General features: G+C 45.3%; 3 protein-coding genes across 11 annotated transcripts; all 3 read left to right on the top strand.

Moving 5' to 3' along the window:
• The first annotated feature begins 10,108 nt into the window (after window positions 1–10,108).
• On the top strand, window positions 10,109–17,547 carry DPM2 (dolichyl-phosphate mannosyltransferase subunit 2, regulatory). 2 transcript variants are annotated; one of them, XM_012553930.3, is made up of 4 exons: window positions 10,109–10,225; window positions 14,509–14,598; window positions 15,226–15,328; window positions 16,319–17,547. In XM_012553930.3, the coding sequence occupies exons 1-4, from the start codon at window positions 10,223–10,225 to the stop codon at window positions 16,375–16,377; spliced, it is 255 nt and encodes an 84-aa protein (XP_012409384.1). In that variant the 5' UTR covers window positions 10,109–10,222; the 3' UTR covers window positions 16,378–17,547. The 2 variants fall into 2 exon arrangements, with proteins under 2 accessions (XP_012409384.1, XP_012409382.1); XM_012553928.3 differs by lacking the exon at window positions 10,109–10,225 and adding an exon at window positions 12,721–12,946.
• Window positions 17,548–18,533: 986 nt separating this feature from the next.
• Window positions 18,534–27,615, top strand: PIP5KL1 (phosphatidylinositol-4-phosphate 5-kinase like 1). 5 transcript variants are annotated; one of them, XM_031954702.1, is made up of 11 exons: window positions 18,534–19,179; window positions 19,834–19,935; window positions 20,214–20,444; window positions 21,134–21,184; window positions 22,866–23,020; window positions 23,824–23,948; window positions 24,047–24,081; window positions 24,161–24,216; window positions 24,955–25,067; window positions 25,461–25,614; window positions 27,089–27,437. In XM_031954702.1, exons 1-11 carry the CDS (start codon window positions 18,796–18,798, stop codon window positions 27,435–27,437), a joined length of 1,755 nt encoding a protein of 584 aa, XP_031810562.1. In that variant the 5' UTR covers window positions 18,534–18,795. The 5 variants fall into 5 exon arrangements, with proteins under 5 accessions (XP_031810562.1, XP_031810561.1, XP_031810563.1 ...); XM_031954701.1 differs by having other exon boundaries at window positions 18,535–19,179; window positions 19,834–20,016; window positions 27,089–27,615; XM_012553879.3 differs by having other exon boundaries at window positions 19,119–19,179; window positions 19,755–19,935; window positions 27,089–27,615.
• Window positions 27,616–37,542: 9,927 nt separating this feature from the next.
• Window positions 37,543–52,892, top strand: ST6GALNAC4 (ST6 N-acetylgalactosaminide alpha-2,6-sialyltransferase 4). 4 transcript variants are annotated; one of them, XM_031954700.1, is made up of 6 exons: window positions 37,567–37,653; window positions 38,318–38,381; window positions 46,232–46,420; window positions 47,281–47,693; window positions 48,624–48,731; window positions 50,006–50,195. In XM_031954700.1, exons 2-6 carry the CDS (start codon window positions 38,370–38,372, stop codon window positions 50,193–50,195), a joined length of 912 nt encoding a protein of 303 aa, XP_031810560.1. In that variant the 5' UTR covers window positions 37,567–37,653; window positions 38,318–38,369. The 4 variants fall into 4 exon arrangements, with proteins under 4 accessions (XP_031810559.1, XP_031810560.1, XP_012409362.1 ...); XM_031954699.1 differs by lacking the exon at window positions 38,318–38,381 and having other exon boundaries at window positions 37,543–37,653; window positions 50,006–52,892; XM_012553908.3 differs by lacking the exon at window positions 37,567–37,653 and having other exon boundaries at window positions 37,694–38,381.
• Window positions 52,893–62,855: the final 9,963 nt, after the last annotated feature.

The raw sequence follows: 62,855 nt of genomic DNA, 5'->3' as shown, positions 1-62,855 counted from the left end.
CTTGGCTCTGGTTTAACTTTTCCTCCTTCCCATGTGCTAACAGTTTTCAAGGCACACTTAAGAGCTGGTCAAGGGCTGAAGGAACCTCCAAAGAGCATCAAGTTCTTCCTTCCCCTTGCCTCACACTTTATCTCAGATGTTTGAGTCCTCTGATGTCAATAAATATCAGTCATTAAGGTTAATTGCTCTTCTTCCTCTACTACTTTTGTTGTGTGGCTCAGTGGATAAAACATTGGGTCTGGAGTCAGGAAGACCAGAGTTCAAATTTGGCCACAGACATCAATTGTGTAACCCTGGGCAAGTCTTTTAACCCTGTTTGCCTCGATTTCCTTGTCTGTAAAATTTGCTAGAGAAAGAAATGGCAAACCACTCCTGTATCTTTGCCACGAAAACCCCAAAAGGGATCAGAAGAGCGTGACTGAAAGGGTTGAGATGGGAATCTCCGCCTCCCTTCCTCAGTTCTGTTGCCCTTGTTCTGCATCCCCCTGCCCTCCCAGCAGGATTGCTTTGCCTCCTCGTTCACCTCCCTCTCCCTGGTTTCCTGCTCTTAGGCCTTCCTTGCTCCTCTCCCTGTTGCTAGGTAGCAGATGCGAGGTGATCCTTAAGGATATTCTTTGCATCAGTGGAAGGAGGGAATATCTGCTTTGGAAGCCTGTCCCTAACTTCTTGCTGTGACCTAGAAGAGATCAGTAGGAAGATGCTCACCTCGGCGCCAGGTTCTGCCTTGTGGCCTAGTGTCTGTGGGCCCATGTGGAGGCGTGCCATGCTGGAGGGGGACTGGCCAGTGGCCAAGAGTGAGGGAAGCAGAACTTGTGACCAGAAATCAGAGCCAAAGGCAAGTTTAATAAGCAGCTTGCGAGTTATCCTGGGTTTGAGACGTGCGGGTCCTTTGCTTGTCAGGGCTGAAAGTCCTTCCAGACATGACTTGCCACTGTGCCATAGTGAGATCCCTCAGCCCTAATTTGCACTCTTTGCTCCCCCACCCCCATTCTCATCTTGCTTCCGACAGTACTTGAACCCCCTTCCCTCTTCAAGCTCGGGACCCCCAGAAGGGCGGCACAAAAAGGAATCCAGTTGGAAGTCAGGCACATTTAGTTGCCCATCCCCTCCTCTCAACCACAGCCCGCACACTTGGCTCCTGACCAGCAGTGGAGACCCAGGCCAAGGAGGTCCCCGTGAGGTCTAAGTTCGAGAACAGAGACCCTGAAGGGGGATGTTTTCTTTGTCATCTTCTGGCTTCCCAAGACAAGAGGAACAGGGGCCACACCAGAACTGGTCTGAAGGGATGAGCTGGCTTCCTCTCTGGCTGGGGACCGCAGGCAGCCCACAGATACCTGGAGTCGCAGGGAAGGATGGCTATTCTTCCGGCCTTCCCAGCTATCCTCCCTCCCTCTGCCCCCCCCCCCCCAAGCAGTTAAAGAGTCCCGAGTGTTTACCCCAGAGGAGGTAGATGCCAAGAGCCACAAGGAAGGAGATGGCGAGGAGGGAGCTGGGTCCTGGGCTCCAAAGTGGGCAGTGGCCTGGGCAGGCACAGGGATTCTGGATGAAGACCTCCAGTTGGGTGGGCAGGAGGGATACGTAGGCCACAGTCCTCATGGGGCTGCAGTTAAAGTGGGCCAGGGTGTTCAGGGAGCTGCTAGGCCAGGCTAGGAAAGATGAAGGGGTCAAGTTGGGGTTTGGGGGGCCTTCAAGATTCCAGCACTCTACCCTCAATCTCTAACTCCTCCATGTCTTGCTGATAGGCTTCTCCTAGTAATCATCCACAACGGATTCTAAACCCTTTTCCTAAGAGCAATAGCTAGTATTTACATAATATTTTATTTGCAAAGCACTTTTCAAGTATCCCTCCTCCTCACAAGCCTGTGAGGTAGGTGTTATCCCCATTTTCACATGGAAAAACTCATGCTGACATATTGGCCCGGTTAGCTTCTGAGGCTACCTGGCTGCAGATCCGCTACTTTATCCACTTGGCTATCCAGCTGGTTCCTGATTTCCCAGGGTCTTATCTACTCTCCACACAAGAGATCCTCAAGTCCAGACAGTCTCTGCTAACCACCCTTGAGTCCAGAAATACGACTTTGGGCTTCTATCAGCCCCTGAAATAGACATCTCCCACATGGGACTCCCATTCCCAAATCATGTCTTTAGAAAAGATCCTTGGACGCATACAGCTAAGCACTTGATCTATGCCTTTTCATTCATACTTAGAAGCATTTCCCAAATTCTGTTTCTTATGCTTCCTACCTACCTCATGACACCAGATAACATTAGGATCAAAGGTTTATGAGCCTTACTCCTCTCATTTAACCATTTAAGAAATGGTGACTTAGAAAGAAGGGAGTAACTACTATCTGCCAGGCACTGTGCTAAGCATTTTAAAAAATATTGTTTATTCTAAGCAACAATTCTGAGAGGTAGGTGCCGTTATCCCCATTTTACAGATGGGAAACTAAAGCTAACAGGTTAAATGACTTTCCCAGAGTCACACAGATAATGAGTGTCTGAGGTTCAATTTGAACTCAGTTCTTCCAGACTGGAGACTTGATCCTCTATTCCCTTCAATATTGCACAAAATGGCAAAGCCAACTCTAATCATAATAGCTCACATATATACAGCACTTTATACTTTAAAAACTTCACAAAAGTCCCATGAATCAGAATGCCACCATTCCCATTTTGCTGAGGAGGAGAGGAGAAAACTAAGGCTCAGATTTGGTTTAACGACTTATGGGTTCCTTGGGAGCCCAGAACTGGGCTTTCTTTACTGACCCTCCCTCCCCTTACCAGGGTACGTGACAGTCAAGACTCGGGTGCTGCTGTTGTACTGACATTGGCTCTTCTGGTGCCTGCCATAGGCAGTGTGGTATAGGTTCCCCGTACCTGCCCGCCTGGAGGAAGAAGACAAAAGCTGTACCTTAGCTGAGACTCGGCTGGAGGTTCCCTGGATGGGCAGAACTGGGGAGGGAAACAGACTCTGGCATATGTTTGAGTCATGGGGAAAATGGCTGGCAAGCCCCTGGAAACTTTCCTCTGCACCCTTGCCAATATGAAAAATAAAATCTTGAGATTGCCAGGCATCTGAAAAAAATGGAAGGAATATATTTTTCTTAAAACAATGAGATATACTTAGAGGACTCTTGGAGAAAAACTATTGAAAATCACCTCAACTTGTTTCCCGTGCCCCCTTGCTCCATTTCTCATGTCCCACCTTGGGGCGTCTTGCTGTAGCAGGGAAAGGGTGAGTGATTTCTCCAGGGGCTCCCATCTCCCTGGGGAGGAGAGAGCCTGGGCTCGGGCAGAATTTTCCTGTCTCCAAGTACAGCATCCCCTGCTCCCACCCTTCACATGCACACGCACCTCCCTTCCCTTTTTGGGATGATAAAGAGATCAGGCCAGCAGGTCCAATGAGGTTCCCATGAGAACTCGGCAGAAGAGAAGCTCGAACCCAGGCCTTTTAAAGTCAGAAGCCGCTCCTCTTTTCACACTCCTGTGATTCCCCCGCCGTGGGGAGGCAGGCAGGGTGAAGGGCTCCTTACCTGAGGCTCACACAGGCAGCCACCTGCACACAGTCAGTGGAGGAGAGGTTAGCCGGTTCGCTGAAAGGCTGGCAAGGGCTGAACTGAACGTAGCCCCCAGACTCATCGTAGGGGGCCAAGGGCACCGTCAGGGCCCCCACAGGGGCCAGATTGATTTCTTGGCGACTCCCCCGCAGGAGGCACCTGCAAGGGCCCACCTGGAAGCAGTCCCCGGGCTGGGCCTGAGCCCCCGGGCCCTGGGGCAGGAAGCTCAGCAGAAGTTGCAGCAGCAGCAGCCCCCAGGACTTCATCCTGAGCAGGGACTTGCGGAAATGGGCTCCTGCCACCAGGGTGAGAGAAATAGTAGGTGAGGGTGAGTCCATCCCCAGGGAGGAGACTGAAGCAGCAGGCGCTCTCAGAGGGTGGGGCCACAGTGTCCGGGCCTTTTCCTGGCTCTGCAAACTGGACCCACTCAATATAGTCCTCAGTCATCTCCCTGTTCCCAAGTCCTCCAGAGCTCTTTCCCTGAGCACCCATTAAACACGCTCTGGTTTGGGGAATTTCCTTCATCAGTTCTTGTCACTTCTGTGTTGAAACATGAGCCTCCCCAGCCTCATTCAGGCGGGAACTAGCTCCAATGGGCTTCTAATAATTAAAATTTCAGTTTGAGCTTTCACCCCTTGGAAATCAGTGAATGCTACAATTAGGGTGTAGTTTATTGTCTTGTTCCTTGTGTAGTCATGTGAAAATGATGGAGATCATGCTGTTAGAAAGTGTGTTAATCATGCAATTATTTTGTGATGGTTCAACAGTTCAGTCATGAACCCATTTGGGGTTTTCTTGGCAAAAATGTTGGAATTGTCCCGTTTCCTTCTCCAGCTCATTTTATAGATGAGGCTACTGAAGTAAACAGCGTCACCTGACTTGTCCAGGGTCACACAGATACTGGGTGTCTGAGGCTGGATTTGAACTCATGAGAGGAGGACTTATCCCGAATCCAAGCCCAGTGTTCTAACCACTGCACCAGCTAGCTGCCCTCATAGGCAATTACCGGCAACCATTGTTTAAGACCTCCCACAGTGTGGTTCCAGGCTACCTTTCCAAGCATATTTTAATATTACTGACTTTCAGATACTCCATTCCAACTAAATGGAATGATTGCCTGATTCCTGGTCTTTGCTGGTTTCCTCACCAACATTGGTCATTAGGTATAATAATAGCTAACATGTATATCGCACCTATTAAGTGCCAGACTGGTAAACGACCCAAAGGTCATCTCAAATGTTCCTCCCAACAATCCTGGGAGGTAGATGCTATTATCTCCCCCCCCCTTTTTTTTTTTTAATAGATGAGGAAATAAGGCAAACAAGTTGAATGATTTGTCCACAGTCATACATGCATCTAGTGAGTGTCTGAGGGTAGATTTAAACAAAGAAGTTCCTGAACCTAAGCTCTAACCTCTGAGGCACCTCACTGCCTCCAATATGCCTGGAAAATAACTCTGGCCTATCTTGGGGATAGGAATTGGATCTGGGATTTCATTGGAGGATTTCCCTCAGTGCCTTCTCTGCAGCTTGTCTGATGTTAAGGAGTTAGCTAAAGTCCTGAGGGATAAGATAATACTTGAACCTACTTTTTTGTGGTTGTCAACAAACTTATTAAACACTTACTATGTGCCAAGCTAAATGGTGCTAATTGCTAGGGATGAAGAGAAAAGAAAAAAAAAAAGTTCTCTAAGAACACCACACCCTAATGGGAAGATAAGGGAATAACTAGGTGCATAACAGAAATATATAGAGTAGAAGAGAAGCTAATAGAGAGTAGCTGCAGAGACTAGAAATAGCCCCCTGCAGAAAGTGGGGTTTGAACTGAAGTTTTTTTTTTTTTTAAATAGCTTTTCGTTGTAAAAATATAGGCAAAGATAGTTTTCAACATGCACTCTTGCAAAATCAGAATTGATCATCATATAATATTGCTGTTGCTATGTACAATGATCTCCTGGTTTTGCTCACTTCAGTTAGCATCAGTTCATGTAAATCTCCAGGCTTCTCTGAAATCATCCTGGAGGTCATTTCTTTTTTTTTTTTTTTTTTTTTTATTATAGCTTTTTATTGACAAAACATATGCATAGGTAATTTTTCAGCATTGACCCATGAAAAAACTTGTTCCAACTTTTCCCCTCCTTCCCCTCACCCCCTCCCCTAGATGGCAGGTAGTCCCCTACATATTAAATATGTTAAATTATATGTTAAACACAATATATGTGTACATATTTAAACAGTTATCTTGTTGCACAAGAAAAATTGGATTTAGAAAGGTAAAAATAACTTGAAGAGAAACAAAAATGCAAGCAAACAGTAACAGAAAGAGTGTAAATGCTATGTTGTAGTTCACACTCATTTCCCAGAGTTCTCTCCCTGGGTGTAGCTGGTTCAGTTCATTACTGCTCTATTGGAACTAATTTGGTTCATCTCATTGTTGAAGAGGGCCACGTCCATCAGAATTGATCATCATATAGCATTGTTGTTGAAGTATATAATGATCTCCTGGTCCTGCTCATTTCACTCAGCATCAGTTCGTGTAAGTCTCTCCAGGCCTTTCTGAAATCATCCTGTTGGTCATTTCTTACAGAACAGTAATATTCCATGATATTCATATACCACAATTTATTCAGCCATTCTCCAACTGATGGGCATCCACTCAGTTTCCAGTTTCTGGCCACTACAAAGAAGGCTGCCACAAACACTTTTGTCATGTGGGTCTTTTTTCCTTTTTTATTATCTTTGAACTGAATCTTGATAGAAAGAACCCAAGGAAAGTGAGAGGCCTCAGGGAGGGAGGGCAGAGCATCCCAAGCATTGAGGACAGCTAGAGCAAAGGTCAAGAGATACCAATTGCAAAGTCGTGTTCAAAGAACCACAAAGAGGCCAGTGTGACTGAATTGTAGACTTGGTGAAGGGCAAGGTTGGGAAGAGCTAGCTAAAAACATTTTTTTTGTGTGCCAAATGGAGAAAGTTGTATTTGCTCTTTTCTTTTTTTTTCCAGAGGCAATTGGGGTTAAGTGATTTGCCCAGGGTCGCACAGCTAGGAACTATTAAGTATCTGACCTCAAATTTGAACTCATCCTCCTGACTCCAGGGCTGGTGCTCCATCCACCACTGCGCCACCTAGCTGCCTTATATTTGATCTTGAAGGTAATAGAGAGTCATTAAGCTAGGGAGAGGGCTAACATGAATTTATACTTAAAAAAAAATTAACATTTATTTTTCCCCAATTACATGTAAAAACAAATTTTAATATTTGCTTTTAAATTTTTGATTTCCAAATTCTCTCCTTTCCTCCATTCCCCCCTCATAGACAAGGTAAGCAATTTTATATAGGTTATACATATGCAATCATGCAAAAACATTTCTATATTAGTCATGTTGTGAAAGAAAATATACATAAAACTCCCCCAAAATAAAAAAGTATGCTTTGATCCATATTTGGTCTTATACCTGGAAAAGTCATTTTAGCAGGTAAGCAGAGAATGAATTGGAGTGGAAGAAGATTTAAAACAGAGAAGCTGAAGAATATTTCAGTAAGCTAGTCAAAAATGAGGAGGCTGAATCAAGATGGTGGCAGCAGCTCTTAAGTGGAGAAAAGAGGCTGGCTATGGGAGAAGTTATAGAAGTAGAAATGACAAGATTTAACACAGAATTAGATATGTGGAGAGAGAGTGTAATGCTGAGGATAGACCCAAGATCACAATCTGATTGACTGCCCTTAACAGTATAGAAAAGTTGGGAATAGGGAGCACAGTATAGGAAAGTTAGGAATAGGGAGCACTGGGGGGAGATAAGTTCTGTTTTGGACATGTTGAGTTTGAGGTGCCTATAGGACATCCAATTTGAGATAACATAAAGGCAGTTGGCAATTGATAAATAAATCATCAAAATGATAATTGAACCCGAGAGAGCCAATAAGATCACCAAGGGAGAGAGTAAAGAGAAAAAGAAAGGAGAGCCCAGATCTCAGCCTTGGTGGACATCCATGGTTGATGGGTGTGACAGTAAAGAGCAGCAAAGGAAAAAAAAAAAAAGAAAAGGAGACAGCAAAGGAGACTGAGAAAGAGGCAATGTTGTGAAAATTTAGAGGGAAAAGAATATCCTGGAGGATATTAACAGTGTCAAATATTGTAGAGAGAGGTCAAGTTGAGGATGCAAAAAGGACATTAGATTTGGAATTAAGAAATTATTGGATATGGAAAATAATTTTACCTCAACTAGATAATTTAAATTTGAGTACTAGTTATATTACTTTGTATTTTCAGAAACTCTAACCCTTAGGTTCTCTAAAATTAAAATGAAGATAGCAACATCCTGGGAAAAATGTGGGCAAGAAAGTTGGCCTTTGATCTTTGCTATTTGTGACTGATTGAATAAATCAGTTTGGTGTAAGCTGTAGTGAGAAGTTCCTTTGACTTGAATGATGAGATTAATAAATGTATTACTGTAACATTGTAGAGGGCAATTTCAGCTAAATGAAGTTAGAGGCCAGTTGAATGATGAAGTCAGAATAGAGAATTTGGAGGAGAAGGAGAAGAGATGAAGGAGATATCTATTGTGAACAGTCTTCTAAATGAGTTTAGTCATGAAAGGAAAAAGATACAGGATGATAGGTAGGAGGGATGATTGGATCAAGTGAAGATTTTTGAAGGATGGGGTGGAAATAGATTTGTTGTTTTTTAGAGTCTTTGTTACCCTGTTTGGAGATTTGTGGGAATGATGTGAGACAAAGAGAAGGAGGAGACCTCTGTGAATGCTTTCAAATTTTTTGGAAGCAAAGTCTACCTGAGAAGGTGGAAAGAGAGGGTGCTATGGGAGGATTGCTGCTGTGGAGAGGCAAGTTAGTGAATTGATCAGGAAGGGAAAGAATGTTTGCTTTGTTACAGTGAGACCCAGGTGAGATTAAATAATATAAATTTATAATGGACAAATCAACATGGTTTTTCTGATTTTCTCTAGCTCTATTCAGTAGCACAGGAACAGGAGTTCAAGAGGTAAATTGTAGGGATTATAGCACAATAACTAGCTGGAGTCAGGAGGATTTCTTTTTAATGATTTTAAGTCCAGTCTCAGACACTTCCTAGCTGTGTGACTTAGTAGGTCACTTAACCCTGTTTACCTCAGTTGCCTCATCTGTAAAATGAGTTGGAGAAGGAAATGGTGAACTACCACTCCAGTATCTCTACCAAGAAAACCCTGAATAGAGTCACAAAGAGCCACAAATAACTGAACAACTACAAGAAGAAGAAGGAGGTGTAAGTTGCTGAGTGAGCACTGAGTGCACTCCAGCACTGAGTGAGAGATTAATGTTATCAGGAGGGAGTCGGGTCTCAATCAAGGTGAGAAGATGGAAGGAGTGTGGAAGGAAGATGTCTGGCTATTTCATTTTAACCTGTTGAAATCCTTCAAAGCCCTATTGAAGAGCTGTTTTCTCATGGGGGAAACTTTTCTCAGGATCCCCCCAAACTGAAAATTATCTAACTCTTCCAAAATTTTCCTAAAAGACTGCCTGGATCCCTGTTCCTATCACTTTCTACTTATCTATCATACTTATATGAAGAATATACTCCTTGCATCCCACAGATTGACTCAATTCCCTCCTCCCCCATCCCCAAGATCTGTAAAATCTTTGAAAACAGAGACTGTGTTTTTAATCTCCGTAGTCCCAGGGTGGAACACAGGGCTTTTTATACATGACTCTTAATAAATATTTGTCTAAGAAATGATTCTCAGTACAAGAGGTGAATCCTTAGTCACCTCCCTCCCCTCCCCAGCACCTCCAACAGCTCTCTGTTCATTCTTCTGGAGGCACCTGATAAATGTTTGTTGTTACGCCTAGGGAGGGGCTTGGGGATTTAAGCTCAGACTGTGCAGAAGAGATTGCCTAATAGACTGCTAGGGACAATACCGAGGGACCCCCGACCTTTGGATCTAATAACTATGGGACCCTGAGCAAAAAACCCAATCTCTCTCAGGCTCAGTTCCTTCATTTGTAAAGTAGAGATAATAATGGCATCTACTGCACGGCGACGTCTTGGGGATTCTCCCTTAACATTATTAACACGTAATTAGCATATGTAAATTGCTTTGCCAATTTTAAAGAGCTACATTGTTGTTCAATCCCATTTGACTCTTTGGGACCCAGTTTAGGGCTTTCTTGGCAGAGATTTATTCACTGTGGCAACTAGCTGCCCTTAAAATGACACAGAAAAAAGCACATTTTATTTTCACTAATGCTTAACTAAAGTAGCATTTCCTTCGAGTATGAATAAAAAAAAGATATTCTGAGAAAAGGGTCCGTTGACTTTACCAGACTACTAACTGGACCGTGACACAAAAACACTGAATCTCTAAATAAGATGGTCTTCTTAAAGGCTTTTCCACCTCTGACATTCTTTAAAGCCCTAAGCTTGGCCCTGTTTCCCTTGCCCATCTCTGGAGACTACATTTACCACAACACCCTTCGAGTGGGTGGGGCTCGGAGGAGAGCTACAGTCACGCGCTGCCACCTCCGAAGGGTGGAGCTTCGGCGTTCAGACAGACGTGACCGCTTTCCGGAGGGGAGGGCGCGGAACTACGACTCCCAGAGTGCACCGGGACGCTCAGACTCGGCTAATCCGGAAGTGGCATGTGTCCTGCTTCGTCTGAGATCCGGCAGCAATGGTGAGCCGAGGGTGGGCTGGTGGCGCCTTGGGAGGGGTTGACCAGCCAGCTTGGTGTCAAAACGAGAAGGGTTTGTGAAGGAAGTGGCGGTTGAGGCGGACCTCGAGGCCCCGCCAGGCCCGCTGCCCAGGGCGGGTTGTCACGGCGCGTCCCTGGCATTTCCGGAGCTCCTCCCGGGCCTCCTAATTCGCCCTCTACCTACGCGGGGGCAGTCCCGGGCTCTGCGGTGCCGCCGCGCTTCCTTCCGACGGGGCACTGGGGCGCTCCGGCCTCTGACAGGTGCTGCCGGCCCCCGAACTCGCTCTGCGGCCGCTTGGGAGGGATAACAAACCTGCCTAGGTCAGCTTCCTTGCCAAGCCCGGCAGATTCCTGGTTGAGCCCTCTGTGGTGCATGACGTGTGTGCGCCGTGCTCTTTGTGGGTTCTGTTCCTTAAAAGAATACGCGCGTGTCGGCTTGCAAGTAAAGCTCGGCGCTGTCCGGGGCGGGGCGCGTTCCTTTTGCGGCCCCTTGGGTGGCCTCTGCTGGCATAGCTGTGGCCACTGGGGGCGTTGTCCCCTTGGCTTGGTCTCGTTCACTCTGTATCGCTTGATTGGGATCTTCCCATGTAGTGCATTCCCCAGTCGACGCGCACGGTTTCTTTCATTTTGTTCTTACAATTAGTGCCGTGTGCACCTTTTTGCACCGATCGGTTCTGGCGGTAAATTATCTAAGGACGTCAGTCCCAGTGCGGATCTGTTGGGGAAAGAGTGTGGGCATTTTGGGTGACTTTTCCTCCCCGCCTTTTCTGAATGCTTGGCTCGCTTGTGCTTCCTCCCAAATGCAGGGCTTGAAGCCAGATTCACTCTCGGCGCCAAATCAGCCTGTAATCCGTCCACATTCAGCAGATGTCCCGCGAAAGCCCGTGTCTAGAGCCCTTTGAGGCTGATCCCTGCTCTTCTCTCGCCAGTTTCCCAGGCATTTAGAATTATGAAATTCCATTATGGATTATGAAAACCATTGACGTCCCAACTAGTTTGTGTTCGTTGTATTAAAGATCTTTGTAACTATAACACTTTATCTGGAGGTCTTTCCGTTTTTTGATCATCAGTATCATCAAAAATTTATTGAACTTTTAAACACCGAGTTACCAAGGCACCGTGCTAAACAGTTGTGGCATTCTAAGGCCTCTTTTGCCTCTAATATTCTGCTTTCTGAACGTCTTTCTAGTTCTGAGGACTCCTCTAGCTTTATATTGTGACATCCCTTCTCTCTCTTAGGGTGCCAGCCCTGGAGTTAGGAAGACCTAAATTCAATCAGACATGAATTGCGGGACTCCGAGCAAGTCACCTAATCCTGTTTGTCTCAGTTTCTTCCTCCGTAAAATGAGCTGGAGAAGAAAATGGCAAACCACTTCAGTATATTTGCCGAGAAAATCCCAAAATGGAGTCGTGAGGAGTTGGGGACAACTGAACAACAAATCTAGCTCTAATATTCCATATTCTAGGGTCCCTTCTAGTACTAATATTCCATGTTCTGAGGTGCCCTTGGGCTTTGTGGCTTTAAATAACTAACATGCAAAGCAGATTAATCCCACAACAGTAACAAGAGTAAACTGGAACAAAATGCTATAGATGTTCTGAGGAGGGAGAGATGGAAAGTAGTAGTCAAGCAAATATTCCTAGGAAAGTTGTCAGGCAACTGTGGGCAGGTAAGCCTCAGGGCATGGTGGAAAACATACTGATTCTGTAGACATGAGAACTCGAATTCAAATCCTGTGTCAGATACTAATGCTGTGAGCTGGGGCAAGTCATACAGCCTCTATAGAGAGCAGTTTTTCTCAACAACAAAATGAGGGGGTTGGACAAGAGAGCTTGGGAGGGCCCTTCTAGTTCTAGTTGGATGAACCAGTGATTTCATTTATTTTTTAATTCATTCATTTGTCCATTTATTTATTTGTCTATTCATTTGTTTTGTTTTTATTCACTCATCCATATATTTTTCTATTCATTCATTCATTCATTCATTTATTTTTGAGTCCTCTGATTTTAGTAGTTAGAAACTGGAGAGAAGACATGACAGATAGAAGTAAAGGCAGGTGAATTTAAGGGCCCTTAAGGTATCATCAATTCAGACCTCTCATGTAATGCTAGAAAACCAGAAGGCCTTCAGAGAGAATGTATTTTAGAGTCAAAAAATTTGGAGTAATTCAGACTTCCTGAGTCTTGACTCTCTACATCATACCACATCCACACCACCATCTATTCTTTCAGAGTACCCAGGAGGAGATGAAGTGTACCTTCCTCTTTGTCTCACCTTGTGAAATGTTGACTACCTAGTCTGGTGTCATCACTCTTGTTTTAGTTAACTTGTTTTTCCTTGTTACTGGAGATAACTTATTTGTCCCCAAAGCTTGGGAAGAGGCATATAAAGAAATGATTTTGATGTATTTTTATTCATTTTATTAAGTATTTCCCAATTACATTTAAAAAAAAATTTTCACATTCAGCTTTTAAAAATTTTGAGTTCTAAATTTTCTTTCTTCCTCTTGTCCCCCCCCTACCCTTTAGAAGACAAACAATAGGATATTAAGAAATGATTTTAATGGAAACACAAAAGGCATCTGTAAAACTTATATTTAACAAATGTCCAGAGCTTTTTTTCTCCTACCTTTCTTCTGCCATTTACCATTGAGTAGGTTCGTTCTTGAAAAGAAGAAAAAGGCCAAAATGGAGGGAGACAGGGTTAGTGTTGCTTTGTTTTGTAGCTGTGTCTGTGCTTGGGGCATAGAGCCCTTGGAGCCTCTGTGGTTTGGAGAGGGGCTCTAGAGACTCCATGTTCCCTGAGATAAAGCTTGAAATCCCTTTCTCTAAAACAAAGCTGAGGCTACCAGCCACCAAGCAGGAGATAGGCCTGGCTTTGTTCTCCTGGGTGGAAAAGTCACCAGATCCCCCATGAGGGCTTCAGTGGTGAGGCTTCTGGGTCTATTCACTGATGAATAAGGGAAATATGTGGCTTGAGAGAAGAGAAATTGGGGGCTTGATTGCCAAGGTTTGGGGAGAGTCATTGTTTATGTGGGTTCCTAGCTTTTTGCTTTCCAAAAGTCCCTCTGGGTACCACAGAGCCATATCATCTCTCTTGGGTACAGAGTTGGGATATTGCTTTGTTAATATTCACTGGTCAGATCATGGGACCTTGAAGCACAGAATCCAGAATTTTAGCCTTTGTTATGACATTAATCACATTCTGCCTTGTGACCATGATTTAGAATCATAAAATCTCAGGGAACTCAAAATATGGATTGGTCAAACCATCAAACATGGATTGTTAAATTGGAAAAGATTTGAGAAGGTTCTTAAGTCTAGGAAGGCTATCCCCCCCCAGTCAACTTTAGTTACGGATATCCATAGAAGCTGGACATGGAGATTAAACCAGATCAGCTCTAGAAGGCCCAATATTTGCAGGCTCCCTCATTTTACAAATAAAGATGCCCAGGCCCAAACTTGCTCAGGATTACACAGGTAAGAAGAAGCAGAGCTAGAATTTAAATCTAGCTTCTTTGATTCTAACCCCAATCAGTACTCCTTCTGCTATAGTACACTACCCCAGTTATGATGAGACACTGAAGAAATAGTGCTTTGATAGAACACCTGTTTTCCTTGGTTATTTTCAAGACATCCTCAAGACAAAAAATGGGCCTCAGTTTTCCCATCTGTAAAATAGAGAAATTGTTCCATTTATTTCTGTTATTGATGCTGTGAATTATCAGACATCCTTTTACCTACCTTCAGCTTGAATTTGGAGCTGTGTCACCTAGTACAGAGCTTGAAAACAGAATGTAGGAGGGACTGTATACATAAAGTGTAACCTGGAGAAGATAAGATTCAGGGGATGTGAGAGCTGTGTTCAGGTATTTGAAGGGTCTTGTGGGAAAAGAATTAAAGTGTTTCTTTAACCACAGAAGACAGAACCAGACAGTGATTGCATGGAAGTTTCAGAAAAATTAGGTTTTAGGTAAGAAAAGACTTTCTGACAAATATAGCTGTCCAAAATGGCATGGGCAGCTTGGTAGGGGATGTCAGAGGCAGTGGAGATTCCTTTCAGCTGTGTCTCAGAGCAGGCAGCTGCTGAGCTCCCTTCTAGCTCTGGGACAGGACGATTGTGTGGCAGTTAAATGATTGTCTGGGGTTGGGGGCTGTAGATCTCCCCTCATCCTCACACCTCCCAGGAGGTGCACATGCATAACATACATGTGCTCAGGGAGATGACTACTCAGTAATGGCTTCCCTTTTCCTCTCTCTTCCAGGCCACAGGAGCAGATCAGGTGGTTGGATTTGGCCTGGTGATTTTCAGTCTTGTGACTTTCACCTACTACACGATCTGGGTGATCATTCTGGTAAACTGCTGCTTCTGATCCTCCCCTTGGTAACAACTTTTCCCCCTTAGACTTCTCAAAGCCCTTTGCTTCCTCACTCCAAAAGTGACAACAGTTATATGAATTTATCTCTTATTTTGTCTCATCCCTCTTCTAAAGGGCAGCAATAGGAATTTCTCTAAACTTCCAGTCTTGCATAGTACCCAGGACAGTGCCCGGAACCCAGCAGGTCCTTAAAAGCCATTTGTTGAATAAACATTATGATGTGCCTTTTCTTGTTGAGTAGGCACTTTGATTGAATGGATTAAAGGATCAGTGACTATGTTCCTGGGTTACTTGCCTTCTTTACCATAGCTGTCATGGCCCCAGTTTTAAGCCTAAAACACTCAACTTTCTTGAGCTCTCCCTGGTCATCAGCATCTGCCAGTCAGGCCATATAGAGTGAGCGGCAGCTGTGTGCTGGGAAGTGGGAGGATGGGGGGCTTCCAAGAGGCCTCGAGGGGAATGCTTCCAAGACAACCAGGATCATCTAGCCCTTCAGGACTGTTTTTGGTGTCCCCAGATTTGGGTGTGCTGGCTCTGGGTGCTAGAACTTACTTGATTTCTTTTTTTTCTTCTCTTCCTCCCTCTCTCTCTCTCACTTTGCAGCCCTTCATAGACAGTGATCACATTATCCATAAATACTTCCTGCCCAGGGAGTACGCCATTATCATTCCCCTAGCAGCTGGCCTATTCCTGTTGCTGTTTGTGGGTAAGTTACCTTTTTCCTCTCTTCAGCAGTGGGGAGAATGTTCCAGAAGTGGTTTACTCAAGCAGCTGCTTGAGCTTCTTCATTACTGTGAATAATGATTTCATGGGATAGTCACCACTTCATCAGAGATGTAGCGAGGTGGCACAATAGATAGAAACCTGGGCTTAGAGTCAGGAAGACCTGAGTTTAAATCTTGCTGAATGACTGTGGGCACATTGCTTAATTGCTTATGTGCACTTCAGTTTCCTTCTGTGTAAAATGAGTAAGTTGCACTGCATGACTGTCTATGGTCTTAGGAAATGACTTGACCAGTCAAGGGTCTCCTATTAGTGGTGTTGGACTTGGAATGAAAAAACCTGGGTTCAAATCTCACCTCTGGGGACCCTGAACCAACTTTTGAATCATCATACCATTCTCATTCATTATTGTGATCGTTAGTGGAAGATCCAGGACCAGGACCTAAATCTCCTGATCTTCTGGTCCTTCCCACTCTCTGCTACCTGAGTAAAAGAAAATGTCATTTATGAAGGGATCCTTGAGAGATCGTGACGTCATAGTCTCAGATCCATTTTTAGATGTCATCTAGTTCAGTGCCATTGGATGAATGGATCTTCTAATATGTGAGTGATCATAGGACTTCCAGAGACCCCAGGGACCATTCTGCCACCACGTGGCAGGACTGCATTGATAGCAGTTCTGACTGTCCCTCCTGAGTATCACTGAAAGAGGGTACCCCATGGTCTCTGCTGGGGACTTTGGCCAAGAGGTCCATTGCAGGCCCTCCCACTGGGACTTAAGCCTAAAGTTTAAGTCTAAAGCCATCTGAATATGAAGGTGGAGAATTTCTGACCCCAAGAGTGTTCAGGGAAAGGGGAGGGAGACAAGAAATGGCGCAGGAGACTAGCCTCCAAGATAGCCAAGTCCCTTCTGCCTTCCTGTTGGTGCTGTTCAGTGTTAGTCACTTGCACATTTGTGGACTTTCTATTCCAGGGCTGTTCATCACTTATGTGATGTTAAAGAATCGGAAGCCAGCCAAGAAGACAAATTGAAGGAGGTGCAGCCAGATGTGGGGAGGAATCTGGAGTCACATCTTGGACCCTGTGCGCTGCATTCTAGCCGGGCTTGGAGGAGACGTGGGGGCAGGGGTTAGAGAGGATCCTCTGTCCCTGTTCTCACCCCCTTTCAGACCAGGGTGGCCTGGGGCAGGGTGCAGTGCTGCTCTCAGGACAAAGCTGAGGAGCTTTAGCATCCCAGATGCCCCTGAACAGTAGACATTTTGGTCCTGTGGGACTGGCATGAATTGAGTTCTATGACTGACTGCCTCCTCCTGAGTTCCAGCTCGTATGGGAGGAGCAAGCATTCCAGCTCTTCTTCCTTGGCCCCTCTCCCAGTTTAATGGGCGAAAGAGACACCAGCCTTCTTCCCTCTCTCCTATTCCTCCGAGCTCTGCAAATGAGCTTTTGTTCACATTCCTATAGATCCCTTCCCTTCTCTACCTCTTGCTTAGTAGAAAATCAGTTTTTCAGAGGCTGACACAAGCTTGGGCTCATCCCAGACTACAGGGCTCTACTAGACAAATCCCTGCCCTAAATTCATTTTCCTGGGAACAAAACCAGACCTCAGCCCAGTGAAGGGGCCAAACAGGGAGATGTTCAATTCAGGCTGTGAAAATTGTAGAAACTTTGTGGACCAAACTACTGATTGACACTGCTGGGAATAAAGGCCTGACAGATATTGTTTGTCCAATGTGCTGTGTCATACCCTGTACCATCTGACCTCCATGTGGTTCCTGCACCCTACTGTAGCCCCTGTGCTGCTGAGCTTCCAGTTTCATCTCTGTGTTTCAATAAATATTTAATACGACTGTCTCAGTCATCTTTTTCAATGAAGTTTAAAACCAGGCCTCTCTCCTGCCTATCTATCAATTAATTGATAAGCCTTTATTTGTTGTTTTTAGCATTATTTATTAGCAATAATGGTATTAATTTCAACTACTGAGATGATAACAATGCTTGACATATCATATGTAAAAACAGCTTTGAGTGATTCCACTTGCAAATAATACAACTGGAAGGAAAACCATCCGTGTCTGAAGTTCTTTGCAATTAATTGAGAAATGAAAATTTTCAGATTTTGTATTTAGATGAAGCAAGAGATGCAGTTAAAGATGTTTGATTACATGTGTATGATATGATATTAAAACTGATATTGGTAAAGAATTCATTCTTTACATTCATTACTTTGCAAAACTTCAGTAAGCATTTATTAAGTCCTGGTGATGTGAAGAAAAATACTTGAAGATTATTCTTTTCAAAAGGACTTAAAAAATTAAATATTTTCTATCTCTATTATCCCAATGGAAGGAAAGAAAACCTAATACTTGCAACAAATATGCTTATCAGAAATAAATTTCTGCACTGGCCACGTCTAAAAATGTGTCTCAATCAGTATCTTAAATCCAGCACCTCTCAATCAGTATCTTCATCAGTTCTCTGGAATCATGGTTGGTCCTTGTGTTCAATCAACACATTAATTTTTTCCCCCCACAGCCCTTCTAGCATTACTTTTTTTTTTTTTAATCATATGTGCCCTTCTGATGGGTGTGAAGTGGAACCGCAAAATAGTTTTTAATTTTCATATCTCCAATTGTTACTGATTTAGAGCATTTTAAAAAAATATGATCCCTAACAGCTTAGAGTTTTTACTCTGAAAATTGCCTGTTGACATCTTTGGCTACTTACCAATTTGTCAGCCTTCGGGGGACAGCTGGAACTCCCTCAGCTCTCCAAACCTGCCACTCATTTGCTCCTGGAGCACAACTTCCCTGGACTTCAGGCTCTCCATCTGTAAAATAAAGAATGGGCTTTCCATATTATTAAAGTATCTTCGGTCCCTCTTCCTAAAGACGGCGATGTTGGTCTCTGCAGCATCATTCTAAATTTGACCTGAGGACCCTTGACCGTCAGAATTTGACATCTTAGGACCTCCCTCCCACACGCTCCATTTACTTCCTGACCCTCCCATTCCTGGGTTGAGGCGCAAATGACAGAATTTATTCCCCTCCCCCCAGGCCCTTTGGGTAATTTCCCACAACTCCAGCAAGGGGCAGTCTTGAGCAGGGAACTCTAGCGTGGGGGGAGTGGGTGGCGGAGGCGAGGGGGGAAGGAGAGGGAGGAAACACCTCAGTACGCTGGAATCTTCAAATATCGGCCATGGGAAGGACTAATTCATGGCGTTTAGTCCCAAGGTGTGGGAAGGGGTCCGCTTGAACCTGGTTCAGGCGGCCCGAAGCCAGGCCCCAGCTCCGCCATTCACACCCTCCGAGACTTCTCTGGGATTCATTTTCCTTGTCTGTAAAATGAAGGGGAGGATAGGACTAAGTGGCCCCTCGGAACTCTCCCAGCTCTAGGTTTTTAATCCTATGAGACCTATCATTTATAACCAGACACAAGGGACGGTTTGAGAAAATGAGGCCCAGGAAAATGAGACGGGAACAACGTCAAGCAGCTGCTACGGGAAGGACCCACGAGTCCAAGCCAGATCTTTGGATTCCCGCTCCGGCACCCAGGAAACGGGAGGAAAGCCAGGCATCCCGCCTCCGAGCCTTTGCTCACCTCCATCCCCACCCCCAGCGGTCCGTTTCCCCAGCCAGCCAATCTGGGGCTGCCGAGCGGAACGAGGCTGGGAATGCCCAGCCCGAGGCGCTGCGGAGGAGAGACTGGGGCTGGGAGCCGGGGGCGGGGCCCGTGGACCGAAGGGCGGGACAAAGGATTCGGGCGAGGCCGGGAGGCGGGGCTCTCGGGCCGCTGCCTCAGGGGGCGATGGTGGAGAGGCCCTTGGAGCACTATGAGGTAGGTCCAGGGGGACGCTCCGGGGCCGGCTGGCTGGGTGCGCGGCGGCCACCCCGGGCTCCGGGGCTCGTGGGCCCCCCGCGCTGGCTGGGCTGGGCTGGCCGTGCCCCTGCACACCACCGCGGGGGCTCCTGTGGGGAGGGGGGCTGCCCGTCTGACAGCCGCGGCGTGCAGGGCACACACCGACCCGCGTGTGCGGGCATCCTGGGCTCTCTGCGCGTAGGGTGCGCGCACGGGTTTCGAGGGGGCATTTAACCCGACTTAGGATCCATGAGTCTCGTAGACATGCACGAGGGTTGTGTACCCGGAGAAATCCGGGGCGTGAGAGAGAAATGGGTCCTAGCCCACTCTGGATCTACGAGCACTGTGGGTGCAGCGCGTCCTTTTATTCCTGTCTTCTATCCTTGTCCCTCAGCTCACCCCCCACTCCCCCTCAGCCCGAGTGACCCCGGATAGCTGAGCCTGACTTGTGCCCCTGTCCCTGCATGTGCTGCTCCTCCTCGGGAGGGCTGACCCGTCCTTGTCCCAGGAGCACACCCCAGAACCGTAACGAGCAATTCTGGCACCTGATACAGGTACCACCAAACGTGCGTGGGAGTGAAGGGCAGTTGTTAACCCGAGTCTTCACAACCCCTCCCCTTCATTTTGTGTAAGACCCCGGCTCTCCGAGTCTTCTCTAGACAGGTACAACCATCTTTAGGACGAAGGTGGCCAACTCCCAGGGAATTCCAGCCCAAACTCTCAAAAGTTCGCCAGGTGAGGAAGGCAGCCACGGAGGGGCAAGGGGCTCGAAAATGGTCATCTCCAATCACAGAGTATCTAAAGCGTGTCCCAGAGGTGACCAATGGGGGGAACTTACTGGGCTTGGGACTCTGGTCAGGGGGCGGGAGGAGCCGTGGCACTGGGCTGGTGGAAGGCGGTGACATGCAGGAGCCCTTGTCCTCGGGACAGCAGGCTCTCCTTCACCTCGGTGCTGTGAAATAAAACCCACCACCCTGTCTTTGCTCCCCCTTAACTCTCTCTCTCTTCCTCAGGGCTATCCCTGTGCCTGCCCGCAGGAGAGTAACCCCAGCAACAGGTCTGGCTACCCACACAACACCCAGAGTGACAACCTTTTTCGGAGGTTCCTGTGGCGAATAAGAGAGAGATGGAAACTACTTGGCCTTTTTGAGATCGACTCCGGACACGAGCATTATAAGCTGACGTGCATGATTAAGACAGGGCTTCACCATGCCATCCAGCTCTCCATCGACCACCCTTCCAGGGTGAGCCAGCTTGTGAAGAGGACCTGCTTTGGGGCCTCACTCAGTGGGGAGACAGCACAAAGGTCTGGTGGCAGCAGAGCTCGCCCCCAGCCTCCGCTCTGCTGTTTACTTCTTGGGAAATCCCTTCCTTTTCCCAAATCTGAATTTCCTCATCTGTAAAACGAGGTCAGACCCGGATTCAGATAGTCTCAAGGATAGTGCCAGCATCCCCAATTGCAAAAGTCTGTGATTCTTTGAATAAAAAACATGTGCGCTCCCACCTTGAGCCTGGCCCTCTGCCCACCCGAAAAACAATTGTGTCCCATCCCTTTGGCTTCCCCTAGGCCTGGGACCCCGCCAGAGCCTGCTCAGCAAATCCCAGAACTGACAACTTAGCGCAGAAGCTGAGCTGGGCAATTTGATGAGGTAGCTGGGGGAGAGAAATTGTCCTCTCCTGGGGTTGCTGGAAGAGAAGTGGAAGAAAGTGGAGGAGAGAGCTAGGAAAAGTTGTTGGAGGGGGAAAGTAGGAGAGGCTAGATGCCGAGGACCACTAATTAGCCGTAGGCCATCCCAGGAGCCAATTTCTTCCCTACTCTCCCTTTGGGGACACCCAAGGGTAGGAAATGGGATTGAATTGATTGTGGGAAAATCCTCAAAGGATGCAGAAGGAGAGAAATTCACCTAAACCTTTGTCTGTCTTTCCCCTCCAGCAACCCCTAAAGGAGGAAGATTATTCGTCTGTAGTGACCCAGACCCATGAGGTAGGAGCTTCAGGAATTCTTTCAGGGAGGGAGGGCAGTTGGGGGGCAGGAGTGCCTCTAACACTGGCTTGGCCACAGATTTAAAGTAGACCAGGACAAATCATTTCACCTCAGGCCGGGCCGCTCCAGTTTCCTTGTTTTTCAAATGGTCATGTCTCTCTCAGAGACTGTTAGGAAGGTTAAGTTTTTATGATGAATGGGAAAACTGCATTTAAACCCTAAAGACCTGTCAGAGAAAAGATGAATACTGCTAGAGCTATATTATAGGGGAAAGCCTCCTGACTGATCTCTGGACCTTGATCTTTCCCCTTGGTCTAAATACTTTTCTGTTGAATTTCCAACTTATATCCCCTCAGATAAACTATTCTCTCTCTTTCCCCATGGTATATGTGTTTCCAAATGTGCCCATGTTCTCCCCTACCAATACGTTGTAGGAGCCATCTCAAGAACACACAAATGTACTTTGTACCAGTCCATACTTATGTCACATATACATTATTCATGTTCACATGAGTTAACATATTTTATGAATGTGTTTTTGATATGTGATGTGCCAAGACAAGAAAGGGGAAAGAAGCATTTATTTAACGTCTTCTATGTGCCAGGCACTGTACTAAGCACTTTACAAATATCATTTCATGTTATAATAATAACAATAATAACTAACTGTATATGTGACTTATTCTGTGCCAGACACTTATTTCCCCCTCATTTGAGCCTCCTCATAATCCTGAATAGTAGATGCTATTTTTTATCCACATTTTACAGTTAAAACAGAGGAAGACTGAGGTTAAATGATTTACTTGCCCATAGCTTTTGAGGTCCTATTTGAATTTAGGCCTTCCTGATTCCAGGCATAGTATTTTATCTGCTGCACCACCCCTGCTTATCAAAATAAAACAAAACAACCCCCCCAAAAAAACCCCATTCATTCAGACCTGAAATTTCATAAACTCTCACCTATGTGCATGCTAATACCATAAACCCATATAGTGTACTCAGAATGGTTGCTCCATAAATATACTTATATTTTCATGTGTTTCATATGTATATATCAATTAGCAGTCATGTATAAGCAACTTTTATGTACCAAGTATATGGAGTGCTGGAGAAACAAAGAAAAAATATCAAGTACCTGTCCTCAGGGAGCTTCGGTTCTTTGGCATATAACATATACACAAATACATCTGTAAAAATAGAAGGACATATGATTTCATTTGGTATAGGGAGCTCAAAGCAAGGGCATTTTACAATGAAGGTTGGCATCTTTCCTGTCTATAATTTTAGAAAGTTGCTTGTGGCACAAGATCATACCGCCAGAATCATAAAGCCTTCCTAGCTGGGTGACCCCATGCAGGTCACTTGATCTCTGTCTGCCTCAGTTTTTTCAACTGTAAAATGGAAATAATAGCCTTTGCTTCCTAGGCTTATTGTGAAGATCGTATGGAAGGACATTTGTAAGGTGCTTTGTAAATCTCAGAGTGATATGTAAATGCTATCTGATGTTATCATCATTGTTATTATTAGGCTAAGCTATACAAGGTGATACCTGGCCATTCTTGGCAGACAGGCTCTGAGTGGGGGATGGAAGGTAATCCTAGAGCTCTCCTGTCCTTTTCCTGCAGAATTCTGGCATAGGCCAGGCCCTGCTATGTTATTTCATTGGCCTTCCCCCCCTCAGGGCTTTGAAATGGACACCATGGCAGGTCCTGTCTTTGCTCACCTTCGACACTTTCTGGGCCTGGCAGAAAAGGATTACCAGAACTCCTTGAGTTCCAAAAGCTGCTTCCTACAGTTCATCAGTAACTCCAAGAGCAAAGCAAACTTCTTCCTGACGTGAGTGTCACATCAAGGGGGGTGGGGCAAGATGAGGAAGGGGTTCCCAGAGAAAAAAAGGTAGTGGGAATCAGCCAGGGTGGGCACTGTAGCCCTGGATCGTCCATGTGCTGCCTTGTTCCACATATGTGGAACTCCCCTGGGGGGAGAGGAGCAGGGTTGTGAATGCTGGAGAGGAGCTCTGGCCAGGAGACCCTCTGTATAGAGGGTCAGGGATGGGGGAAGAGGATCTGGGCTGAAACGAAAGAAAATCTAGGGATTAAGGTGGTCAGAGAGTAGTGGAAAGAGGGAGAGAGAGAGGAGGGAGGGAAAGAAACAAAAAAAGGAGAGACAGAAACAGAGAGAGATAGGGAGAAGGGAGACAAGAGAGAGAGAGAGAATATGAATGGCATGTTTGAATGTGTGTGTGAGTGTGAGTAGCATGTTTGTTGTGTATGTGTGTGAGAGGGAAGTGAAGAAGAGAGAGAAAAGAGAGAAGGAAAGAGAGAGAGGAGGGAGACAAAGACAGAAATAGATAAGAGACAGAGAGAAGAGAGGGGAGAGAGAAGAGAAGAGAGAAAGAGGAAGAGAGGAGAAGAGAGAAAAAAGAAGGAAAGAAAAAGATGGGAGAGAAGAGAGTAGAGAGAGAAAAGAAGAGAGAAGGGGAGAGAGCGAAAGAGAGAGAGAAGAGAGACAAAAGAAGAGAGACAGAGACAGGGAGGGGGGAGAAAGAGAACAAGTTCCTGGAGAGTGAGCTGGTCCAACCTCCTGGCTAGGCCTGAGCCTGATCCTCTAACTCTTCTTGGCCTTTTCTCCCATCCTAGACATGACAAGCGTTTCTTCCTGAAGACCCAAGAAAAGCGAGAGATCCAATTCCTGCTCTCCAAACTGGCCCTCTACATTCATCACCTCCACGAATACCCCCATTCCCTGCTTGTCAAGTTTCTGGGTAGGAGCCAGGCCTGCCTGAGGGCGATGCTCTAGGGGGATATGGTGGGCTCCCTATCTCCCCTTCCTCTTTTGACCTTTCTCTCTCTTTCCTGCTAGGGATCCACAGCATCAAAGTGGCCCAGGGAAAGAAGGTAGGGGATGTTGAGGGCATTCGGGGTTCTGAACACAAAGAGGGCAGAGGATAACCTTTTCCCTTTCTTCTTCATCCAGAAATACTTCATCATCATGCAGAGTGTCTTCTACCCTGATGAGCGAATTTCTGAAAGGTTGGTTGAGAGACAGGGAGCTGTGTATCAGCTCACAAGCATATCAGCTGTGCCCCCATGGAAGGGTCATTTGAAGTACTTGGTATTAGCCATTCACATTTCTGTCCTACTTTCTGTGTTAGAAAATATTTTCTTTACAATAATCCTGTGAGGTAGAGAATGAAAGTTTTTTTTTACATGCACTTTCCAAATGAGTAAACTGAGGCCTAAAGAGGCTAAATGACCTGGGGATATTATTCATTCACCAAGCTTGACTGAGCATCTTGAATTGGGTCTAACACAGACCTGTGACAGACTGTTTGTTGAGAGTGAGACAAAGAAGGAAACACCTTGGTTCCCCCTGGAGGTTTTTTTCCTTGTCTTTGCTGTTAGCCAGATTCCCTGAGGAGTTATATGAAGGGGAGCCACTGTTTCATTGAGTCTCTGTGGAGTGTTCAATGAACACTTTAAGCTGCCCATTCTCTCTCTCTGAGATTAACTCACCTCATCAAATTTGCCTGGCACATAGTTGTCACCTAATGAATGTTCCTTTTCTCCCTCCTTTCTTTTCTCCCTCCCACCCTCCCTCCCTCTTATTCTCCCTCCCTCCTTCTCTCCCCCCTCTTTCCCTCCCTCCCCCCTCTTTCTCTCTCTTCCTTCCTTCCTTCTTCTCTCCTTCCCTTCTTTCTACCTCCCTTCCCTCCCTCTCTCTCTTTCTTCCTTCCTTTCCTTCCTCTTTCCATCCCCTGATTTGGTCAGGTATGACATTAAGGGGTGCCAAGTGAACCGCTGGACAGAACCTCTGCTTTCAGAGAGCCAAATTATCGTGGTGCTAAAGGATCTCAACTTTGAGGGACACACCATCTCTCTGGGTGAGCCAGCCCCTGTTCTTAGAGCTGCTTCTAGGGCACTCACCACTTAGTGCTCTTGAGTATCTCTTGTCCACTCCTCAGCCTTTCAGCCCTCATAGGAGCCCAGTTCTGCTTGGCAGGGTAGTAGGTCAGAGCCATTAGATAGCAGTGAGAGTAACTCTTCCCCCACCACTGTGGCAGGAGGCTGCAGTTAAAGAAACAACAGTAGGAAATCTCCATTCTGGGTCTAAAGTTGACCCCAGTAAGATGCTAATAAATAATAACCTTCTCTGTGTGTTCCCTGTCCTCTGCTTTGTCCCAAATATCCCAGAGAGACCTAGCCTAGGGTCTGTTCCATGCTTCCTCTTCACCCATACTGCCCACCCTGCTCTGTGATCCTAACCACTTCCACAGGGTCCCACCGGAGCTGGTTTCTCAAGCAGATAGAGCTGGACACAGCTTTCCTGCGTGACCTCAACGTTCTGGACTACAGCCTCCTGGTAGCCTTTCAGAAGCTCCACTCAGACGAGAAGCAACAAAGCAAGAATATTTTGACTCGTATAGCCAGGTAAGCCACCTTGGAGAATCTGCAGGAGAGAACCTGGAGAAGACAAGACATGATTGGGGAATAAGTGGGATGAAAAGGAGATGTTGGTAGCTGGGATCAAGGATTTCAAGGCCCAGAATGTAGAAAGCAGACTGGATATATTCTACTTGGACCCAGAAAAATGGGTAGAAGTTGCAGAGACAAATTGAGGCTTGACATGAGGGGAATGATGAGAACTGATTAGGTTTGATATGAGGGGATACTTCTGAATGATGAGAGCTGATTGGAACACAGTGGGTTCCTCTTATTAGCAGTCTCCCTACAGGGGCTGGGTAACCACTTGACAGGTATATTATGGTGGGAATTCCTTTCAGAGATAGATTTGACTAGGTGACTGCCTTCCCACTATAATTTAGTGACTATTTGAGGGTGAGGCAAGATACAAGGGAATCAGAGGAAGGATTCGAAAGACTTGATTGATGTAGCAGCCATTAACTGAGGTATGATGAGGACCTAGATGACAACCATCAGGACAATGAAGGGATCTGAACCCATTCCATACGTATCAGCTGAAGGGATTCAACTTTGTACCAGCTCTGTGGTGTTAGGCAAAGCATTTTACTCCAGCCTCAGTTTTCTTGTTTAGAAAATGGGTAGATTATAAAATAATAAAGAAAATAGGTGGATTGTGTTAATGAGTTTTGGTGGTCCCTTCCAGTTTTAGAATTAGCCCTTTTGGATCTGTGAATCACAGATATTTATTAGCATGGGAAATAATAGTTACAGTGGTAGAACATTTGTTGTGTTTGCAAAATCTCACGATGACCCTGGGCAACAGCTGACAGCGGCTGAGCGACTTGTCCGCAGCTAGTAATTTTCTGGGGCAGTAATGGAACTCTGCTGCGCCATTCTCTGCCCCTTCTAGCCGCCCAAAGTACAAAGTTAAAGAAAAGGCTTGTGGCGACGCTAATGTCCAAGTGTGCTGTGTTGGGTTCTCTAAGGGAGTTTAAGAACAAGTTACCTGGAGAGGTAACGGGCTCTCCATTGCTGGAGATCTGCAAGCGGAGAGGGGTTGGCCAGCGGTGAGAGCAGCTTTGGTGTCGGTGAGACCGGACGGCTGCTGAGGATATGTCCGGCTTGGGGACTCTCTAATTCTAGGCTCGAGACGGGGAAGGGGGCCGCTGAGACGGGGCTGAGAGCTTGGGAGGGGAGAGGCTGTTTGGGGAAGGCTGCTCTGACAAAGGGACCGAGGCCTCCCGGGGATGGGAGAGAAGGACTAGCAGGATGGAGCGCCGGCTCGGCGCCAGCGTTTCCCAGGCGCGCTCTCGTCTGGCGGGCTGGGGCAGCGCTTGGCGGCGCGGGCGCGGGCGCGGGCGCGGGAGCGAGCCTGGGAGCGGGCCCGGGCGCGAGCCTGGGAGCGGGCCCGGGCGCGGGCGCGGGAGCGAGCCCCGGGCTCCCGCGCCGCGCCACCCGACGGGCCCTGTTTGCTCCCCAGGTCTGTGCACGGGGCGTGGGGCGAGGCCTCCACGGTGCCCTACCTGGCTCCCGAGGCGGTGACCAAGCGCCTGAAGACCGACCACCCCTCCACCAAGAGGGGCTCCTACAACCTGCTGGCCCACAACTGCCGGCTGCTGCCCGACGCGCACAACGCCCTGCACACGCTGGACGGCCCCGAGCACCGCTACTTCATCGGGATCATAGACTTCTTCACCGTCTACAACCTCCGCAAGCGCATAGAGTTCCTGTGGAAGTCCCTGCTGCATCCCTCCCAGTCCTTCTCCACCGTCAACCCGGCGCACTACGCCAGCCGCCTCTACCGCTGGGTGGATGCTCACACGGTGTGACGCGCCTGCGCCCCCCCGCACTGCCGCCGGGGGGCGCCGCCTCCCGACTCCTGTCTCGTCCTCCTGGAACGCCCGGGGAAGGAGAGAACGTAGCGGGAAGAGCCCGGCCCGGACGTTAGGCTACCAGCAGTCCCAGCCCCACCTCTGCCTCTAATTTACTATGCTTCCTTCACCTGGGCCTCGGTTTCCTTCTCTGTAATATGAGGGTGTTGGATTTAATAGACTCGAAGTTCATTCACGCTCACGGTTTTGTGGTCTGGGAAGGAGGAAACCAGGGGCTCAGCACGTGCCTCCCTCTCGGCCCGGGCCGCCGGGATGGGAGAAGGGCTTTGGGGGCCCTCTGTCTCTGATCCATCCATCAGCAGTGCCGGGGGGGGGGGGGGGGGCGGGGCGGGGAGTAACACAGCACCGCCCCGAGCGCGGGAACGCGCTTCTTGCTGGGGGGGAGGGGGGCGCGGAAATGACTTCTTTCTGAAGCATGCGGAGCCGAGGCGGCAGAGGCGGGGGGTTCGGGTTAAGGTATCCCGCCCTTCTTGAGTTCCCCTGAGCAAGTTGTTAATGCTTGAGGCCTCAGTTTCCCCTTCTGTAAAGCGGGGGATAATGATCGCTCTCTCCGTCTCTTGGAAGAGAAATGTAACTTGAGATCTTTGAGGAGGGGGGCTTGCAGCAATGTACCGCGTGTTTCCCTGCGTCAGGCAGCTGGCGTGTCTTTGGCACGGGCGCTGTGATTTAGCAGCCATTCTCTGATGCGGTAAACGGTCTTTGCAATTTATGTCCCAAAACCCCTCATCGCTCTGATTAGTTGATCAATAAACAAGCATTTATTAAGCACTTAATATGTGTCAGATGCGGAGAGAGAGACACAAATGAGAGGGTCCTTGATCTCCCCCAGCCTCCCATTCTGAAACTAGGTGGCATGGTGGGCAGAGCCTGGGGCAGGAATGAGGAACCTGAGTTTGCATCTGGTCTCAGACACTTAGCTGTGTGACCCTGGGCAAGTCACTTACGTGTTTGCCTCAGCTTCCTCATCTGTAAAATGCAATGAGCTGGAGAAGGGAATGGCAAAGCACTCCAGCATTTTTGCCAAGAAAACCCTGAGTTGGACATGACCGAACAATAACAACCTCCTCCATTCTGGTGGAAGATTTCCTGTGATAGTGACCTGTAGTACTCTAGTCAGAATCCCACTTGGCACAAGCCCTTCCTTGTCCCCCAAAGGATCTTAATCCCTCCTGTGCAGTAACATTAGGGAAGTGGGGTGATAGAGGGCATATTGGCATGAGTGCCAGGGCTAGTCTTCAGAGTGAGCTGTGCTTTCCAGGGACTACCTGCACTCCTCACCACCCACCCACGGGAGAGACTGGTTCCCAAAGGTTGTACACAGTTCAGATGGTCTGTCAATGAAGGGGCTGACTCTGGCTGGGTCACTCCAGAGTGGCTAGAAACTCATTGCCCTCCTTGATGCTTGTTCCTATTGTCACTGCTCCAAGCTAGGCTGAGAAAACCAAGAGGCCCCCTCCTCCCCCGTATTCCAATGCCAGCAGCCCCCTCTGATGCTGAAGGATCATCCTGGTGACTAATCCCACAAGGCCGAGTATTTAAGGGACAACAGACATGTTGTCCACCACTGGTCTCCATATTTCTCTCACTTGGCAGAAGCCTCCAGAACTTGGGCTCTGTTAGTTTACTTTTTGAAAACCTTGGACTGTCTGTGAGCTTTGATGAGCTGTTGAAGTAGAACGTTTAGCCTTACATCAGGTGTTATATTAGTCATTGTGGTTTATAAAGAAACTGCCACCTGGGTCCAGCAAATAGAAAAGCTGTATTAGCTTCAAAAAAATGAAACTAACTTCCTTAATTTAAGCTCTCCATTTAATTCTGATTCTGATGAGAGAAAGACTATAAAATAAGGAGACAATGGTTATTCCTTGCACATCCAGGAGGTGGAGGGGTAAGTGTGATGTTGGCAGTGAGAGAGATGTTGTGGGCATAGTGCCCCCATCTGGAAAACACACATAAAATTTTCTGGACTCTCACACCAGAAAAGTCTGAATTGTTATTGTATTAAAAGATAAAATATGTTAATATTATACAATAGTGTGTGTATATATACACACATACATTTTGCGTTCTGAATTTCTGAACTTTCTGTTTTATCTGCTGGCCTTTGTGTGTCTATGGCTTCCACAAAATTCCCCACAAATTCCCATTTAATTTCTTTTGGTGACCTAAGATAGATCAAAACTTTGATGAGGAAAATTATGATGTGGAAGGAATAACTGCAATTGGAAGGAGTCTATGATAAGAATTCTGGGATTTTTCTCAGCATTGCCTTTAGCTCATTGTGCAATCCTGGGTGCCTCTTCAACCTTTCTACTATGACTTCATTTTTAATACAGACATTTATTAGAAATTTGAGAATTTTGCTAGGACTTTTCAATGGCCCTGGATAAATGCAAAATCTTGTGAGAACTAATGTGAAACATTACTCCAGGTAATCATCATCATAATAATATGGCCTGGAAACTAATAAAATCCAGATTCAAGGTCCTGGGTATGTGTGACCTTACATTAGGCAGCTAAAATTGTAAGTTGTAGAGAAGGTACTAAATAGAAGGAGATTTCTCATTAGAACTTTTCTATACTGATGAAATCCTAAGTCCTAAAGTCTATCTAAAATATAATAACCCCCATCCAAATACAGCTTCAAGGTTTACAAAGTGCTTTCTTCCCTGCTCTCTTCAAAGTCTGCAGTGATCTCTTAGTGTCAAATCCAGTTGGCATTTCTCAATCCTTATCCTTGTTCTTTCTGCTGGTCTTTGTCATTATGGCTCCCCTCTCCTCCTGGAAATTTTTCTCTCTCTTCATTTTTGGGACATTGCTCTTTCTCGTTCTCTCTCTTTTTGTTGGATCAGTCTATCCACAAGCATTTATTGAACTTACTATGAGCCAATCATTGTACTATTCACCAGAACTATAAGCACTAACCAGAGTTGAAGTATCTCAAAAGAAACTCGAGATTCGAAAATTTAGAGAATCCACCTCAAATGTTCACATGGACTATTTGTGCTTGACCTGTGGTCGAGCATTCCAAACTTGTATTGGTCTGATCAGCCAGTGTCAGATTAACTGTAATTAGATTCTAACACAGTATCTCATGGTCCTCTTTAATGTGCCCATTAAGCACAAAAGTAAAATAGTTCCTACTTTTAAGAAGTTTATACTATATTGGGAGAGACATGACAACATATATTTTTATATGTATATGTGCACATATAGGTATGCATGTATTATCAAAATAGATACAAGATAATATTGACTCCAGCGAAGTCAGGGTGTTTGTGTGGGTGCTTTATGTAGAAGACAACAACTGAGATGATTTTTGAAAGAAACTAGGGATTCTAAGAGGCAAACATAAGGATCATTTTTCATGTCCGTATTCCATAGAAGCATGTACCTCAAGATTCTGTGCAGGGCCATTCTCTCTGTCTCTGTGTCTCTGTCTCTGTCTCTCTTTGTCTCCTCTTTTGGTCTGTCTCTCTCTGTCCCTGTCTCCTCTTTCTGTCTCTATCTTTGTCTTTCTCCCTGTCTTTTTCTTTCCCCTTTTCTCTGTCTCTGTCTCCTCTCTATCTCCGTCTCTGTTCTTTCTGTCTCTTTCTCTTCTCTCTCTCTGTCTCTGTCTCTCCCTATCTCTCTTGTCTTTCTCTGTCTCCTCTCTATCTCTGTCTCTGTTTCTTTCTGTCTCTCTCCCTGTCTCTTTGTTTCTGTCTCTTTCTGTCTCAGTCTCTCTCTGTCTCTGTCTCTCTCTCTCTCTCTCTCTCTCTCTCTCTCTCTCTCTCTTTCTCTCTCTCTGTCTTTCTCTCCCTGTCTCTCTCTCTCTTTGTCTCTCTCTGCCCCTCTGTCTCTCTGTCTTTCTCTTTCTGTCTCTGTCTCTCTCTGTGTCTCTGTGTCTCTCTGTCTCTGTCTCTCTCTCTGATGAGGTCATACCACCAATTGCATGTTGGCTATTTCCCTGTGGATGTCCCTTAGGCATCTCAAATTTAACATGTCTAAAACTGGACAATTTCCTCTCATTCCTATCCACCTTTCTTTATAACTTCTCCATTTTGGCCAAACATACTCCCATCTTTCCGATCATCTGGGTTCACAGCCTCTGTGCCACCTTCAGCTCTTTTTTTTTGTGCCATTCCCTCACAGTAGTTCAGTTTTGTCAGCTCCACCTCTGAGCCATCTCTTGAATCTGTCCCCTTCTCTTTACCTTCCCCACTACCACTCTAGTTCAGGGCCTCTCCCTCTGTCCTGGACTACTGCAATTGCTTCCTTGCCTCTCTGTCCACACAGCTGTGAAATTGAGATTCCCAATTCACGGGTCTATCTCCTTATTCTGTTCAAAAAGCTCCAATGACTCCATACTGCCTCTTAATAATTAAAAAAATATATTTTATTAGAGATAAAATATAAACTCTTGTTAGTTATCCAAAGCCCTTCACAATTTGGCCCCATCTCCCTTTCCAAATTCAATCAATCCCAGTACTCAATGTGATGAGGATGAGGACTGAGAAAAGCCCACTGGATTTGATAACTAAGAAATCATAACTTTGGAGACAGATGAGAAGAAACCATTGTGCTCATTCTATGGTCAGCGCCAGACTGCCTGACTGGTTCTTCCCAGTACGACATTTTATCTCCTATCTCCCTGCCTTTGCCCATGCATCTCTCTATGCTCAGGATGCATTCTGTCCTCACTTCTACCTCCTATAATCCATGGCTTCCTTCACAGCTCAGTTCAAGTGCCCACTTCTTATATGAAGTTCTGCTGTCAGTGCCCCCTTGAAATTGCTATTTAATTACTATGTGTGTAGTTGGCATTTATTTATAGTGTATCTGTATTCTTTTCTCTAATCAAATATAAAGTGTTTGAAGAGGACAGTTTCCGTTTTATTTTTGTGATCCCATTGCATAATAGCTATTTAATAAATGCAGCCTAGTGAACTAAGTAATAAAATTATTATTATCTTTTATAAGTGAAGAAACAGAATCTCAATCATAATAAGACTCTCCCTGGATGTGAACCCAGACATCCCAATTCTGTAGCCAGACCACTTTTTATTCATCTCTGCTGCATCTTGACTGTGGTTACTTATTTCATCACATTTAGAAAAGAATTTTTGAGATTTCTCAATCTGTGAATCTGAAACCTTGCCTTGGTGGAATATTTTTTGGGGGACTTGAATTTAAAATAACATTTATATAGTACTTTATATAGTACTTTTAGATGTGCAAAGCACTTTACATATGTTATATCATTTGATCCTCATAATGACCCTAGAAGGCAGATGCTATTATTATAGCCCACTTTACAGATGGGGAAACTGAAGAAGTAAAAATGGTTTGCACAGGACCACACAGTTAATGTTTGAAGCTAGATTTTAACTCAGATCTTAATTCTATCTCCAGCACTTGATCCACTGATATATTTCGTTAGCGATTGAAGTCTTAGGATTCAACTATATAAGAATGATCTGAAACAGATGGGTATGTTTAACTTAGAACATAATAAATATGTTCAAAGAAAGTCTGTATTGGGTGTGCTGGTAAGTTTTTAACAACCAGATCTCTGAGAAAAATAATACAAAGGACACAGTTTCATCTGTATCATTAACATTTTCTCTGTCATTTCTTTGATTTTTTTTTTCCTGAGATAACGAATTGTTAGGGTTAAGGGGCTTGCTTAGGGTCATATTCTAAAATCATATTGGAACTCGGGACCTCCTGACTTCATGGCTGGTGCTGTATCTACTGAGTGACCTTGCTGCCCATCTCTTTCTTAAGTCTAGGTAAGCAACAACACAATAGATCAAGCCCCACTTTGTAGCATTTGCTGATTTTTAAGGTGTAAATGTTCTTAGTGAAAATTTAACAATCCTCTTTGTTGAGCTTTCTGCTGGCTCTAACACACAACTTTGAGGAGTGTGCTCCTGGAACTGCCCCAAGCATAACATCTGGAATGATCAGGATAAGCTATGGTAGCCCCCCATATTAATGTAATTTTAGCTAAGAGAGGTATCATGCCCAGGGCAAAAGTCACGGGTCTTCATTCTAGACATCATATTTGGATTATCGTAGTCAGTTGTAGATCTCATGTTTTTGGAAGGATTGCTGACCTAAGGAAAACCAGAATGGTAAAGAATGTAAGATGCCTGCCAAGTATGGAGGATCAGCTGAAAGAACTGGGGATGTTTAGCTAAGAGCAGAAAAACTTGAAGGAACATGAGCACTATCTTCAGGTATTTGAAGAATTGCTACGGAGAGAGGATTAGAATGGTCCTATTTGACAGCAGAAAGTAGAAGGAGGAGTTGCAGAGAGGAACATTTGGGTTTGATATCAGGAAAAAAAGCTTTAATGAGTATTAGCTTCCTTCCAAAGTGGAATGAATGGGCTGCTTCAAGAGACAGAGGAGTCCCCCTCACTGGAGGGAGATCTTCAATAGAGCTTGGGGGACCACCTATCAGCTGTTTTATGGAAAGGATTCTCATTCCCATTCCCATATTGATTAGACTGAGATGGTGCTTTCCTGACTCCAGAGAGCTTGTGAATGGCTGAAAAGTAATCTGGGCAGAAGGAAATGAGAAACTCCTGGAAAAAGGAAGAAACTTGACGGGAAATGTGAGTAACTATTAGCTAGACTTTACAGACGTGGCCACACTTGAGGGTGTGGCTGATACTGTCACCTCACAGGCAGTTTGGGGAATAGGAAGGGGAGGATTTTCTTTTGCCAAAAGGATTTAGGAGTTAGTTTCAGCCCTCAATCAAAGAGATATTTTAAAATGCATTCAGCCTCCCCTCCATGCTCCAGTAACTGTGGATTAGGTTGGGAGAGACTGAACATTAATGAAGAAGGCATGGTTTTACACTAAGATGTAAATAAGAATACTTCTAAAGGTATTATCCTATGCTCCCCTTCCCTCCCCTCTGTCTCCCAACATCTTTTTTAGTCTCCATTAATATGGGCCCTATCTATCCCTTTTGGGTGTGGGCAGGAACTCCATCCCCTCTAGATTTCCTAATCTAGAGTCAAAAGTGGAACAAGATAGAAAAGTACTTATTAAGGACTGTGTTAAGTGTTTAGGGTTCAAATGGAAAATGGAGATAGCAGCTCCTCTCAAGCAATTTACATTCCAATTAAATGACCATGTAAAGGATGATTTATAGTCATGACAGGTAGAAAGATTAAATAGTATTAAGCAGAGAAAGTATCAGAGCTGATGAAAAGGCTCTGGGTATCTTAGGAAATAGGGCAAATGGTCTCTTATCAAGAAGATAGTGGGTTAAAGGGGATACCTCCAGCATCTGTAGGGAAATGAGGTCAGTATCCTGGTGACAGTGGGACTGGTGGGAACTGAGCAGTGGAGCAGTAGGGGTCTGTTTGGTATGGGAAAGGTCTGAGATGGAAGCAGAAGGGACCCTAGAGATTATCTTGTCCCACCCTTTCATTTTACAAATTAGTTAAAAACAGTGGATAGAGGGATGGGTTTGGAGTTAAGAAGGCCTGAATTCAAATCCTACTTTCTACTCTTACTATGTTATCCTGGGCAAGCTCACTTTATTTTAGTCTTCATTTCCTTAATTTGTAAATTAAGATGGGAGATGGGAGTAATTAGTTTTGATGTTCTCTAAGATCTCTTCTAGTTCTAAATCTATGATCCTATAAAGCAGGCCTGGAAGGGTGAAGTGTGGCCAAGGTCATGTAGGCCCACCAGAATAGGCATTCAGAGAGAAGTCAATGGCTGGTTCTTGCCACAGCATCAAATAGCCTAATTTGGCTCTTCTCCAGTCTAACAGCCCCATCACCTTCAAAAAATTCTCCTGTGACATGGTTTCTTTTATTTATATATATATGTATATATATATATGTTTTATTTAATAGCCTTTTATTTACAGGTTATATGCATGGGTAACTTTACATCATTAACAATTGCCAAACCTCTTGTTCCAATTTTTCACCTCTTATCCCCCCACCCCCTCCCCTAGATGGCAGGATGACCAGTAGATGTTAAATATATTAAAATATAAATTAGATACACAATAAGTATTCATGACCAAACCGTTATTTTGCTGTACAAAAAGAATCAGACTCTGAAATATTGTATAATTAGCTTGTGAAGGAAATCAGAAATGCAGGTGGGCATAAATATAGGGATTGGGAATTCAATGTAATGGTTTTTAGTCATCTCCCAGAGTTCTTTCTCTGGGCGTAGCTGGTTCAGTTCATTACTGCTCCATTGGAACTGATTTGGTTGATCTCGTTGCTGAGGATGGCCAGGTCCATCAGAACTGGTCATCATATAGTCTTGTTGTTGAAGTATATAATGATCTCCTGGTCCTGCTCATTTGTGACATGGTTTCAAGCCTAGTTTAAGAGATAATATTAAAAAGACTTGTGCTGACTAGAAAGAATACGGGCCTTGGTATTAGAAAAAACTGTGTTTGAATCTCATTCAGTCCTTACCTGCCTGCCTGTGGCAAATGACATAGCAATCTATGAATAATACTATGGACCTCAAAAAATTATTGAGACCACCTTGTAAACCTAAATGTGCTATAGAAACGTAAGCTCCTCAGCATTCTATCACCTCACATCGTTTTAGAGAGACTTTTTTCTCCCCACTCCCACTCTTTTCTCTTTTAAAAAAAGTTTCATTTAAAAATGTCTCATTTATTTATTTTTCAAATTATTTTTTTTAATTTATGGAATAAAACAAGTATTTCTGTAACATAGTATAAAAACGATGATTGCACATGAAACTGCAAATTTTTTATGTACAACTTGCTCCACCTTTTAAATATATAATGTAGCTCTGCAAATTAAAAAAAGAAAGATCTTATTAGGATTAATCCTTGAACCATCAACTCTGGGTGATCTAGGCAAATGATCATTCTCTCTAAGCTTCGGATGATTTCTACCATGAGGGCATTGGACTAAAAATTTTAGTCCTCAAACTTTTTAAATAGGGGCCAGTTCACTGTCCCTCAGACTGTTGGAGGGCCGGACTATAGTAAAAACAAAAACTTTGTTTTGTGGGCCTTTAAATAAAGATACTACATAGCCCTGAGTGAGGGGGATAACCGTCCTCAGCTGCCGCACCTGGCCCGCGGCCGTAGTTTGAGGACCCCTGGATGGTCACCTTGCCCCGGATTCTATGGCTACAAGGAAGCAGAGTAGTCTGTGCTCAAAGTCCTAAGAGGCCTGAGCTGCTTTCCCCCATCCCTGGGGGAGTCTGGGGAGGAGACCAGTTATATCCAGGGGGATTCAGGCTCGGTGAGGGGCAGAGCTGGCAAAGCCCTGGCCCGCGAGGTGTGGCCGACTGCCTGGGAGAAGCTGCAGGATGTCTTGGTCTCCTTTCCCTTATCTGTAAGATGGTGACAACGGTTCCTGCTTTGCTTAAAGAGAGGGAGGAGGTGGGCCGCCGCGCCGGGCAGTGCATCCAGTGCAGGGCCTGCAGTCAGCGAGTCAGTCCCCAGTCCGACCGATATGAGCCGGGACAAGTCACCTGACGCCATTTGCCTCAGTTTCCTCGCGGTAAAACGAGCAGAGAGAGGAAACGGCCAAACCCTTTGTCTTGGCCAAACGGGTCTTGGGACTCGAGCACCCACGGACCAGTGTGATGTGGGGGAAGGACGAGGCTCTCTGGGCGCTCCCTAGCAGCGGGGCCTCAGCCCCTCCTTCAGCTTGAGGGTCCTTCTCTGTGAAGTGAGTGACCCCAAGTCCCCTGCTGCTCCGTGGGGGTTCTCCCGGCCGCCCCTCTGCGGGCTGCCAGTGCGGGGCCCGGGGCAGCGTGGGGACTCGGCGTGGGCGGAGGGGCGGTAAGACGGCCTGAAGTAATGCCCAGCGGGCCGCCCGTACAGGAAATGCCGAGAGACCTCCAGCCGTGCCCTCCGTGAGGGGCGTGGGGGGAGGGGCGGGGGCTGGCGGCGGGGTGGGGGCGGGCGGCGGCCGCCGAGCATCCTCCGCTTCCTGCCCCGCTAGCTCCGGAGGGGGGGCGGGAGGGGAGAGGAGGGGAAGAGAGTTGGAGAGGGGCGGGGCAGAGCCTCAGGAAACCGGACCGGATGGCGGCGGGCTGGGGAGAGCCTGGGCCCGCCGGGCCGGTGACCTCAGCACTGTTCGGAGAGCCGCGGGTGTTTACGGCCCAGAGGAGGAGCGAGAATCCCGGAGAGGTAAAGCGACCCGCCCAAGGTCTCACGGCCGAGGCGCGCTGGGGGCGGGGAGGGGGAGGAAAGCCTCCGGGGGCGGGGCGGAGCCCTCGCAGGAGCCGGTATCCCGCCACCCTTCCCGGTCCCGGCGCCGCTGCAGGCCCCCGCGGCCCCCGCGGCCCCGGGGACGCCCTTCCCCGGCTGCGGAGCGGCCCCGGCGATGGAACAGCTCCCGGGAGCCGATGCGGAGCGGCCGGACAGCCGCCCTGCCTCTGGCCCCGCCGCCCTGCCGGGCAGGCGCCTGCAGGATGGGCACGGGATGGGGACGGAGATGGGGAGCGCGGCCCCTCCTCCTGGGGGGCGCCCTCTCCTCCGACAGGCAGAGAACTCTAGATGGGTGGGGAACGCTCCGGGGGCCAGGGGAACAGATAGGCCGGGGCGGAGGGGGGGAGAGCGCGGGCGAGGGCTGGGTCCCCCCTCCTCCGCCCTCCGGGTCCCCCGCGCCCGGACCCGCCCTTCATCCATTCCGGATGGTCCCGTCCCCAAAGTGGGCGGGGGAGCGGCCCGGGCCCCTGGAGAAGCCCTCCCCCGCCCCCCCGCGCCTCCCCGCAGCTAGGACCCCGCTCCGGCCCCCAGGAGGCGGGGGCGTGGCCACCCAACACCGACTTTCCCCCGGGCTCCCTTGCAGGCCGATTGTCTCCGAGGAAAAGGGAGGGCTGCCGCGGCTAAGAGGTTAAAGAATGAAGACCGTGGTGAGTGAAGCGGGGGAAGGGGAAATGGGGAAGGCCCGAGGCTTGTGGCCCACTCCGCCGGAGGGGGCTCCTCAGTGTTTCCCCCTGGAAAATGGGACCGGAGAAGAGATGGCGCCAGGGTTCTGGGTCCGGAGCTCTCGACCAGCCATCTGTGAACTTGGATGGGAAGAATGCAATTCATTTTCATTTTCACTAGCCTCTAACTGAAATGATGGATTCTTAAAACACAGATTCGGAGAAGGAGCTTCCCCGGGGTGCCCAGAGGGGTCTCCTGGTCTCGGGCGTGTTAGAACCGCGCCGGTTTGGAGCTGAGTGGCCCGTTAGTCCCAACCCCCTTATTTTAGGAACCACAGAATTGAGGCCCCGAGAAGGGGACGGTCACAAAGGAAGTAACAGAGCCAGAAGGCAGTGGCACTTCGTGCCCATTGTCTTGAGGGAGGGGGTGTTGGGAAAAGTGACTGGCGGCAGGAGAGCTGCGATCGTGGCTGTAGTTGTTAATAACAGTAGCCCCCGTTTCTGTTGTGCTCTAGGTTATAGAATACTCGGACATATGTTGTCATTTGACCCTCGCAGTGACCCTGTGAGGGAAGCAGGGCGAGCATTTTGTGGATGCCTGAGCTCAGCCAGACTCAGAGAGGGCAAAGGATTTTTCTCCGACTCAGAATCAGTAAGGGCTAGCTAGACTCGCTTTACAAGCCTGTCTTCTGACTCCGGATAGAGCTCTTCGGCATGAAACACGGGGGTCCCTGAATGACCCGCGGGGACGCCAAGGTTTTCCGGACCCTGCGCCAGGGACAATGACTAGGGGCCAAAGTGGCCTGGGGCCGGGAGACCTGAGTTCTAAAGAGGCGCTTGCTAGCTCTGAGACCCTACACTTAATCTCAATCTGCCTGCATTCCCTTAAACGAGTATGATAGGAACACTTCTGAATATCAGGTAAGATACTTATAAAAACACTTAACATAGTGCTGGGCCACTTAATAAATGCTTATTTCCTTCTTTCCCCCTCCCTTCTCCCTTTCTCCCTCCCTCTCTTCCTCACTTTCCTCCTTTGTTCTTCCGTACCTTCCCTCCTCCCTGCCTTTCTTCCTCCCTCCTTTCCTTCCATAGTTGAGGTTATCAGGCCGTTTCTCTGCCTATGGTATTTTGAATAGAAAGGGGCATATAGTTAGCACTTGGCCCCTTCTTAACTTTTCTTAACCAGACGTCCAGTCAGTGACTTGGAAACAGGATAATTAATCCCCGTTCTCAGTGACTGTAAGATATGAGACAAGACAGAAATAACCAGTCGTGATTCTTTATTGCCCTTTTAGAAAAGTAACAGCATGAATAATCACAGAAACCTGTAATCTATAGGATTTAGAGTTGGAAAGGGACCTTAGAAATCATTTCATCTGAATTAGCAGCGGCCAAAATGTTGGTAGCACCTGGTCTCAAGTGTCTACATATGGTAACGTGTTCACAAATGAGGCAGCTTGGGGATATGGCCTGGAGTCCCACAAACTAGAGACTGCTATGACAACCTGACTTGTTGACTCTAAATTAGACGTTTGCGAAATCACAGTACAGTGAGGATTTTGACTGGAAGGAATGAGCCTTTCCAGGATAGAATTAAGCTTTCCTTCAATCCAACTTTCATGAATTCCCATAAGGCTCAGGGAAAAGTCACTGTCGAGGGTCATGCAATAAATAATAGAATTTATTCTTCTGAATTCCTTTTTTTTTTAAAAGGAACTAGAGATTTGTTTATGATTTTTAACAGAAATTTCATGAACATTTACTGGAGGCTTTATCTATCTACATCTAGATCTATTCATCTATCTAGCAGGCCTTGTTCTCCATATCAATACATGTATAAAATATGCTCTGCTGTCTAGGAGATTATGATCCACTTGAGGAAGTTAGGAGACTAGGGGAAGTTAGATAATTTTCCCTTCATGATTCAGTATCTTCTGATTAATCTAACCATTCAGTGCTACAGCAACTCAGGGGATGTGTCCAGGACAATCTGGAAAAGTTTTCTGGAAGAGGTGAGACTTACCTATATCATAGAAGGGATGATGACTTCAGAGGAGTAGAATCAGTAAGAAGGAATGAAGGATTCTGATAGGTCGGATTCCCAGGATGTGCCAGTTATGTTCAGGGGGACAGTGAAAAGGACATGTCTGTTTGGAAACAGATTCACTTAGATTGGATTAGTAGTAACTGCAGCAATGTGGATAGATAGACCTCCTTCAGCCCTCAGTTGATTATAGGTCCCTGAACAAGGAAACCTTTCAGTGCCGGCCTCTCCAGGCAATTCCTTAAGACTATCTAAATAAGATTTTGTCATTGAGAAGACAGAGGGGATAATGAAGGATGACTTCCTAGTGTCAAAGGGAAGTCCCTTTTCTTTCCATGGCCTCAGTCATTCTTCCTACCTTCAAGGTTAAACTAAAATGTTTGCCGTGGTAAAACACACAACAGGGTTTGGTTTTGCTCTCAAACTTACGTACATCATTTAGACTCTTAGATCTTTAAGAGTTTGAAAGTATCATTAGAGATCATGGAAGTAATTTTCCTATGTACTGAATGTGTCTGTGTATTCTGGGCAAGGTAGATATAAATTAAGAATCATGGTATCATAGCAGTATGGGCTGTATCTGGAGTTAGAAGTCTCAGGTTCAAATTCTTAATACTTTTCTGATCCTGGGTATGTCACTTCCTTCTCAGGGTTTCAGTTTTTACCTCTGGAAAACCAAGGGGGTTGGATCTATCGGGGCTTCTTTATCTGGTTTTTTTTTTTTTCTCTCCTTTTTAAATTAAATCCCCAATGACTGTCTTTCAGACAAAACCAGTTGCCTTTGTAGTCCTAGGCATTTTATTTTATTCATTTAATAATATTTTTCTGAGAAGGTGTCAGTAGGCTTCACCATAATGCACATGACCTCCCCAAAAGTTGATCTCCTTGTAGATAATAATAATAGCTAAAATTTATGTAGCACTTATTATGTGCCAGGTACTGTGCTAAATCCTTTACAGTTAGCATCTCATTTGATTTGCACAATGGTTATCCACATTTTACAGATGAGGAAACTGAGGCAAACAAATTAAGTCACTTGCCCAGTAATATTGGGGTCTGGATTTTAACTAAAGTCTTTCTGACTTCCAGCTTGCTCCCTTGCATCTCTGACATTCCAGGTTCTATGTTTCTCTGCTGGGCCAAAGTGCTCAGGCTTCCTCCCCAAAGCAGATTTTTAGAGTAAAAGGATCCTGGGAAGAAATGTGATATAGGGGATATAGGGGAAACCTGAGTTCAAATTCTGATTTTGCTTTCAGGATTATCACCTCTCTGTACGCCAGTTTCCTACTCTGTAAAATGAGGGGTTTGGGCTGGAGATGACCCTTCAGGTCCCTTCTAGCTCTGAATGCTTCTTCATTCAAAGGGAGTTGGGGGAGGTTGGGGAAGATTATTTTTAGGTGCAATTTGAGAGGAGGGAAGAGGTCACTGATCTTATTTTGTCTGCACCTGGCTTGTCAATGCAACCAGTAGTTTTAGCTAAAGGGACACACCCCTGGGTAGGAAGGGGAGTGTTTTTACTCCCCTCCCTCCTTAGTGGGAGTTGAGAAAGGCATGGCTGAGTGAGAGCCTCAGTGTGCTGTCTTTGAAGTTAATAACAGAAATATTTCTAGAGACAATAGTCTTTAGAAGGGACTTTCAGGATGCTCTAGTCTAATGCCTTAATTTTACAGAAGTGGAGACAAAAAGGGTATTAGAACTTGCATCAGAGGATCTGGGTTCTAGTTCCAGCTTATCTGGCTTATCTAATTTATTTTAGCCCTGCTAAGCCTGTTCCTCATTCTTAAAATGAGAAGACTAGACTAGAATGACCTTTTGAGTTTCTTTGCAGCTTACAGTCTTTTTTGTTGTTATTGTTCAGTCGTGTCTGGCTCTTTCCAACACCATCTGGGGTTTTCCTTCTCTAGCAGGTAATGGAAAATCGAAGTTAAGTTACTGACCCAGGATCATACAGCTAGTTTGTAGCTAGTCTGAAATCACATTTGAATTCTGGCCTCCTGTCTGCAGGCCTGGCCCTCCCTCCCCTGCGACAGTAGCTGCCCCATGAGCCTAAATTGAAGCCCCTTTTCCCTGCCAGGTTTGTAGTGATTTGATTTGGCTGATGTCACACTGGGAGTAAGAAGCAGAGTCAAGATTCAAACCCAGCCTCCTTGGTCTGTCACACCAATTTAATCAATCTATGTGTTCAGGAGATATTTATTGTCTATTGTAGTCTGAAAATAATTTCAAAATCTTTTGCTAATGATTTTCCACTTGTAGTCATGGACAGGACTAGTAGGTTTCAATTATTCAAGCCTTTTCTTGATGTTGGCTGTACCTCTCCAACCTTCTGGCCTTCTTAGCCATTTGCTATCACTGACCCAGATCTTATCCATGGGCAAGTGTAGGGGTAAGAGTTGCAGAGGAGTGGAGAAGGAGCCCCAGAGAGTCAGACCCCATATGACAGAAGAACCAATTATTCACATTCAATTCAACAAACACAGATTCTTTTATACATTAATAAATTCTGTTTATACCTCTCATTTTAAAAATCATAATTAGAGTTTTAGGGTTCCTTCCTCCAAAAGAAAATAATTGATGTGATAAATATGCACTATTCGGCCCTTTACTTCTCTCTTTGAAGAGAAGGGAGATGTTTTATCATCCTAGTCTCCAAGACTGATTTTTTTCTGTTACTCAGTGACAGCCATTATGTGTATGTTTTAGTCCTCATCAGTTCATAAAAAGCTTTTTATAATTCTCTGAATACCTCATTTTCATTTTTTCCCAGTAACAATACGTTCCAAATACTGCAGTTTGATCAGCCATTCCCTAAGGAGATGAAATGGATACCTACTTTTTTTTTTTTTTCCCCAGTGCTTTGCTAGAACGATAAGTGTTGGGATGAATGTTTGGGTATATATTGGATCTCGTTTTCTATTTTTGACCTCCTTTGGATAAGTGCCTGAGACTGGGATCATTGAACAAAGGCTAGGAATAGTTTTATCATTTTCTAGCATAGTTCCACCTTATTTTCCTTGTTCCTGATGCAAGGGAGTGACCTTCCTTATTAAGGCCTTATAGAGTCTCTTCCTTCAAGATGCAGTTCAGGCTCCACCCTCCACCTTCCTTGTTTTTGTTCAGCTCTGCGTGATTCTTTGTGACCCCATTTGGAGTTTTTTGGCAAAGATATTGGAATGGCTTGCCATTTCTTCTTCGGTTCATTTTACAAATGAGGAAATAGGCCAATAGGGTTAAATGACCTACTCAGAGTCACATAGTTACTGTCTGAGGCTGGATTTGAATTCAGTCTTAACTCCAAGTCCATCACTTTACTCACTGTACTTTCTAGTTATTGAAGCCTTATTGAATTCCTTCCTCAGCTGCCCTGAATGACTTCTTAGTTAAATTTTGAATTTATTCTTTTTAAGTTTATTCCTTATTTTATTCATTTCTTTTCTCTCCCATTAGAATATAAATTCTTTGAGTGTAGCATTATTTCATTCTTTGGATTTTCATCCCCAGTGGGTGGATATTTAATAAATATTTGTTAATTCATAATTGGACCAATTCAGGAGAACATTTTATTAGAGTACCTCTCTTTCTATTGTCCCTCTGCATTAGGGGTTTTGGGGTATTTGCCAGTGTGTAGAGAGTGAGGTGAAACTTTAGCATTTCAAAAAGCATTTATTGAGTTCCTTCAGGATGTGTAAGACCCGCTACTACACTTGGAGGTTTTAAAGATGGAGAAAGCAGCCTTTGTAGTATTTTTTTTTATTTTAATTTAATTTATTTATTTGCAGTATGTTTTTTTTTTTCCTGAAGAAATATGGCATGTCCACAGATAAAGAATATATACAGTAATTAAGGAATTTAAACACTGAGAATTGGGGTTACTTTCAGAATAGATCTTGTGTCAAAAGGTGACTTAAGAATTCTAATTTATTTTTCAATCAATCAGCATTTATTTTAGATTTTAAAGAATAAAAGAAAAAGAAAACTCTCATAACAAATATGCATAGTCAAGCAAGACAAATTCCTACATAGATCATGTCCAAAAATACACACGACTCTCCCATGTCCTCATAGAAGGTGGCTTCTAAATTGTGTTTTGGGGGATGGGGCACATACCACATGTGGAGGACCACTTGAGTGAGCCCTGCAGGGAGCTAGGAATTCTATGCATTCCAGGTAAAGGGACAGTGATCCTGGCGAAGGAAGGTGGAACGACATGTTCGGGGAGCAGTTGGAGGACTCTTGAGCTACAGTGGGCAATGCTGGGAAAAGGCACTGGGGTGAAGAGCAAGGGGTTTAGAAAGGTGGGCCGGGAGGCCAGCTTGTCAAGGGGCCGCAATGTGGCGTGACAGATAGGCTGCCGGATTTGGAGTCAGGCTGAGTATGCACTTAAAAGTACAAGTGCTAAGCCAGTAATCAAGGATGATTGCATAACTATTCTTGGCTTTATCAGTTTTCCCCAGAAAAGCTCCTCTGATAAGAACTTTGAAATCTATACTTTAGCTGCCTGAAGAACAGGAAGCTGTTATGAAAGGGAAGGCAGGCGCTTTGTAATGCCAGAGCCCACTGGGTCACACAGCTGATAGAGCCCTGGGCCTGGAGCAGGAACATTTGAATGCAGATCTGGCCTCAGACCCTTCCTAGCTGGAACTTGGATAAGACACTTAAAAAAAAAAAAAAAACTCTTTGCCTCAGTTTCCCCACTGTTAAATGTGGAGAATAATGATTCAGTGGTTAGAGTGCTGGGCCTGGAGTCAGGAAGACCTGAGCTCAGATCCAGCCTCTGACACTAGCTGTGTGACCCTGGGCTACTTAACCCTGTTTGTCTCAGTTTCTTCATCTGTAAAATGGGCTGGAGAAAGAAATAACAAACCTCTTCAGTATTCTACCCAGAAAATCCCAAACTGAATCATGAAGAGTCAGACATGACTGAAAAACAACTGAATAACAAATAGTATTTATCTCTCAAGGTTGTTGTGAAGGTCAAATTAATAAAGTGCATAGTATGATATCTGGTACATGTAAGTACTTGTTTCCTTCCTTGTTTTCCTTCTTTCTTTCCTACTTATATTCTTCCTTTTTTTCCCCTCCCTTCCTTCTTTCCTCCTTCCTTTCTTTCCTTCCATCCCTCTCTTCTTTCCTCCTTCTCTCTGTTCTTTCCACTCCCCTCCCTTCCCCCTCTTTTCTTCCTTTCCTCTTTCCCTTCCTTCCTCCCTTCCTCTGTTCTTCCTTTCATCTCTCCCTTCCTCCCTTCTTTCCTTCTCTTCCTTCTTCCCTCTCCTCTCCCTTCCTCCCTTCTTTCTTCCTCTCCCTTCTTCCCTCCTCCCTCCCTTTCCCCCTCCTCTCTCCCTTCCTCTTCTTTCCTTCCTTTCATCCCTCCCTCCCTCCCTTCCAAGGTGAAACTAGGACTAGAGATGGGATATTAGAAAGAGGTAATTTTTGGTTTGATAGAAGATGTTAATCCTAAAAAAAACAAGCCCGTCTAACAGGAATAGGTTCACTTCTAAGGTCTGGTGCTCCTTTTCTATGGAAATATCCAGGACCGGCTGCTTTATTACCTAAAAGGGAAGCCTGATCTAGAGAGTGTTCATATAGTGGGCTTGAGCTCTGAGGTCCTTTTCAAAGGGAACCTTTCCTGACTAAGTTTATGTGTGCTCCTATTCACTGATAATCAGATCTTGTGAGTTGATGATTTCACGATCTTGTGATTCTTGTGCTCTCTCTTACCTCGAGCTTTGCAGAGTTCCCTCAGTGCCCCATCTCCAGCTGACCGCGGCTTCCTTTTGTTCCCCTCCAGGGTCGACTCTTTTCTGTCCCACTGTGTTTCTTGGTGCTCATTGTCCTCTATGTCCTTCTCTGCAATCAACTGTGTATGCAGCTGTGTTGGAAGGCATGTCTAGCCTCAAGGCAACCTCGTGAGAGCCTGTGGCCCACGGTACCCGGCTCCCTGCACTTCCAGGGTTACAGCAGCGTGCCCGATGGCAAGGTAGGTGGACTCCATTGGGTTTCTTCATGCTTCTTCAGGAAAATCTAGAGGTGGGTGATGAGATTCTTAGTCATACTGCTTCAGGCCCCCCCCCCCCCCAGAAGCTTATGGACTAAGGTGGATGAACATTCGATCTGTTCAGCCCACAGGTAGGATTTCTTTTTCTTTTTCTTTTTTTAAATAATTATAACTTTTTATTGACAGAACCCATGCCTGGGTAATTTTTTACATTATCCCTTGAACTCACTTCAGTAGGATTTCCAAATAACCTCTTATTTGCGCATTCTTTTTCTACCAGACACTTCGAGAAAGGGTATCAGAGAAAGTGAAGTGGTATAATGTGTTGGTAGTTTACTCTAAAAAAAATATAAGTATCTCTGTTATGGGATTTAAAAAAAAATAAGCTCTCTCTTCTTGGATGTAGTAGAATACAGTATCTTTATTGCTAGATAAAACTAAATGATGCTTTTTCATCTGAGGGATGGAGCTTGGGCAAGGAGGAGAAATCTTAGTACTAAATTGAAAGGGGACTTGGATTCTGGCTGTTCATATTATTTATGATGTTATTGCAAAAGAATTCAAGAAAATAAGGTTGCTTTGACTGTTTTACAATGTTGTTCTGGGGGAGAAGGAAGAATATTGTTGAGGAAAAGGAAGTAAGAGAGGAGTTGAGGCAGGTGTTTTGGCCATGAGGCCTCAGACTGAGAATAGGAAGTCAGGTTTTAAATCTCAGTCCTGTCTGCCCATTACAGGGCTTCCTCCTTACCGTCTCCCCCCAAGCATCCCGAGGATCCATCAGGCTTGGGTAGACCCCAGAACCTGGAAGGATTCTTCCAGCCCTTTGACTCTCTCTCCTGCAGCCTCTGGTCCACAGGCTGTGTCGCCGCTGTGCCCTGGTGTCCAGCTCTGGCCAGATGCTCGGCTCACACTGGGGACCAGAGATCGATGGGACGGAATGTGTGCTGCGCATGAACCAGGCCCCCACGGCAGGCTATGAGGCGGACGTGGGGCACCGCAGTACTTTGCGCATGGTGTCCCACACCAGTGTCCCCCTGCTGCTCCGCAACCAGTCGTACTTCTTCCAGCAAGCAAGGGACACCGTGTATGTGGTCTGGGGTCCTGGGAAGCGCATGAACCGTGACCAAGGAGGCTCCACCTACCGAACCCTGCTGAAGGTTAAGGAGATGTACCCGGGGGTGCAGCTCTACACCCTCACTGACCACATGATGGCCTACTGTGACGAGGTCTTCCAGAACGAGACTGGCAAGAACCGGTGAGCAAAGTGACCATTTCCCCAAGTTTTCCCTCTCTCCAGTGGGCTTGTGAGAGTGTCTCCCCAGTTTGGAGGGGCTTGGGGTTAGACAGTCTACAAGCACCAGAGGGCAGAGCTAGGACTGATTTAATAGGAATTTAGCCAAAGACCATGTGCTTGAGTGGAAGTCTGGGGACTTAGGGTCAAACCATGGTTCTGACTACTTGTGGGATTATGGTCAAATACCTTATTTTTTGGTTTTCCTCATGTGTAAAATGGGGCTTATAATGCTGCTACTGTTAACCTCATAGAATTGTTAAGAGGAAGGGCTTTGTAAATCTTATGGTGATTTATTGATGTGAGTTACTACGGGGAGGCAGAATTGGGCCAGAGTTATTGACCTATGGTGGAATGTGCTGTTTCAGTAAGAGTCATAATGATAAGAATTCATCTTTTTCCTGGCACCGTAAGGTTTACAAAGCAACAGTCCATGATGGAGGTCTGTATAAGTGTTGTTATCCCCTCTCGGAGAATGCAAGAGATTTGCCTGGGGTTGCCCAGTGTCAGAGCTGGGACTCAATCACAGGTTTCCTGGCCGCAGGCCCAGCTCTTTTGTCACAGCACCATCAGGAAGAGACTGAAGGAACCTTGGCCAGGTCTGCTGCGGAGGGCTTATCTGGGAGGCTAGAATCAGTGACCTCTAACGTTCTTTGTGGATCCAAGACTTGATTTCTCTGAGGTCCATAGGAACCATTTAAAAAATCAGCAGAGAACAACGCCTGAAAAGAAAGAGGGTAGATAATTAACCCCGCAAGATGGGCTGCAAAAGAGGAGGAGGGTGGGATCATTTCAGGTATAATAGGTTGACAGGGCTTGCACCCGTGGTTTGGGAGCATGGAGGTCTTGGGGGAGAATAGTACTGATAGGTGATATGGTTTTTGTCTTCTTCAGGATGAAGTCTGGCTCCTTCCTGAGCACTGGCTGGTTCACCATGATCCTGGCCATGGAGCTCTGTGAGCAGATTGTAGTCTATGGCATGGTTAGCGACAGCTACTGCAGGTACTTTTTGGGGGAGGGGATTGGGGGGAGGTAGTGGGGGAGACTTTCCCAGGAATCCCATTGGGATGCCTCCAAGCCTCCTGCCTGGGATTTCCCCTCAGTGGAGAAATTGTGCCTTTTCCAGGGAGATGAGGGTACTCCTATGGGGGGGAAGGGAGATGTAAGGAGTAGAAGGGAAAGCTTGGGAAAGAGTAACTGAACTATGTTATTCCCTAGAATCCTTGGAATATGCTATTCTTCTATTCATTTGGGGGCTATAGCAAAACAGTAGGCTTCCCATTTTATCTAGGTTCTTTCAAGGTTCAGCGAAAGGAACTATTTGTTCATTGCACTCCTCAAGGAATAGGGAATCATTTATGAAGATAGTAGAGCAGGTTTATATATATTTGAACCCTTTTGCTGCTTCTTGGGCCCCAGGATATTTTTTTCGAGGGTACAAAGCAGGCTTGTCTAGTCTTAATACCTTGGAGTGTAATTCAGTACTGAGTAGCCCACCTCTACTTTGTTTTCACTTTGTGATCATAATCTTCATAGATTGAGGATGTCCCTCTGTGATCATATTCTTCATAGATAGAGGATCCTTAATCTGTTTGGTCCTATGAATCTTTTTGGCAGTCTGTGGAAGCCTATGGATCCCTTCTCATAATCATATTTTTAAATTCATAAAATTAAAAAAATTTAGAATTATGGAGTAAACCAATCCTTTTGAAATAAAGATCCATTTTTTTTATCCATCCAAATTCACAGACTTCCTTCTAAAATCTATCCAGACCCCCTCTGTGGACCCCAGATTAAGAACTCTTGTTCACAAAGGCAGCATAATATAGTCCAGTCACTTATTGCAGTGAGGGTCAGTCTTCATAGGGACCCTAATCCTGAATTTCCTTCTATCTTTGCTCTGAATGGATAGGACATAGACATAAGTCATTATGTGGCCTTTTGGTCTGTATTTTTATCATTGTCATTTAGCTATCCTTAGAGGAAGAAGAAAAAAATTTCCAGCAAAACTGACCAACATCAAAAAAAAAAAAAAATCAAAACCATGTCTGACATGGTGTGACATTTATGTGTCTTGATGTGTCTTTGTAAGACCTTGAGGCAAAGGACTAGATCTTGGATTTCTGAGTATCTCTAAGAACACTGAACATAACTGGCAGCTTAGTATTGTTTATAATGAGGGTGTTGTTGGTGACGAGGATGGTGGCAGCCAGGGGTGGGGGCAGGTGTCCATCTGAGCCTGGCCATGAATTCTCCCTGAACTCGTTCCCTTCCAGAGAGAAGAGCCCTCCCTCTGTGCCTTACCACTACTTTGAGAAGGGCAAGTTGGATGAGTGCCACACTTACCTAGTCCATGAGAAGGCACCGAGGGGCGCCCACCGATTCATCACTGAGAAGGCGATTTTCTCCCGCTGGGCCAAGAAGAAGCCCATCATCTTTACGCATCCCTCCTGGCAGAGTGAGTAGGTCCCTCCAGGAACCGCGTCCTCCTCAATCCAGACAGCAGGCCCGTCTCGCGGCCCATCTCGGAGCCTGGCAGACATGCTCTCCTGGTCCTGGGCCACCCTCCTGCCTAAGGGAGTGCGAGGCTCTCATACTCCATGGGGTAGCTGGATCAGCGTGCTTTGGATGGATGACATCCCTCTGACCTCTGAACTTTGAACCAAACTGGGAGGAAGAAGGAATGCTCTCCCCCCCTCCACGGTAATTATTTTTTTTCCTGTTTTTAAGGAAACCTACCTTGAACTTTTGGAAGTTGGACATTTACTTGAATTTGGAATCCATTGGGATTCCAAGGGGACTTGTGGACACTACTGGGGTCCGGAGCAGGCTGGTGCTTTGGTGTGTTAGGGCCTGGTCTGGACCCTCCTTGCTGTCTCCCAGTGTACCAGAGGTCCTGGGGGCAGGAAATTGAACTTCTGAGATAGGACTTGAGTGAGCTAGCATTCTATTAGCAGGAGGGGCTGGCAGGTTCGGGCTGGGATGACAGAGTGCCCTCTCCTTTGGCTTCCTCTTCTACCCCCCCCCCCCCAATCAGGAGGTGCATCAGGATACCTTGTGTGACCTTGAATCTGGGTCAGACAAGCTCAAAATGGGCATATGTTTTCGTGTCCCTTCACCAGCATAGTGGGATTTAACCCCAGCCAGGAGAGAACTTGAGGATTACCTCCTCCGGGAAACCTGCTCTGGTACCTCCTCCCCACCCCGACTCCTCAGCTCCTGTTTCCTGTCTCCCCTTGCCTAGGAAAGCAGAGAACTCAACATTCAGCCTAATAACCTTCCTTGGCAGGCAGGTCAGACAGGAGGCAGACAGTCCAACAAGAGCAGGGTACAGAATGCTCACTGACTCTCATTGGCCGCTGGGGAGAAACAGGCAGCTTTTAAAACTTCTCTCACCCCCTTCCCAGGGTCATAAGGTCATAGGATTTAGAGCTGGAAAGAGCTAAAAAGGTTTAATGTGACAGTCCTGAGGTCACACAACTAGCAAATGACAAGAGGCAGAATCCAAATAGTCTGACTCTATGAAACTTCAAGGACTCCAGCATTCATTTCAGACTGCCTGGGGATCAGAGCAGCTTGGGGGACAAATGTGCTGCTTTCTGGACCAGTGTATTCCACATATTTCCTTGGCTGGGTGATCTTGGCAAAGTCACTTAACTCCTACCATCCAGTTTTCTCATCTGTAAAACAGGTCTCATAATAGCATCTACCTCCCAGGGTTGTTGTGAGGATAAAATGAGATAATATTTGTAAAGAGCTCGGCACAGAGCCTAGCACATGCTGGCTTTTGTCATCATCCTCATTCCCTCGCTGGGCTATTTCCTGACTTTCTCTAACTGGGCCCGAGGGTTTTACCACAGAGCTCTCTACCCCTTATTTTCTCCGGCAGTGATCTGAACTAAAAACCAAATTCTTCAGTGGAGGGCACCTCCTTCCTGGCTAATAACTCCTATAATAGTAATGACAATAACCTCCATAGTGCTGCAAAGCCCTCTACGTGCGCCATCTTGTTGTAGCCTCACCGCAGCCCTGTGAGGTAGGTGCTGTTGGTGTTATCAGTCCCATTTTACAGATGAGGGAACTGAGGCTTAGTAATGAAGCCACTTGCCCAAGGGACCCTCCAGAACTGAGATTTCACCACACACAGAAAAAGGCTCTCACCAGTCCCACAGCTCAGGGTCACAGGGATAAGGATTCCAACCAGGGAACTCTGGAGCCCGAGTCCGACATTCGTCTCAGGATACCATCCACGCTTTCTGGGCTCCTCCGCATGGGGCAGCAGGCCAGCTGCTCTGGAGCAGCATCTCTGTCGGGAAGTAGCTCGCAGCATCATGGGCCTGGAGCTGGCAGCACCCACAGAGGTGGCCAAATTCAGCCTGCTCATTTTGTACACAGAGAAATCAGTGTCGGCCAGGGAAGACGACCTGGCGAGGCTGCATAGGGACAGCAGGTCCAGCCCAGTGTCCTGGCTCTACGACTCGTGGCCCTCAGCCAGCTTTTCCCAGCTGTTGCCCTCTGGGATCTGCAGCGCTGCCAGGGCCACCTGGTCCAGCTGACGTCCCAGCCTGCGTCGCTGTGCTGTTCAGGCTCGGTGTCCCCTCGCTGTGTCCCTGTGGCCGGGCTGTGTGGGCCGAGGGGTGCCACATGGGTGGGGGCGGTCCTTTTTGTGACGAGCCTCAGCGCCCCCCCAACAAAGACTTCAGTCCTGACGTTGGATTGTGGGGTTTGGAGCCAAAAGGGCCTGAGAGACCATCCAGGGTGGCCTCCCTCACTTGATGGATGAGAAAGCAGGCCGACATGACTAGCCTGAAACCATGTGGGCAGCAGAGCCAGAATTTAGACCCGGATTCTCAGGCTCCAGAGTGAGTGTTCTTTACCACAGCTGCCTCCACCTCTTCATCCTATCCTCACTCTGACCCAGGAAGTGGCATTCAAATTCAGAAGCTCTTTCAAACATATGGATATCCCAGACCTGGGCTGAGCTCCAGCCACCTCCCATGAAGAGAAGGACTCTGGAAGTTTCCCAGAAGCTGACTTTGTCAGTCAATCAGCCCCAGAGCTGAAAGGATCCCTTTAACTCACCTGTCTCCCCTCCCTTGAGTTACAAAGTGTCCTTGGATCAAATACCAAAGCGATTTGTCAATAAAGTCACTTTGAATGCTGTATGGTCTTGGCCTGGATGGAGGAAGGCTGAGGAAGGAGCCGAGTGCCAGCCTCTGTGGAATAAGAGGGAGAGGATTCATGGGCTGTCCAGGGATGCAGGCCCCATGGTTCAGATAATCCGTTAACAAGCAGACAGGGTGTCATGGAGGAGCTGAGGGCACCAATAGGGAAGAATCCTGCCCCCCATCTGGGGAGGACCAGTTATGTAAATAATCATAGACAACGTAAATGCAAGATAAATTTTTGTGGGGGTGAAGGAAGGGGAAAGCAGAGACACCAGAAGGTGTTATTTGAGCAGAATTCTTACATGATACCAGAGGTATGCGAGGGAGATCAGGCTGGGAGCAGCGATTTGCATCCGGCCAGATGTCCTGGCCTCTGAGCAGAGCAGTGGGCTGGACAGTCGGACAATGGCCTGGGGCTCACCCTCACTATAGGGCCATGTTGTTTTCTCGTTAGCCTAGAGGAAAGGACTGGACCTGGGCTTTCACTGGTACAGGAACGACTGATGTGGGTTGGCATCTGCCTTCAGCCCTGGAAAGTTAAATCATTTGTTCAGGGTAACCAGGGGGTTCATGTGCTGGGGCCTTTCCTAAGTGCTCTAGTGATTCCCATTTGTACAGTGCTGGAGCTTAAAGGTTTGCCAAATGCCTTTTGTTTGGACCTCTTTGGGGCCACACACCATTCTGAGTTGCATTGGACCTAATGGTAGCAGTGATAACACTAACGCTTTTAGGTCTGCAAATTGTTTTCCGTACACTGTCTCACTGCATCCTGTCAGGTGAATGCCAGTAATTTCACACACACACACACACACACACACACCCTCCCTCAAACAGGTTTTTACAGATACAGAAACTGAGGCTGAGGTAAGTTCGGTGACTTGTCAGAGTTGGGATTTGGAACCTAGCACTTGGAAGGCAGCGTGGTGCAGGGGATAGAACAGTGGATGGGGGATCAGGAAGAAGACCTGTGTTCATATTAAGTCACTAGCTGTGCAATCTTAAGAAAGTAGCAGTTTCCCAGCCTCCATTTTCCCATCCCCATGTTAGCATGTTACCATGGGGATGATAATAGCACCTACTTCCTAGCGTTGTGAGGATCAAATGAGATAATTGTATTTCTGCCTGGTGCCTGGCACATGGTAAGGGTGATATAAATGTTAGCTGCTATTATTTGCCCTGTACCAAACTGGTGCCGGCAGAGCTGATTAGAAATTCAGAAGGCACTGAATTTAGGGAATGCCAAACATCTGCATGGGGAACCTGGAAGCAATAGAGTTTAGCACTTCATTAGCAAAAGCCAATAGTTAAAATTGGAAGCTGCCAGGTGGCAGCATGGGGCATCCCTCCCCCCTACCCTGCCCACCTTACTTTCTACCCATACAGGGGCACTGTACCCTGAAAAGGGGCTCGTGTCAATGTGTGCAAGGTCTCTGTCTCTCCCTGTCACCCCTTTGTTGTTACCCAAAGTTGCACTGACACTTTTCCTGGGTGAGGTTACGTTTCTTGCCTGTGGGCATAGTTTCCGGGTTACAGCTCTACCCACTGCCTCTACCCTGGCACACCCTGAGGGCTTAGCTTTGCCTTTGCTCTGACTCATCTCAGTGAACCCAGTAGCTGAGTGAAGTTTGCTGATGACAATGATAATGAAAAGTTGGCGATTGGTCTCCCATCCAGCCTTCCTTGCCAGCAAGTTAAGGCCCTGGAGGCTGAGCCACTCAAAGCTTGCCACATCATAGCAAGACTTACCTTTGAGTCTTACTTGTAGCCAAAGCCTGATCAGGGATTAGGGGATTGTGGGGGGGGGGTGACCCAGAGCCTAGCAGGAATGATCACAGGGACTGGGGAAACAGAGGGGAGGACTGGCGAGGAGAGGCTGAATCTAAGCAGCTAGGATTCATTGATGACAAAACCCTTTCCAACTCCTAGTCTGTGTTCCAAAGGGAGGGATTTTGTGTGGAAATAATTGACTCACATAAGTTGATATCAAGAGGACTTGAACTTGGGTCCCTTGACTCCAAAGTCAGCTCTCTTTTGCTTTGAGATCCCTTCTCAGTCTAACAGGTATTTTCTCAATCTAGTCCTGTACCTCCATTTTGAGGCAGGTTTGCCACTAACCATTTCTCACAAAGGAGAAATATTCCCGCTTCTCTGCTTCATTTTCTCATTTATTTTGCGATGTAGTGACATGGCCTCCTTGCCTGGAACAACACACTCTGTGCTTGGCCCCGAGCATTTTCTCTCCTTGTCCCCCAGGCCTGAAATGCTCTCTCTTCTTCAAGACCTGCTAAAATCCCACCTTTCTACAAGCAGCCCTGACACCTTAATTCCTCCCCCAACTGGAATTTTTGGGGTCTTGATTTCTGTCCTTGGCACTTGGAGTACTGGTGTGTCCTGTTTGCCAGTGGGATGGCACGCAGGGGGGTGGGTAGGAACAAGCATTGATTGGCACCTACTGTATGCCAGGCAGGGGATACAAAGAAAGCCAAAGGCTGTCTCTTGTGTTCTGCCAGGAGACTTACAAATATGATGTCCTCATAATAACCCTGGGAGGTAGGTGGTGGATTTGAACTCAGGTCTTCTGACCCCAGGCTCAGTGCTCCATCGGGGACTGACACACACAGAACAAGGGAAGAAAGAGGCTGCTTCTGCTCTACCACGTGGGGCTTCTGGGGTCTGTCCAGCCATAAGGGCCTCACGCCTGTCTCCTGCCACCTTGTGGAGTGGGCCGGTACTGCACCGAAGCAGTTCCCAGAGAGCTCCCGAGATCAGGGATTTAGAGCCGAGAGTGAGCCTCTTGGCCTCCTAATCCAGCCTCTCATAGACAAACTGAAGCGCACAAGCCATTGAGATGACTTGGGTTACATAAGAGCAAGTGTCAGAACTAGGATTTGAACCCAGACTTCAAAACCAACATTCCCTCTCTTACTGCGCTGAGTCTCAGATTCTAGCCCAGGGCTCACCCTCTGCTCTCTGGGAATTTCCTTTAGCCCTATTTCAAAAGCTACAGGGCTGCTATGGGAGGCTGGGAATTTCACTATCAGTCTTGGGCCTTTACAAAAACATCTAAAAGTTAGACCCTCCCTGAGCCTTGTGGGATCCATCATTAAAGGAAACTGACAAAGGTAATCTTGGACAGGGCCTTCTGAGAAGGAGGTTCAGGTGGGAGGGAGGGACACCCCTTCAGGGCCCCTCCCTCCAGTACCCAGGACTCCATCGAAGAAGGAATAATTTGGATGAGGCAAATAGTCCTGAGAGGAATATGTTCCTTTTTCCTTGATGTAGAGGGAATAGGATTCACTCTCATGCTTTTATTTTTTTAATTAAAGCCTTTTATTTTCAAAATATATGCATGGATAATTTTCAACATTCACCCTTGCAAAATCTTTTGTTCCAAAATTTTCCCTCCTTCCTTCTCCCCACACCCTCCCCTAGATGGCTGGTAATCCAATATATATTAAATATGTGTAATAATTCTATACATATTTCTACAAATATCGTGCTGCACAAGAAAAATCAGATCAAAAGAAAAAAAATGAAAAAAACAAAATGCAAGAAAACAACAAAAAAAGTGAGAATGTTATGTTGTGATCCATGCTCAGTCCCCACAGTCTTTCTCTGGGTGCAGATGGCTCTCTCCATCACAAGACCATTGGAACTGGCCTGAATTATATCATTGAAGAGAGCCACATCCATCAGAATTGATTGTCATATAGTCTTGTTGCTGTGTACAATCATTTGGTTCTGCTCATTTCACTTAGCTTCAGTTCATCTAAGTCTCTTTGGGCCTCTTTGAAATCAAGGGATCCACTCTCTAGAGCACAGAGGCTCCTTAGGGCCTTCTAGTCCAACCCCTTCCTTTTATAGATGGAGAAGCATTTATCCTGAGAAGTGATTATAAAAGTGATACTACAAGTAATGTCAGAGGAGAGATTTGAACTTGGCTCCTCTGACCTCCAGCTCCTCACTCTCCACTCCACCATTCACCAAACTCTCTTACCCCCTTGGCTCATAAGGGCAGGGATGGGCTGCATTTGAACTGCCTTTCATCTTGCTTCCCTTTGCATGGCAGTGAAGAGATACCAATAGGTAGGAATGTATTGTAGCAGTTTCCTCATGTATAAGATGGAGAGGTTGTATAAAGTGATTCCTAAGACCCTTACTAGTTCCCAGTCAGCTTGGTCCATATGTGAGAAAATCCTGGACAGAACTTCACCCTTTGCTGCTGTTCCCACCTGTGAGCTCAGGTACCTTCCAACTGGTATTTCCCGGCCTGTTTATGTGGCCTTGGATCCCTACTGCACTCCCTCCCGCTCGCTGCATTTGGAGGAAGAAGTAGATGAATTGGAGTCCCCAATCTCAGTCAGGAATGGATGGGTCCCCTCCATCCCTGGAAACGACTCTCCGTGTGGTTCTAGAACTCTGAACTGGGAACTGCCACTTGTGGCTCAGAAAAATTGGTTCCAGAATGGGAAGGAGGGAGAGCCGGTGGTCCACAGGCATCCCTGCCAGGCTTGGGTCAGCTGGGGAAAGAGCAAACACTGCTTGTTGCCCCTGCCTGGCTCAGCCCAATCCTTTCCTTTCGTAGAATTGTCAGGAGGCTTCCTCCCCACGGGGCTCTCCTTCCTTGTTGCTATTGGCATGAATCTTCCTTTTCCTTGGCCTGTTAATCTGGGTCCTCTGATTAACTGTGCTGGACCTGTTGATCCTACTCTGCCCTAAGTCTGTGTGTGTTCCACACTAGCGGTTACCATCTGAGAATGGCATACAAAGTATATAAGACCAGCAGAAATAGAGAAGGAAGAGGAAGTCGTAGAGTCTTGTTCTTTCTCCCACAACAATGAGGATCAAGGAAGAGCACCAGACCAAGAATTGCCTGAAAAACCAAGGAGAAACCACAGTGGGTCATTTTTTCCAGCCCAGGACAGCACACGGAGATAGCCAGAGGCCGCTGGGCCCTGAGAAGGGTAGACCAGCCAAGAAAACCCACACAGAGCCTTCCAGCACAGAAACGGCTGTGTGTGGGCAGGAAACAGGAAAAGCTGGCAGAGCCTCTGAGCCTGGCCAGGGCCACAGGGCCAGCTCATTTTGATTGAGGCTGGGACTTGAGGTTGAATAACCAAGGCAGGGATGGTAGACCTATTACAGAGCCTATAGCTTTGTCCCTCTGACACTGGAGCGGATCTTGGACTCCTAAGGCTGGGCTAGGGCTCGCAGATGATTAACCGGGGCAGAAAGTAGCAACTAGGGGTGAGCCTGTTGAGTCTACAGCACCTTGAACCTGTGGAGTATTCAGTTAGCTGAGGAGAGATGGGCCCAGCAATTATCAAATGGATCATCAATTAAAGGCATGGATCACAAAGAGATGTTTAAAGGGAAAGAAAGAAGAAAGGTTATGAACCCATAACTAGAGTTTGAGTGAGGAGAGGAGAAGAGGGGAACAGGAGCAGAGGCAGATTATAAAGCAACTTGAAATCCTACACAATTCAGACCAGGATGGCAACCTGACCGAGCTCAGACTGCTTCGAACCCACAGAAAGTTGGCAGTTTCCTGACCTCAGCCAAGGAATTCTGAAATGAAAACTCCCAGGAATTCCATAACCAAAATTTAAGAGACTCTTGGTCAAAGATAAACTATTAAGAGTAGCTACGAATAAAGGGTTCAAGTATCAAGTCAGATCACACAAGAATCACAATCAGGATGACACAAGATTTGACAGCTACCCAAGAGTGTGCTAGTAAATATTTACCAACCAGATCTCTGGAGGAGAAAATGTATGCAAAATACATTGGTAAGTTTATTTTACATTATTAACATTTTCTCCATTACTTTCCTAAGTCTGGACAATCAACAAAACAATAAATCAAGCCCTGATTTGTAGCATTTGATGACTTCTGAGATGCAATGCTCACATGGAATATTTAATAGCTGCAAAATATTATGAGCTAACTTCAGCACATAATAGCTTGCAGCTATTATTATAAAGGAGTAGAGAATTTGGAATACAATATTCCAAAAGGTTAAAGTTATAGGCTTACAACCAAGAATAACTTTCCTAGTTAAATTGGAGAAAAATAAATCTTGAATGAAATGGAGAACTTCCAAAGGAAGTTCTGATGAAAGGACTCAGAGCTGAGTAGAAATTTTGAAATATAAACATTGGAGTTGAGTGAAACATACAAATACAAAATACATGAGCAATTAAGAAAACTAAAGAAGGATAAAGAGTTTATATTCTAGTAGGAAAGTTCAAACAATTGTCATAAGGAGTCCTAAAAGGAATTGTGTAAGCCAAAGATTTATTTTTATTATTTTAAACATCTTACAAAAAGAAAAAAGGAGGTGAAAAAGGAATAAACTGTAAAAGAAAGGCTGAAGAAGGTAGAGGAACTTACTATCTCACATAACCTGGGAAGCTGAAGACTACACAGAGAAATGAAGTGGAGAGATCAGATGCCGCTTGAACTTAACTTTTATCTGAATCAAAGGCTTGTTTAACACATCCATCCCACTCCCAGTTTGGTATAGAAATGTATTCAATTCAACAAAGAAATAGGAGGAAAGGAGGGGAAGGAGAGGGGAAGAAAAAAATTCAGAGAGAGAGAGAGATCAGTTATAAGCAAAATAACTTGGAGCAAAACTGACCTTGGAGAGTGGATCATGAAGAGATGTTTAAAAGGAAAGAAAGAAGAAAGGTTATGAACCCATAACTAGAGTTTGAGTGAGGAGAGGAGAAAAGTGGAATAGGAGCTGAAGCAGATTACATCAAGCACAGAGTTTTGGTACTGAACATACTCCTCTCTTACTACCCTATTCTTGATAAAGGGTAGAGCAGGGGACAAATAGAGGAAAAGGCATAAGAGAATATGATGGAGGGAAATACACAATTGGCATTCATAATTGTGGATATAAATGGATGAACTCAGCTTAAAATGGAAGAGAATAGAAGAATGGATTAGAAAACAATGTCATAATGTTGTTTACAAGTGTTAACTTGTAACTTGATGTTTTGATATTAAAAGAAGAGTGGAAAGGGAGAAAGAGGAATACACTGGGAAGGGGAAAGGAAATGAAAAATGGGGGAAATTATCTCACATAAATGAAAGCCACAAGTAGATGTTTATACAACAAGGAGAAAGTAGTGTGTGTGTGTGTGTGTGTGTGTGTGTGTGTGTGTGTGTGTGTGTGTGAAGGGAGGGATGTGTGAACCCTACTCTCAACTAAACAGGTCAAAGTAAGGAAGAATACTCACAAACGCATACTTGGGTACAGAAATGCATTTTACCTAAAGGAAAGTAGGAGGGGAAAAGATTGAAGGAAAGGGGAAAATCAAAGGGAAGTTAAATCAAGGATAGGATTAGCCAGAAGCAAAACAAACTCTTTCAAAGGGAAAGGGAAACAGAAAGAAAAGTGTGTGAGAATAGGATGGAGGTAAGTACACAATTAACAATCATAATTGTGAATGTTAAGTAGATGAATTTAACTATGAAACAGAAGATGATAAATCTAACAAAAAAAATAATATGACAGAAAAAGAAAATGATAAATATTGGAGAAGATGTGGGAAAATTGGGACACTAATATATTGTTGGGAGAGTTATGAGCTGATTCAACCATTCTGGAAAGTAATTTGGAACTTTGCTCAAAGAGCTATAAAACTCTGCATACCCTTTGATCCTGTAATATCACCACTGGTCTCTATCCCAAAGATATCATATAAAAGGGAAAAGGACTCACATGTACAAATATATTTATAGTGACTTTTGGTGGTGACAATTGAAAATTGAGGGTATGTCCATGAGTTAGGGAATGGCTGAACAAGCTATAGTATATAATTATAATGGAGTACGATTGTGCTATAAGAAATGATGAGCAAGCAGATTTCAGAAAATCTTGGAAAACTTACATGAACTGATGCTGAGTGAAGTGAGCAGAACCAGGAGAACATTGTACACAGTATCAGCAACATTGTGTGATGCTTAACTATGAAAGATTTAGTTTTTCTCATAATACAATAATCCAAGACAATTCCAAAGGATTCATGATAGCATATTCTATCCACATCCAGAGAAAGAATTATGGACTCAGCAAACTATTGCTATTTTTTCTGTCTTTCCCATTGTTTTTCCCTTTGATTCTGATTCTTCTTTCACAATCTAAATAGAAATATGTTTAATATGTACATGCATGATTTATCAGACTATCTTGGGGAAAGAAGAGGGGAAGGAGGGAAGGAGAAAAAATTTGGAATTCAAAATCTTATAAAAGTAAATGTTGAAAATCATTTTTACATAAATTGGAAAAAATAAAATACTATTAAGTGGAGGGGAAAAAAAGAAATACAGGGGAAAAAAAGAAATGGAAGACCTGAATAGAATTTTAGAAAAATTAGATATACTTAGACATCTGGAGAATATTGAGTGCCAATAGAAACAAGTATATACAGAGCTCAGCTTTGTATGACATCTTCATAAAAATCAACTATTCATTAGGACATAAAGTCTCATAGACAAATGTAGAAAAGCAAAAATATCAAATGCATCTTTTACTAATTATAATGGAGTAAAATTCTATTCAGTAAAGGGCTTTAAGACAATTTTTTAAAATTGGAAACTAAATAGCTTAATCTTAAATAATGGATGAGTCAAGAACAAATCATAGAAACAATAATTTCATTAATGATAATGAGTGAGTCTACATACTAACATTTTAAGGATGCAACCATGGCAGTCCTTTTGAGAATTTTTATATTTCTTAACTTTTTCCATTAATGAGAGAAAGAATAAATCAATAAATTGGGCATAAAATTAAAACAAATGAATAATTTAGAAAATCAACAAATTAAAACTCCCAATTAAACATCAAAATAGAAATTTTGAAAACCAAAGGATAGATTAACAAAATTGATAGAAAAAACTCATTGAATTAATAAATAAATCAAAGAATTAAAAAAACACAAAAGAGATAAATCATTAGCTATTTTTGAAAAAAAAATTAAAACCAAATTATTAGTTTCTAAAATTAAAAAGGATGAATTTCACAATCAGTGAAAATAATACAAAAATTATTATGATCTATTTTGCCCAGTTAAATATGCCGTTAAAGTTGACAATCTAAATGGAATGGATAAATATAGATTGTCCAGATTAAAAGAACAGGAGAGTACTTAAATGATTTTATCTTAGAAAAAGAAATTGAACAAGCCAAAAATAAATCCCTGAAAGAAAAAACTCGGAACTATATGGACTTATAAACATTTTAATATATTTTATTTCATTAAATATTTTCCAATTATATAGAAATTTTAACATTCATTTTTGAAAATTTTGAGTTTCAAATTCTCTCCCTACTTCCTATTTCTCTTCTACTCCTTAGGGAAGTAAGCAGTATGATACTGATATACATGTAAAGTCATGCAAAACATATTTCCATATTAGCCATATTGCACAACAAAACACATACCAAAAAATCCCAAAAAAAATAAGTAAAATTTATTTTTTTATTTTATTTTTTTTTTTTTTGGCAGTAGATGAGGAAAAGGAAGGTTATGGAGATCCTGTGTCCATCCCCTTCACTTCTTTATTTATTTTTTTTTTTAATTTAATAGCCTTTAATTTACAGGATATATACATGGGTAACTTTACAGCATTAACAATTGCCAAACCTCTTGTTCCAATTTTTCACCTCTTACCCCCACCCCCTCCCCTAGATGGCAGGATGACCAGTAGATGTTAAATATATTAAAATATAAATTAGATACACAATAAGTATACATGACCAAAACGTTATTTTGCTGTACAAAAAGAATCAGACTCTGAAATATTGTACAATTAGCTTGTGAAGGAAATCAAAAATGCAGGTGTGCATAAATATAGGGATTTGGGAATTCAATGTAATGGTTTTTAGTCATCTCCCAGAGTTCTTTTTCTGGGTATAGCTAGTTCAGTTCATTACTGCTCC

This window comes from Sarcophilus harrisii, chromosome 2, assembly GCF_902635505.1.
Source record: "Sarcophilus harrisii chromosome 2, mSarHar1.11, whole genome shotgun sequence".
Taxonomy (NCBI): Eukaryota; Metazoa; Chordata; class Mammalia; order Dasyuromorphia; family Dasyuridae; genus Sarcophilus; species Sarcophilus harrisii.
The sequence above is the reverse complement of the archived record's forward strand: the minus strand, read 5'-3'. Positions and strand labels throughout refer to the sequence as shown.

Coding starts and splice junctions, on each gene's coding strand:
- DPM2 (XM_012553928.3), top strand. CDS start 12,848: ATGTCCAGAGCTTTTTTTCTCCTACCTTTCTTCTGCCATTTACCATTG. Junction 12,947..14,508: donor CCAAAATGGAGGGAGACAGG/GTTAGTGTTGCT, acceptor TCTCTCTTCCAG/GCCACAGGAGCAGATCAGGT. Junction 14,599..15,225: donor CGATCTGGGTGATCATTCTG/GTAAACTGCTGC, acceptor CTCACTTTGCAG/CCCTTCATAGACAGTGATCA.
- PIP5KL1 (XM_031954701.1), top strand. CDS start 18,796: ATGAGGCCCAGGAAAATGAGACGGGAACAACGTCAAGCAGCTGCTACG. Junction 19,180..19,833: donor GGCCCTTGGAGCACTATGAG/GTAGGTCCAGGG, acceptor ATTTTGTGTAAG/ACCCCGGCTCTCCGAGTCTT. Junction 20,445..21,133: donor CCATCGACCACCCTTCCAGG/GTGAGCCAGCTT, acceptor TTTCCCCTCCAG/CAACCCCTAAAGGAGGAAGA.
- ST6GALNAC4 (XM_031954699.1), top strand. CDS start 37,546: ATGGCGGCGGGCTGGGGAGAGCCTGGGCCCGCCGGGCCGGTGACCTCA. Junction 37,654..46,231: donor GGAGCGAGAATCCCGGAGAG/GTAAAGCGACCC, acceptor GTTCCCCTCCAG/GGTCGACTCTTTTCTGTCCC. Junction 46,421..47,280: donor GCAGCGTGCCCGATGGCAAG/GTAGGTGGACTC, acceptor TCTCTCCTGCAG/CCTCTGGTCCACAGGCTGTG.